The 72,089-nt window shown below is 33.9% G+C and overlaps 1 long non-coding RNA gene across 1 annotated transcript; it reads left to right on the forward strand.

Annotated features, from left to right (window-relative positions):
* The first annotated feature begins 7,643 nt into the window (after positions 1 to 7,643).
* LOC125754001 (uncharacterized) lies at positions 7,644 to 35,991 on the forward strand. Its single transcript, XR_007407148.1, has 3 exons — positions 7,644 to 9,144; positions 33,623 to 33,726; positions 34,854 to 35,991. It is a non-coding gene; the product is annotated as an uncharacterized LOC125754001 (long non-coding RNA).
* Positions 35,992 to 72,089: the final 36,098 nt, after the last annotated feature.

Consider the following 72,089-nt stretch of genomic DNA (forward strand, 5'->3'; position numbering starts at 1 on the left):
TGTGTAACATATATTTCCCAGGATTGTTTGAAGAAAATCCTAAAGAATTGAAGCATTGAAGAAAAATTCAGCTAAGAAAGTATTTTATAAACTGCCAAATGCTATAGAAATGTAGTACTTAATAGAAGAAATTAGTAGAAGTAATAGCAGTGAGTTATCACTGTTATTATTTTAGGTTATTCTACTGAGATGTACAACACTCGCTCATATCAGCCAGGCTTATCACCATTCACAATATCATATTTATTATTAGTTTCATATCTGGAATACCTACTCATTCTCTTGCTTATAATGAAGTTTGCATAAAATCCTTTTGTGGAATTTGTTAGCACTGACTTCGCAGGGTATTGGTCATCTTTGTCACTATTGTGTTTGACACATAGAACCCATGTTTGTCCTTTTTCTGATAGTAACAACCTAAAACCTTGTTTCAGTGTTATTGGAATTATAAAGTTGCACTGCATGTACCTACCTTGGGCGTGTGAACCAAAGTAGGCCATTTCTTCTTCTTTTTTAATTATTTATTTATTATTTAAATTCAATTTGCCAACATATAGTATAACATCCAGTGTTCATCCCACCAAGTGCCCTCCTCAGTGCTCATCACCCAGCTACCCCATCCCTCCACCGACCTCCCCTTCTGCAACCCTTTGTTTGTTTCCCAGATTTGAGCTGATTCATCTTAGTGTCTTAGACTGGCCCCCTAGTTCTCTACATTGTGTGCTTTCTAATTTAGTTCTTTAGCTTTTTAAAAATCTTTTTGATGTACCGGGAACCTTTTCTGATAAATCTCTTGGTATAAGTTAATTTGGTTATAGGATGATAGAAAACCTTAACTGTATCTGTTAGTATTATGATTATTTTTACCTAATTAAAGGGAATGTAATTTTTAACTCCTTTTGAATACTCAACAGGCTTTCCCATTGTGTTCTCTTTTGTATGTATGTGTACTTATGTAATGCTGAGTGAATAATTTATCAATAAATGATGACTGATTCAAGTAGAAATAGCAGGAACATGAACTTTACATTTTATGGCATATTTCCTGTGGCATTTAAATTATAATATCCACCTGCATTCACACTGTTAAAGAGAATGACTCAAAGTAGCATAATTGAGAGGAAATTACTTTCACACTTCCACACTTTCCATGTTTAATAACAATCAGACATAGAATTGTTGTTTCCTAAAGTCAAAATAACTATTAGAGGTTTATGATCCAGTTCTCTTGAGTTTAGAAATGACTTAAATTTCCAACTAATAACATCACTATTTCTTTTTTGGGGGTCACAAAATCAACACAATATTTAGGTCTGATTTCTGAAGCTATCTTCTGATCAAAATGGTATCCAGGTGTGATTTCATTGTCTAGTTAGATTGTATTTTAGTTTTTGATATTTTCACGGAGAGTGTTCTATTATCTTTTTTTTTTTTTTTTTTGGCTATTACCTATGTGTATATGAGGATAAAAGTAAACATAAATTATCACCTCATAAATTATGTTAATAAATTATGAACAGAAAAGATACCAGGAAAAACAGAGATTTCATTTCTATGTATGAATTCCAAAAACAATGTGAAATTTTGCCTGAAAAATTAGGCCATATTTGGTGGCCTTTCAAATTACCTGACTTGGGAATGTTAAAAGATTTTCTTTTCTCTTTGAAAACGTGTTAAAATATGCTGCTCAACTTAAGGAGAACTTAGTGAAAAGTTCAGTGACTTTGTTTGTTGCCTGTGCCATTTTCATACTTATATTGAATTATAGCCATATTGTGTTTATTTATGTTATGATTATTAGTATCATTATTTTAAATTTGTGTCTCACTGCTTGCAGACTTCCTCTTGATTGGTACAGTGTGACAACAGGTAATAGACACAATAGCAGTAAAACAGTCATCATCACTGCTGGGATGAGAAACCCCTCCTCTTTGCTTTTTTTAACCTTCCTCAGCTGGAAAGTTTTGACATCTGCTGGTTTGGGACATGGCTGAGCAGCTGTCAGCAGTGGGGTAGCTGCTTTCAGCAGCAGTTGGCGGGATGGCAGGGTGCCAGCTTGTACCATCTGTGCGCCTGACATTTCATTCTAATTAACAGTAGGGTTAATTGTTCTGGCAGGCTCAAATGTAGTGTCTAACATTACCCCAGGGAAACATGTACAAGTGCAGGAGTGGCAGGGAGCTGGGGACAGCATCGCTAACAAACCCATCGAGGGAGAGCGGTTAACAACTACCTATGATTTTACTAGCTGGCCACATGCAATAAGGTTGAGGTATTTTTTATTCTGATGAATTATGCCAAGCCTGTAATGATGGAGAAGGAATCAAGCTTAGAAAGGCTGAGACTGCTGCCTTAGGGCAATTGTGAGGGAACAATTTGCATGTTATTACTGCATATTCATACCTAATTGTGTTAGGCTTTGCTAATAGAGCAGAATGACAGTATGAAAAATCGAGCAACTGCTTTAGAGGCAACAAAGCCAATGTTTTTTTTCTTCCTACACTATGAGTGCTGAATGATCATTTAGACATTTAGTTGCTCAATATGACAAGTCTACCATTTGTTAGCTTGACATATTATAATTTATAAAGCAGTATTCTAATTTTACTTTTAGTTTATTCTTCTCATTTTATACAATATTCATGATAGCAATTTGAATGGGGATATTCATAGCTATTGTGAGTAGTTGTGATTCAAATAAAACTATATTTTGTATGAAGCATTACCATTGTTTTATGATGTATTAATTTTAATGTTTAAATAGCTTTTTCATATGTTAATACAACATAAACCAAAAGTTGATGAGAAATCCTTATTATCGTGGTGCTCATTCACATTGCTATAGTTAATGTCTCAACATTTCCATTTTATAAAGACCTATTTTTAGTGTGGCTTGGACAAAGAAATTGTCAGGTGGTACAGAGCCAAAAGTCTGCTGTTTTAGAAAAGTGACTATGTACAGATTCACTGAACTTAGTATCTGATTCTATCTTCTAAGCAGATAATATTCTTAGGAAATCTCAAGCACAGTAGTACATTTTTCATGTTAGCCCACAATGCCTTTTGAAATCTTTTTATGGAAACTCAGAGAAGACAAAGAATTGGAAAATGTGGCTTTAGAAATCTACATTTAAAAACTGGTAAGATCTATCTTCATTCTAACTTTATTTCTTTTAGATTTGTAAGGCCACACTTGCATTCCCAAGTTGTCCCAATCTGATGTTTAAATATCCATTCACTTCAAATTATAAGCCGGCTTTCATATTGTATTTGCCTGCTCTAAGAGTCCAAAAGAGTTCTAGGTCAAGTTAATGAATTGAGAAAAAAGTTTCAGTAGCTTTTCTGACTAAATAATAGTACAAAAAAGTTTTAAATTTATTTCTTGTAATTTCTATTTTTTCAATTTCTAACATAATTAGTTCATAATTTAATCTTGCATTATATGGAGTGTTCAAAGTAAGTCAAAATTTTGCCACGTGTTTTCTTTGTGTGTGTGTTTGCTGAAAACACAACTATTTTCCAAAGTATATGTGGTTAGTTAAATAATATATAGTGTAAAATCTGTCCTAACTTGTATTTAAATTTCAAACCATAGAATTATATAAATACTACATATTTGCAGCTTAATTATGTAGTAAAGTATTAGAGGACTATAATTCAAACACTGTATGATATGGCACAGTTAATTTATGAGACCCTAAATTTTGGCTATTGGTTGGTGATTTTATGGCTTCAGACATAGAAATTTAGCCCCCCACATATGATGTGTTCTATATTTGTATATTTCTGAATTGGAGGGTAAATAGAGACTTTTGTTAAATGTTTGAGTCATCTCTCAGCCAAGAATATACTCTTTACCCTCAGTGTGTTTTTGTCAGTTTTATGCATGTTTGTAAAAGAGTGAAGGCTAATGCATCATTTTGGAATCTTATTCTAATATATCATCTAAATTTGAGCAATTATAGAATATTTCAGTTGAAATATAAGCCTATTAAGATTTCATAGAATGTAAATCTAACTGTTGCCCCAAAGACATCATGTTGCATCAGACTGTTTTTCTTTCTACCTAACTTTTGAGGGCTGAAAAGTAGAACATTATCAAACAAAAACTAAAACTAAAACAACACACCCCCCCCCCCCAAACCCTCCAGGGTATGACTTGTATGCAACAAGGGTTCTATGCTACAGAAAAGTATGTTTCATGATTAGCATATTTCTTCTGCACCATTTTCCCCTAAGCTCATACCTTTCACATTAGATTATTTCAGGTTTGGACATCCTTTAACTTTAAGAAAGTGAGATATTTAACATCTTTTTCTCTAAAAGCAAAAGAAGGTACTTGAATTAGAATTTTTTTTCCATAAATTAATAAACTTCAGATATAACCTATATAGTTAAATTTTCAAAAGAAATCAACAATGTAACATAGCCAACAATTTTTGAGGAGTATTATTTGTGAAGCATAGTCTCTACTTTGTGTATCTTTATCTCTGTTTTACAATTAAATTTTCTGAGTGAAAATGCATGGACCTATTCAACTGAGGAAAGAAAACTGCCACCCTAAAACCAATACATGCACCTTATTTTGCTTTTTGAACACAATCATGACCTGGTCCCTAAAGTTTACCTCATTGTCTCACTTATTGTTATTATCAATGTCTGGAAGCTTTTCTTACTTGTTTTTGTTGCCATTTTCTTCTGGTGGCTACTCTATCACTAAAGGCTCAATACTGTTGCCTCCTTCTTTCTAGGAAATAACAGTAGAATAAAAACAATGTTTCACTGAATGATTACCATGTGCCAGAAGTGATTCTAAAATTTTGTGTTTCTTTTAAGCTTCACAACAACACAATAAAGTAGGTACCTTTGCTTTTGCCATTTTTCAGAGGAGGAAGAAAGCTTAGAGGGTAGTAATGACTTGCCCATAATCAAACAGGTAGTTAGTGAGGAGTCAGAATTAATTCTGGAACAAATTTTCTTAATCATTGGAATAGACACACTATCTAAACAGGTAAGTAAGACATAGAAAGAGGAAAGTATAAATACATGAGAAACACTTTAAGAAATATATATAATTTACCTAAAATGTTAAAATCATGTTTCGTTTATTATAGAGAGAATGGAAATTCAGAAATTGTTCAGAAACTGAGAGAAGATATAAACCAAAGCTTTATACTTTATAGTATGTCCAGATTTGGGAATTTCACAAACAAGAAAACTGGATGTATTTTTAGTGGAGGACTAGGCATTGTCTAATGGTACCTACAGGGATTATTTTGTTGTAAAAGAGTGTGCACATTTGATGACTAAGCTATTTTACAACTGTAGAAACTAATATTGATGCACATGGTTTTTGCCCATGGATATACAAACGTATTTTCTCCAGTAGAGAGACAAGTGTTTTTTGCCTCACAAAATATAACTCCAAATGTTACATTTTATTATCAAACGTTAGAAACATCACATTTTTTCATTTTATATTAACACGTTTTGTATTCTTTAGTAAGTTCATTTCAATATTCTTGCCTGTACACACATATATAGACAGCATTGTATATATAGCCTATATATATGTTCATATTATATATAACACGCATATTATATATACACATATGCATATACATATACTTTGGTAAGCATTATGAGGTTAACAAACAGAAAGAAATTGAAGTGACTAAATTTAACTGAATGCCCATTACGAGTCAGGATTGGCTCAGCCCTTTTCATATTTAGCCATTTTAATCCTTATCATAACTCTGTGGTAACTACCAATTTTCCCATTTTAAATGATGAAATGAAGAAGGGAATGAATCAATAATAGCTCTGATGTCCTGTGCTCCAGCTATTAAGGAAGAAAGAAGGTCTGAATGTGTCTGACTCCACATCCCTTGTTTCTAAGATCAGGACACTATATATAAGATAATTAAAACAGCTTAAATCAATGAATAGTGTATGATTATTATCTAACCCAGGGTAAAAATGCTTTTTTACAATGACAGGTAAATAACTGACCAAATGACTGATATGTTCATTAATAAGGGCCATTGATAATGATAGTGCTCTTGTAAAGAAATCACTAGAAAACAACTTGGATCTTCTGGAAACCAAAGACCATTCTATCATCATTGTTTTGACTGCTTCTTCATTTCCATAACAATTATCTTCTCTGTATACAACAATTTTCCAGCTACATTTATCTGGGATTAACTATTGTATATTCTATCTAAAAAACTGATAAGGGCAACCTTATAATAGGCATAAGTAACCTGAAATTTTATTGATTGATTTTTCTTTATTTTTAATTTTAAAAATTGAATTTTATTAGGAAGTACATCATGATAGATGTGTAACATAGAAGGAAGAATGGGTTATTTTTTTTTTTTTAAGATTTTATTTAAGAAAGAGAGAAAGAGAGCACACAAGAGGAGATGGGTGGGCAGAGGGAGAGGGAGAAATAGGCTCCCCTTGATCAGGAAGCCTGATTCAGGGCTCAATCCCAGGACCCTGGGATCATGACCTGAGCCAAAAGAAGATGCTTAACTGACTAAGCACCCCAAGAGTGGGTTTTTCTTTGATAGATCTGCATTGGAATTCTGATTCGAACACCTGTGAACATGGACATGCTGTTTATAGATATGACCTTAATTGCTCTATCCAAAAAATTGGAATGAGAAGTACTATTTGGATTTGAGATAAAGTGAGTAAAAAAGCACCCACAAATATAAATAGGACATTCAATAGGCGGCACCTACATGTGTCAGTTTGGGGTGATATATGGCCTTCAGAATGGGCATCATTGTATGATTATTTCCTTTTATTCTAAAATCTCAAGAGTTTAGCAAAATATCTTTGAGCAAAGTATGTATATATACATACATATATACATATATATATGATCATTCTTATTGGTATATTAGTCAAACATTTCTGTTTTCTTTGAATCTATGCTTATGAAACTATGCTTAAATTTATAGTTTCTATATATGGAAATTTAAGTCTATATAATCCTACAAGGAGACATTTATATGTATTTAAAATTAAAAATTATAGCATATACCTCTCAGTTGTCAAATATTTCCTGAATTTTGGCAATTTTTTTTTCTGCCAAGTTAATTTAACAGATAATATCTAATACTCACTGAATATGTTTCTTATTGTGTAAGTTTTTTAGTTCTAGGGAAAAGGAAATGTCAAGAATTTGTGATTACTTTATGCCTTCGTTAGTTATGTTTATAATGACACTTTCAGTTGGTAATAAACATTCATACAGGTGAGTCTTATTGTGAGTGCATATTTTATTTTCATTTTTAGGCTAATTGCATGCTTTTTTTTTGTGACTTCACTTGAGCTTGCAAAAGATTCTATCTTTTGACATTCTAAAAAAAAAAAACAAAATTCTTGCTATCAAGCAGTGTATTAATTCATATTTGGTACATGGAAAGGCAAATTTAAGCAGATGTGAATTATGCCCGTGGTGTGGAATGTATGGAAGGAAATGCATTTCACAAGACTCATAACATTACTAAAACTTGCAATTTGTTAATATTAAGTATCCCTGTGCTCTACAAAGAGATTATCAGAGTAAATTCCGCCCTTACCAATTAAATGTTAATTCACAAAGATATTTCTTACAATGCCAAAAATAGGATTAAATTCAGTGACTCTACGCATGAAGCTATTTGACACATTAATATCTTTGGTTAACTTTTTCATGGTATCATATAAACAACATTTTTGTTGCTGTGGTTTTCAATCTAAGGTAACCCCTCCCTGGTTCTCTAGGCCTAATCAACTTGAAGGAACAGTAAAGAGACAGGCATAACCACAAAATTAATCATTTTTGAGGCCCAACAGGCTGAAACATTGAGATTCCAGGCCTTCCAAGTCTCTCTTGTTCCCTTGATAGAATCTCAGGAGACTCACAAAGCCTCCTGGTGGATGTGAAAATTACCTTGATGTTGCTCTTTGCTTTGTAACCTGGTCACTCTAATCTGCAATCTTGTTGTCCCTGTCACTTACACTGCTGTGTCTGACTGCAATGTTGCCCTCAGGGTTGACCTTGCTGTCACTGTCCAAGTTATTCACTTTGAATTCATAGTTCCTCCTGCAATTAGCTCTTCTTCCCCTCCTCCTCCTCCTCCTTTTCCTCCTCTACTTCCTCTTACTTCTCCTTCCTTTCCCTCACACCCGCCCCTCTTCCCCTGCTGTCCTTCCTCCTACCCATATTCTCTTTCTCCTCCTCCTCTCACTCTTAATCTCTCTCCTTACTGTTTCCTCCACCTCCCTCCCACCCCCCAATTTCTTTATTTGTCTCTTCCTTCTCTTCACTTTCCTTTCCTCTTTTTGGAAACTGGTCTTTAATGAGTGAAAGAGAAAGGCTACAATCAGGGAGTCATGTCAACTATAAAAATAAAGGTATTGAAAAAGAAAGTAATTTTATATTTTTTGAGGCATAAGTACAGTGGCGTAAATGCTTATAGCACAAATACTTTCTGCCAAAGGCCCAGGGAACAAAATTAAGTTGAGATCAATCACACAACTTCCAGAACTTTCTCATGAAAGCCACTGAATATGAAGGATAGTATGTACTGAGTGAGTAACTTTGAACAGGAACTCCACAAGGATTGGTTTCCAGCTGCTCAAGTGTTTAGAGCTCAAAACAAGTGACTGCTCAGTTTGGTCTGGTTTGAGGTCATAAGTTTAATGATGAAGTTTGAACCTCTCCCAGGTGCTGACCATGTTAATAGTAGGATGAGGCCCCAAGGTTCCAGCAGTCATCATGATGATCTCTAGACTTTCTGGTTGTCTGAAACTCATTCTTTTTGTAATCCCTGGAAGGACTCATGGAAACGATGTCTCACAAATCCTTGCATTTCATAACAGGTCATCTGAGGTTTTCATGTTTAAAGATGAGTTTGGCTTGAATATAAAATTTGTGGATCCTGTTTTATTTTCTTCCATATTTAAATTGTGTTACTCCATTGACATCTAGCATAATGTATCACTTTTGAAAAATCTAATAACAGTCTGATTTTCTTTCCTTTTAAGAGATGATCTTTTTGCTGGGAAACAAAAAAGATCTTTGAAGTGTAATACTTTTATAAGAATACAAGTGGATGTTGGGCTTTTTAGGTCCATTTCCAGGTGAGTAGTTTCAGGTCTTTAATTTCTGGGAATGTTTTTTGAGTTATGATTTTCAGCATTTAAAAAAAAAAGATTTTACTTATTTATTTGACAGAGAGAAAGATAGAGAAATACAAGCAGGGGGAACAGCAGACAGAGGGAAAGGGAAAAGCAAGCTCCCCAAGGAGCAGGGAGCCCGATGTGGGGGGGAGGGGGTCATGGGATCATGACCTGAGCTGAAGGCAGATGTTAACTCAGGCACCCCGATTTTCAGCATTTTAAATATTGTGTTGCTGTAGGTTTTCTTTTTGGAGATCATTATATGTCCACTGAATTTTCATAATTTATCTTCCATATTTATCATTATATCTCAAATCCTTTTTTTTTTTTAGATTTATTTCAGAGAGCGAGAGCGAGAGAGAGAGTACACTTAAGCTTGAGTAGGGGCAGGGCAGAGGGAGAGAATCTTCAAGTTGATTCCTTACTGAGAGTAGACCCTGGCATAGAGCTTGATCCTATAACCTATGAGATCACGACATGAGCTGAAACCAAGAGCTGTACACTAAATCAACTGAGCCACCCAGGTGCCCCTCTCAAATCCTTATTGTTACATCTTCATTTCCTTTGCTTTTTAACATTTTTCTCCTTCCCATCTTTTACTTTTCTGAAGGCATCATTTATTGTGCTTATTTGCTATTTTATTTCATTTTATTTATTTCATTTCATTCATTTATTTTTTAATCTCTGAGGTAATATATTCTTTTACTTTCAGTTCTGTCCTAAATGCTGTCATACATATTTTTCTATTTTCTTATTTTACAAACATCTTATTTCTGAGGTTTTCTAGCTAGTTATGTGTATTTATTGTTTATATATTTCTTATTTTTTAAAGCTCACTTTGGAATGTTAAATTATAGTTTTTAGTTTTATTGTAGGCATGACTTATTGGCTGACTTTCAGTTTTTATAGTAGGGGCATTTTAATTATTTTATTATTTACAAATGAAAATTGGGAATCTACACAATGATTTTGTCTTGTCCATTTTTTAAATAGAATGCGTACATGGATGGACTTTCAGAAAGGGGAGTTGAGTTATGATCCCCTTTCTAGTTCATCGCTCCAGAGCTTCCTTTTCACAAAATGATAATAATATATGGCCTTTTATTTTCTGGGAATTTCTCATTGTTCTATTTTGCTTAAAGCAAGGCTGTGTATCTCTTCTGTATTTCTTTCCCATATATTGAAATTTTTAGTATTTACTATTTCTAGTTATGTTCTAAACATGAGCAAAATGTGGTTTTATTTGTTCCTTATATGGATTTGTTTTTGAACTAAGCATAAAATCCATACATTTCTGCATAAATGTGCTTTAGCAAAATTTATAGTATTACCAAAAAAAGATCATCTTACCTTTGCACTTTTAAACTAAATTTACATTAGCATTCATAATAGTTTTACATGTTTAAGCTGCAACATAATGAACTTCTAACACCTGTGGTATTATTCCATAAACTGGTTGACAAAAATCCAATCAATTTTGGAAATAACTTATAATTTTATTTGAAACAATTAATAACACATATACAAACAGGAACATAAACTGTGAAGTTATTTTAATACTGGATCCAACATGTTAACAGCTATTGCTTACTTTTTCAATTCAGCATAAGAAAGCTTGTATTTGAAAATGAGTAAACTTAATTTAAAAGAACAATTATTATTATTATTTTTTTTAACTTTATTTTTTTTATGATAGTCACAGAGAGAGAGAGAGAGAGGCAGAGACATAGGCAGAGGGAGAAGCAGGCTCTATGCACCAGGAGCCCAACATGGGATTCGATCCCGGGTCTCCAGGATCACGCCCTGGGCCATAGGCAGGCGCCAAACCGCTGCACCACCCAGGGATCCCAAGAACAATTATTTTATCTAAAAGAAAAGTCATGCATGACAGGGGAGTATGAAAATGCACTTCTTTTCTCCCTCTGCCTGTGTCTCTGCCTCTTTCTCTCTCTCCTCTCTGTGTTGCTCATGAATAAATAAATAAAACTTAAAAAAATTAAAAAAAAAAGGGGGCAGCCCGGGTGGCTCAGGGGTTTAGCGCTGCCTTCAGCCCAGGGCCTCATTCTGGAGACCTGGGATTGAGTCCCACGTCAGGCTCCCTGCATGGAGCCTGCTTCTCCCTCTGCCTATGTCTCTGCCTCTTTCTCTCTCTCCTCTCTGTGTTGCTCATGAATAAATAAATAAAATCTTAAAAAAAATAAAAAAAAAAGAAAATGCACTTCTTGTGACTTCTTTGTTAAACTGTAGTCTTCAACATGGTCTTGAAATAACTTTCAACTTGGAATAAGATGCTAATGGTTCTGTTGTAAATTTGTTTTGGTTTTCATATTGTCATGATAACCTTAAGACTCTATAGTGAATGACATGTATCCATGAATCTTTTGTGAAAGTTATACATCCATCATCAACGTTTTGAGACACATAAATTTAACTTTGCATTAAGCATAAGCATTCGTATTTTTATTTCTTTGTCAAAAGGGTTTATTGCAAAAAATAAAGGTGATGTATTTCTACCATACAATGAATGACAGAATTATTGAAGTAGGTGCATTCCAACTAATTATCTATAGTCTATAGTATGATACTTTACCTCTATATCTTACAAATACATCCCATGATTTCCCTCAGTATCCAAAAACCACATCAACTGGCCACTTTGCACAAATTTCAGGTTGAGGTATTGTCCACCGATTGGTGGTCTGGCAGTATGGTATATTTTATAGGCCAAAACACGAGAAAAGGCAAAACTGGCTGGTATGTAAATGGCTTACAAAAGCACCCAGCATCAAATGTTCCTCTCCTCACCCCTGAGCTCTGGAAAGAGCCTTCATCTACTCCTCACAGAGTATATTTATCAGTAAATACCTTGCATGTTTTCATAGAGTATATTATTAGTTACATTGAATCTGGAAAGGAACAGGCAAAGGTAATATAACTAAATTCATTGCACATGCTCTGACACAATGCTGTACAGACCATGGAGGTTTCTAGAAGTACTAGAGATACTTTACTGAATTTACTGCAACTATTGGGAATCATTGAAAAACATGAAACAAATAAGATACTTTCTAAACCAAACACCAGGACAATAGGTGTAAGCTGGGACATTCATTCCTTACCAAACTGGCATGTCTGGTCAACACATGAGTTCCTCTACATGCATAGCTTTGTTTCTGGGCTTTCCATTCCCTTCTGAACTATTGCTTGAGCTGATAGCCCGAACAAGCTGCCACTGTGTCTGTTCAGTACAGGAGCCCAGCTGCCATGGGCTTCTGTTCTGGTTCCTATTGGGACTCAGGTTTTATAGACATCTCTCTCTTGGTTTTGATTCTGGGTGAATTTTTGGTTTTCTGTTTTTATATTTTATCAATCTTTATTATATACTTGGGGCATAGTGCAAGTGTCAAAGTATATTTATTTGCTATCTTGAGTAGAACTCTCAGAATTTTTTGCAGTGAAAATCCTTAATTTTTTAAATTCTGTAATATAAAAAATGCTAAAGAATAAAACATCTCTTTTATAAATTAATATAAATTCATCACCAAATTACTTACCTTTAATTAACAAAAATCCTAGAGGTTCGGGATCCCTGGGTGGCTCTGCGGTTGAGCGCCTGCCTTCAGCCCTGGGCGTGATCCTGGAGTCCTGGGATCGAGTCCCAAGTCAGGCTCCCAGCATGGAGCCTGCTTCTCCCTCTGCCTGTGTCTCTGCCTCTCTCTCTCTCTTGCTCTGTGTCTTTCATGAATAAATAATTAAAATCTTAAAAAAAAATAAAAAAATGTTTAAAAAATTCTGGAGGTTCTACGGTCTTTAAAAAATGAAATAAATTTTTTAGAAAACATTAATATGAAAGAATCATAGTAAAATGGAAGTAAATTTCACTTTGACCATTTTCATTTATATATTTAGTTTTCATTGTAAAATTTTTTTTTTTTTGGAATAACAATAATTCTGGTGGTTGCAATGCTAAATTATAAAATTTCTTACTGGCATATAATTGGAAATTTAACTTCTCTTACTTCACATTAAGCATGCATTTCTTCTATTATTTTATTCAATATGAAAATATATGGACTAATGAACGTGGAATCACCTGAACAAAATAATAATGAGAAATCTAATTATTAACAAATTGTGCTTTACCTTTTGCTATACTTTCTTGAAGAATTTTGTATGGAGTACTTAAAAGTAAAATGAATATGAATTTGAATAATTTATGTTATACAAAGAGGAGCATATTAGTCTTAAAATAATAAGACCTACATCCATGCTTTTCTCCTATTAATAATGAAAACATAAAACTTTCAAATAATCATTCAATTTGTGGATTTTCAAAAATATTATTTTTCTGATATATATTGGAGCTTTAGGTTTGGAAGATTTGGAAGTATATCATTTGCTTACAATAAGCTGGCTCAGTCCTTCATTTCATTAGTTAAATAAAAATAGTAATTATTATGATCGAATAACAGAATTTGGGTATAGTGTGAAGACATTCTTACTGGAAATAGTGTGATTAATGTCCTGAATTTGAAATGTTCAAGTTAATAGCAGTTATTTTAGTTTGAAAATACTGTTCTTGATATGATGAGCAATAAGAAGATAGGAAACAGAGATAGGAGACTGATTATGGAAGACTTTGAATGCTAGACAAAGGGCTTTGGCCTTTACTCCATTGGCAAATGGGAGGATAAAAAGGTTTGTGTGTAGAAGAATGTCATGATCAGATTTGTTATTCAATGAGATAAATATGTTGGAAAAGGAAGTGAGAGACCATTTAGAAAGCTAGGATTCTATGAGAGGTAAAGAGTGGGTATTTGTGGAAATAAAGAAGAGAGAATAGATAGAAAAATATTGTGAAGTTAAAATGAGAAAATGAGAGACCTCATAAAGGGATTATTTAAAAGGCAAAGAAAAGATTGATTTTGAGCCTGGGTGATGAGAAGGTGATGGTATCAATAGGAGAAATTTGTCACATACAAATAAATATGGTTAGAAAATGAAGATGCTGAGTTCAGTGTTGAACACGTTTAACTTGTGTTATTGAAAGGATGTATAAGTAATTGCCATTAGGCTGTTGAAAATGTGACTGATTATTTGTATCTTCATATGGACACTTGCAAAAGCAATCCAAAGCTTCCCTTGAAATCCAAGAGTAAATTATATTAGTATAACTGTTGGGAAGCACAATCAAAATGTAATTTACAAAATATGTATTTTGTAGTACACTTTGCATTCTTTAAATTCTAATATAAGGGACTCACTATATATTCAGTAAACATTTGGGCAAGCTCAAGTAGTTGGGATTCAGCAGATGTACCACCACCATTGCCAACTACTTAAATTGAGGACCAATTATAGTGCCTGGTATATGGTAGATCCTCATGGATGAGGATGAAAGGATTGATCAATGGATCAATGAGCACACTTTTTATCTTTTTAAAACTTCAGAAGTCATTTGTGTTTCCTCTTTTGGTGTAGTGTTAGAAGAGAATCTGATGGGAATACATGATGAAAATTTGAAAAAAAAAATTACATTGCTTAAATATAACTAGAATATCCTTGATTGGGCAGGTTGAAGCACAGGAGGCATTGAAGGTTGATCCAAAGATTTATGAAGCTGCAGTGTTTTTTCATTTTTTAATTTATATAACTATATGAAATATAAAGGAAATGAATAAGTTATATATTCTTTAGTAAAATATGAAGCCATAATTATTATTAGAATTAAACATTTTCCCAGAAAATTGTCAATGTTATTTATGTCTATGCATATATAGGTAATTATTTAGGTGCCAAATGGAAAAAAAATAAAAAATTTTTAAAGATGATATGATTCGTATACATTTCTGCCTGATTACAGGAAGAAGTAAAAAAAAGACTGTAGTCAGTCCTCTATATTCTATGGTTCTCTAGTCCTTGGTGCTTTGCAGTTATTGGAGTTCATTTTAAATGCTTGAGTATGGATGGCATCATAAAGCTGATAGTAAATCTCATGATCTCCTAAAAAGCACTTGCAAATCAAGAGATAGGAATGGTAGTAATTTATAAGGTCTGATGTACCAAATACTATCTAGAACTGTGCGAGTGTTAAAGGTTGAATTGTGTCCTCCCTCCCCACACATAAAAGGTTATGCTGAAGTCCTAACCCCTGGTGTGTCAGAATGTGGCCTTATTTGGAAGTAGGGCCATTGCAGATGTAATTCGTTAGAATGAAGACACAGTGGAGTATGGAGGGCTCCTAATCCCATATCACAGGTGTCCTTATAAGAAGAAGGCAATGTGAAGACAGACACACAGGAAGAATGTCACATGCTGATAAAAGCAGAGATTGAGGATATGCAGTTGAAAGCCTAGGAATGCCAAAGATTGCTGGCTGGCTACCAGAAACTAATATGTGGCAAGAAAAGTTTCCCTTGCAGGTCTCAGAGAGAGTGTGGTTTTGCTCACACCTTGATCTTGGACTTCTACCCTCCAGAACTGGAAGACGATACATGTCTGTTGTTTTAAAGCACCTAATATGGAAGCCCCAGGAAACTAATATAGAGAGTAAAATACATCGTGGGTATATCACATCATTGTTTTTAGTGCCTTGCATGTCTATATTACCTTTTTATGGAAGTGACAGCTGAGTATGGGTGACCACAAACCTGTACTTTCAGAATTTCTTGTATTTTGGGAAACTATGACCCAAATACCAGGTTAGTATTCTAACAATGTCCCTTGACATTTATTTCCAGATATTTCTTGTCAACTCTATCTCCTATTTGTTTTTAAAAGGTGCAGCTACTGTTAAGAACTGCCTATGTTTCTATGAATCATTTAATGCCATTGAAGACTAAGCCTAAGGAGATGGCATATCAAATTCACTTTAGGTTTAAGCAGCTTGGCAATAGCTTTTGAAAGGAATGACTGGGTGGAGTTTTCTGTGATAATGAGAATCCATCATATATTATGAAATATGACATATTTATTACTTTTCATACTCATTAGTTATTATGTAAAATCATTTGACATGAAAAATATGGTCATTAATACTTCCCTTGCTTGAATTTTGAGATATATTAATTAATTTTGATTTCCTAGGGCTATGCTAGTTCAAATAATTATTTGGGGACATTTTTTTTGTATGATATTCTTACAGACAATCCCAATATCTATTGAACATTCCCCTTACATTTTATTTTTCTAGAAATATATGAACATGAACCTTAATTTCACAGATTTGCTATTGGAGAGTAATATTAAAGACTCGTCAATAATCAACAGCTAGTTAGTAAATAATAAATGTCATTTATCCTTTTAACATCTTTTAACTATTTAGTAAATAATAAATGTCATTTATCCTTTTAACATGTTTTATGTAAAAGATTTCTGTTTCTTCCATGACTCTCTTTTCCTGTCCATTGCTAGCTTTAGAAGAAAAATAACTGTATTTCAAGATTTTCTCAGACAAAACTGGAAACTTCATATATCCTTGTTCCTCTGAAAACATATTCTTGCTTACAATTATCTCTAGCTTGATATTTGATGCTGTTACAGAGATGATAAATATTGAGCTAGTTTCTCCAATTCCTCTATCTTTGTAGATAGAGAATTTTAAAGAATTTGGAAACATAGAAGTTGTAGAAACTATGACATCATGTACTGTTAAGACTATTGATTGCTCTTCTGTGCATAAATAAGAAAAATGCACTGAATAATGGTTCCTTTCCATATATGTGTGTGTGTATGTGTGTGTGTGTGTGTGTGTGAATAACTGATGTGTATAGCTTCTCACTCACACAAAAGTACTGAATGAAATATCTCTTTTTTTAAGAAAGGAAAGTACCAATGATTTTGATACATTTTGAAGGTCAGTAATGTTCAGCATAGAGCAATATGCGGAGAACAATAGCTCCTTAGAGAGTGGAAAACATGGTACTCTCATTATCCATAATCTCAGCTGGTCACCATAGTAACAGCATTTTATTTTCCAAGATGTAAGCCTTTATAGTTCTGTAGAATTCACTTCCTAGGCCTGCAGACACATCAGCGGCATCTAGTGGCTGAGACCTCAGCTGAAGTGTTTGCGCTTTACCGCTTGCTATGTTACATTGAAAAACTGATGGCTTGCACATGTGGCTGACGATGCTTTATATCTTTCAGTCATCATAATGGGTGACCAGAATTTTTCAGAGAAACATTTGTGGGTTACCTACAAAAAAGGTTGGAAATGTAAGCAAAAGGAAATTATTTTACTAATACTCTTATTGTAAAGGGGGGAATTGGGGAGTATAGAGGCATTGTGTGTTCTAAGAAGGAAGTTGGAAAAGGGCAATTTCCTGAGATAATGAAATGACTACTCAGAGAATGTGTGGGACTACTTTCTGGAACCCCTAGACTTGTTAAAGATTAAAAAGTTTATTAATGAATTCTGATAGTAATTAAATCATGTTTACCCACTTTTATTTTCTGATCATGTATCTGTCCTTTGTGATTTTTAGAAGTTTATATGATAGTGGTTATTATATATTTCATAGATATAATTATATTTCTGAAATATATAAAGTATGTTTCAAAGTCGAACCTAATTTGAATAGTGAATGGGGCAATTAAGAAATTTCATTTAGTGTCCAGGGAGATAGTATGGGGTTCATAAAAGGCATGCACAGTGGGTTGAGACCCAGGAGTGTCCTGCTCCTACCACATCCTAGATTATAAGTGTTCTTTCTTTCTTTCTTTCTTTCTTTCTTTCTTTCTTTCTTTCTTTCTTTCTTTCTTTCTTTCTTTCTCTCTCTCTCTCTCTCTCTCTCTCTCTCTTTCTTTCTTCTTTCTTTCTTTCTTTCTTTCTTTCTTTCTTTCTTTCTTTCTTTCTTTCTTTCTTTTCTTTCTTCTTTCTTTCTTTCTTCTTCTCTTTCTTCCTTTCTTTTTTTTATAAGTATTCTTGGGCAAAAGCTACGGCTGTGGTTCTCAACTTTGGCTGCATATTAGGAGAAAATATCAGTACCCAGATTCCATCTTGGACCAATTAAAATAGAATTTCCAGGAGTAGAGCTTGAGCATGACTTGAAAATAAAATCTGAGTAACCACATCTCAGAATCTCCTGAGGAGCTTTGTAACAATATACCATCACACCATCACTGTGGTCTAACTTGAACCTTATTCCTAGTTGTGTAAGACACTGATCATCAGCATCACTTGGGAACTTGTTAGGAATTAGTACACATTTAAATTGAGAAGTAATGAAAACCCATAGAGATTCTAATTCAGAAAATCTGAGGCAAGTCTGGGAATTTTTTTTTTTTTTTTTAGGTTGGCCATTTCTGTGTCTGTTTAGTTTCCTGTTTTAACTGAGGCTATGACCTGAAAGTTACCAGGAGGGTTAATTAAAGACACTTAGGTAGACTGCAATACACTGTATAAATGACACTCATTTATTCATTAAGTTAACCAATATTTACTGTGTACCTATTATGTTCCAGTAGAGTAACAGGGATACACAAAAGAGCTGACATGGGTGATGTATAGGACTGAAATCAGTATTGGGAGTAGGTACTTCTCAGTTCATAAATGCTTTTCTAAAATTATTCACTTGCTTATCTTAGGCATATCACAGAAATGTTAACATTTTAAAAGAACCTGAAAAAATGTTCTTTTTAAATTCATAAAATGAGAGCTAAACGTTTATTGTGTATCCAAATCTGTATTTATCTTAGTGAAGTTATTTTTAAAGGAATATACAACATATCTTGCCTTTAAGAAATGTACATTTTAGACAGATTGTTAAAGTACATTAATAAAGTAACCAAAGGATAATACTGGAATAAAATTATATGGAACTAATTATACATTTTTTACTGATGATATACATTTTTGAGGAAAGTGATCAGGTGTTTTTTTTTTTTATGGAGAATTGTGTGCAAAAGATTTATTGAGAAGCTCTCTTGGGAGCAACATCTGTGAGGGAATGAGAAAAGCAGGACTGAGCAGAGGGAGTTATCATAATGAGATGCATTCGTACCAGATAACTCATCTCACTCCACAGGGAACTCTGATGTTAAGAGAGTCCTTCAATGATGTCCCCAGTTGGGGCCACGACAAGCCTTTGTTCCCCGCATCAGACAGTACTGGATGTGAGCTGCCTCCAGGAAGAGGGTATAAACTTGGGAAAAGCAACCCCCTTTGGCTAAAGGCAACTTTGGTCTCAAATTTGAGACACCAGCAGCCAATACTCAAGGCAGCTCTCAGAGTGAATTCTTCATTTCTGAAGGGTGGATTCTGAACCATGAATCCTATTTATTCCAAAAGCACTGGTCTGTTTAAAAATACTAAGTGTTTCCCTTAATCCAACTTTCAGATCATCTCACACAGACCTATTCTATATGTTAAGACTTATCTTTTGGGGCTTTCTGAATAAAATCTTTTGCCCAAGCAAAATTGGCAAGCTAGAATCTTTCTGGAACGTGTCTCACACCCTCTCAGGCTGTGCTTTTGGTCTCTTCTGACCACTTCCCTGAAATTTCCTGGACTGTTTTTCTTCACCTTTCTTGGCCAATTCATTAGTTTAACAATTGATTTAAGTACCATTTGCTTATGAAAACAGCTAAGATAAGCTTCTCAAACTTGAATGTGCATATAAATCACAAGATCTGGGCATCTGCTAAAACTCAGATTCTGATTCAGTAGGTCTGGAGTAGAGTCTGAGGGTCTGCATTTCTAAGAAATTAACCATGCTGGTAGTCATTGAAGAAATCTACCTTGTTTGTACTTTAGTAGTATTTTTATCTATAGCATCTTTTATTGCATATAGCTTATCCTTTTGTAGAATGTTTTTATTTTGTATTAGTATAAATTAGCATATAGCAATCGCTATGATGTAAATATAAATATATAATATATAATTTATATTACTATAAATAATTTATTTATATAATATATATTTTATATTTATTTTATTTTTTTATATTTTATATTTATATAAAATAATTTATATATTATATATATATTTCTCCCAGCACTTAGCATAATGCTAGTATTTATTAAGGACTCTATATATATGTTGATTGATTTTGAAAGAAAGGACTAACAGGTAGTTAATGATTTTTCAAGTTGAGCATGTGAGCTTTCAGGGTTTTGTAATGTCATGCCTGCTGAATGATAACTACTGGCAATGGCTTTTTATGAGGCCCCGTAAAGCTGTCCCGGTTCTACTCCTCCCCACCCTGAACTGACCATCACATCAGATCAGAAAAAAAGTTGCCATGTCCTTAAAAATGCTCAAGGGCACAGAAAATTTTAAAAAATGCAGCCAAAGACTCAGATGTTCTTAATTCCCATATTGTAAACCTAGTTTCTCTATTTCCTCTAGCTTCCAAAGAACAGTGAAATAATACATCCAGGGATACCTATTTCTGGTGAGAAGTAAACATATTATACCTACAGAACATCAACCAAACAATAGTTTTAAGCCTATTTCTAGGTAATATTTGGCATTAACATTTGATCGATTGTTATAACTAAATGACTGTTCCAATTTTTTAATCCTAATTCCATTTCTCTATTCAAATCCCTATTCACTATCCATATACTCTCATTATTTTATTGTTTTACTCTTGGTAAAAATGGACACTAGAAACTATAGCTCTTTCCTTGACTGATTTAAAAAAATTCATCAGAATGGGTATTTGCATAATCTAGAAATCATATGTGTTGACGGTAAGCATGTTGAAACTTCTCATTAGATGATTGCAAGTCATAAGTTTGCTGCTGAACCTGTGTCTGTTAATGGTGTAATGCTTCACAACTGACTGACTTGGGCCATTGTCCAGGTGGATGTTTTGCCTTTGTGATCATTATAATTTTATATATATTGGTATAAAGTTGTTGGTATTCAAACTACGAAAGAATTCTAAAGATGTTTCTCAGTGTGCTTCAAATTCGTTGGGAAGCCAAGAGAGTTAATACTAAATATTTGATGAGGTACAATAATTTGAAAGAACTCTAATAAGCCCTTTTAGTCAAAGACTACAGAATTGTGATGAGTATTTCTTGTTACTGGTTGACAGCATATGTATACTCATAAATTGGTTATTTTGTTGGAAACTTGAGCAGCAAGCATAGCTGTGCATATTGATGCTATTATACAAATCAAATATGTTTAAAGAGACTAGGTTAACAGAGTCTCAATATTAAAAGGCTATGGTTGACTCTTTCTCTTGGTCTTAATTTCTGTGTCTCTTTATAATTGATTAATGTTCATTGGTAGACTAAGTATGAATAATTTATGATTCACATAGCTGCTGGCTTATTAATTGTTTAATTTCAGAGAAAGTAACTATATATTAAGGAAATTCAAGTTGTCACTCTGAGTAGCCAAGTGAATTTATACACTTTGTTACTGTATAGTCCAGAAATAGTATATCAGACATACACTCTGTATTTTCTACAGTGCTTAAAAAGAAGAATGCTAATGAAATATTGAAGAGATTTTTAAAAGTAAAAAGAAGCAAATGACTTGGCATGTCTGAGGACTGCATGCTCTGAGTATTTTTTTTCCTCTATAAAATTTCTTCTGCCTCAGTGATTCTATATAACATGCCAACCATAAAATGAAGTTAATTGATGAATGATGCTTATTCTTTAGAAGAAAATATAATTAAATATAGAAAAGAAAGTTGTAATTAACTTTAGATATATTACAATTTCTTTGGAGTTTGAGCAAATGATTAAAAGATACATATGATAAATTTGTTTTCTTTAGCTATATGCATCAAAAAACATTGCTGTCTTTAAAAAACATATTATTCTAAAAAAAACATATTATTCTCATAATGGTTATGTCTCTACATTTATTGTTGAAAACCAAAGGCTGGTATAAATTGCACTAAAACGAATGTTGATGGGCTTTTCCTGTTTGGTAGAATATATATATTTTAAATATTTATTTATTTTTGAGAGACAGAGAGAGAGAGGGGCAGAGATATAGGCAGAGGGAGAAGCAGGCTTCATGCAAGGAGCCCGATGTGGGACTCAATCCCAGAACTCCAGGATCATGTCCTGAGCCAAAGGCAGACACACTCAACTGCTGAGCCACCCAGGTGTCCCAGTAAAATATTTTCAAATAAACCTAAAAGATGAAAATTTTAATCAGTATCAAAGTGATCTCAGTGAAGCTGAGGAATGTAAATTTGAAACTTTTACTTTCCTGAAACATAGCTTTTAATATTTGGGGACAAGATTTTGAGAAATGAGCAATAAAATTGACTTTGTCTATCTTTAAAATATTTTGACTCTGTGACCAAAGTCAGTTTCATATTAGGAAGTGCAGGTAATGCTTTTCCTAAGGTGACGTCTATTTGCGTATGGGACAAGAAGAAATAGAATAATTTTAATGACTTCTGCTAGCCCTCATCTCTTTCATGCATTTAGCACAAATCATTCCAGAGCTTTGGATGAGTTTCTATAGAGACCACAGAGCTAAGCTGTGGAAGGGAGCCTGCATTTAATGTTGGCACTATAGTAAACATTCCCCCTTTCATGTATCCCTTTAGAGAATTGGGAAGAAAGAGGAACACAGGATGCTATGTGATCTTATAAAATGAAAGAGAAAAGAACAAAATAATATGTATATATCGAGAAAGGAGGAATGAATGGCAATTTAGTTATCTTGGTTATGTTTGAACAGGTCTCACTTTTCCTGGTAGACTGAGCTCCTTAAGGGCATGATGGCCCATGTTTAATTTAGCTTTGTATAATATATTTTTTTCATGAATAAAATATGGTTGTAGTCTGACATCCGCTTAGATCTCTACAATGTCATATCTAAATCATTTCTACTTCTCCTAATGTTAGACTCACTTCCTCTTACTTTGCTCTCTTATATTACCAAATGTCCTCAACTTCATGCAGACCCATCTCCTATACACATCAATTTAAAAATTAAGGCATTATTTTTACTCTTTTGCCCAAGGCTAAACTTTGCATTGGTGCAATTGATTGCTTTCTCCCAAGCATTGCTCTATCATTTATTTTCTCTCTTACTTTAAGAACTTTTCCCTGTCTTGTGGCTACTTCTGAGCTTAATAATAAGCTCCGTAATAAAACAATCAAGTGAAAAATTAATAAATAAGCCTACTTTGAGCGGGTATCTTAGCTCCAGCTATTACTACATCTTCTTCCTGCATCATCTTTTTGTTTGTTTCTTAGTTTAAGATTTCACTTATTAATTTGAAAGAGAGGGGGATCAGGGGGAGGGGCAGAGAGAGAGAGAGAGAGAGAGAGAGAGAGGGAGAGGCAGACTCCCTGCTGAGCACAGAGCAGGGCTCCACCCAAGGACCCCAGGACCCAGGATGTCAGGACCCCAAGATCACAACCTGAGGCAAAGGCAGACTGTTAAGGGACTAAGCCACTCAGGTGCCTCTGGATCATCTAATTTTGTAAAGAAAGTCAATACTCTGTTTCCATTTCCTTTCTTCACATTTGTTTCTCGATGTATTACAAACTGATTTTACTATTGCTGATGCTTTGATAAAGATTACTCTTGACTTGTAGATTCTGGGATCCAATAGTTACCCTTTTTTAGCCCTGTCTTCCTGGATCTCTTTGCTGAATGTGGCAGTTTGATTCTCTTATTTTTAGAATTTCTTTTTAAATTATAAATGGTGCTCAAAAAAATAAATTATAAATGGTGCTCAAATGTTTTCTTCTTCCTTTTTTTTTTATCCAACTGTGCCTTTTGTTTAGTTGCTCTAGATTTCTCCTTTGTGATTTGTACATATGCCTTGTTGATTTTCTTACTGATTTGCAGTATATTTAGAACATACTTCAGATTCCAATTTGTTGTTATTGATATGAGCTGCAAATACTGTCTTCTAGTTAAATACTTTTTTTTTTCTTAAAGAACTGGCTATAGATTTTAACTTCTCAATTTCTTTTTATTTCATCAGTGTTTGTGTCATATTTTTATTTCTTTGACTTACCTTTTGACTTACCTTTTTTAAATTTGGGATGAAATTGTAAATAACAATATCATAGTTTCAGAGGCAAAACATAACTTTATAGTTGTATACACTGCAAAGCAGTTGCCACAATAAGTCTAGTTACCATCTGTCACCATACAATTGACCCGCTTCACACATTTTGTCCATCCTAACTCTCTTCTCCTCTAATAGACACTAATCTGTTCTCTATATCTGTATGTTTTGCTTTGTTTATCGTCTTTTTTTTTGTTTTTTTAGATTTCAAATATATGTGAAATCATAGAGCATTTGTCTCTCTCTGACTCATTTCACTTACCATAATGCCCTCAAAGTCAATTCATGCCACGAATAGCAAGATTTCTTCTTTTTTATGACTGAGTAGCTTTTGAGGAACCTCCATACTATTTTCCATAGTGAGTGGACCAATTAACATTCCCATTACTAGTGTGTGAAGTTTCCCTTTTCTCCATATCCTCTCCAGTACTTGTTATTTCTTGTCATTTTGATAATGGCTAATCTAACAGGTGTCAGGTGATGTATCATGGTGGTTTTGGTTTGTATTTTCCTAATAATTAGTGATGTTGAACACCCTTTCATGTATTTGTTGGCCATCTGTATGTCTTCTTTGGAAAAGTCTCTGTTTAGATCCTCTGCCCATAATATGCCCATAGATATGTTGGAACTTATAATTCTATTCTCTAGGTCTTTTAAAGTCACTATTCTCTTTTTAAAAATTTCTTTTTGCTATCTTTGTTCATTCCAAATCATATGATGATGATGATGATGATGATTGCTATTGAGTGGAGTTATTTACATATTTTGGATATTAACCCCTTATCAGGTATATGATATGTAAATAATTTCTTCCATTCAGTAAGTTGGCTTTTTAGTTTGTTGATGGTTTCCTCTGCTGTGCAGATGCTTTTTAGTTTGATGTAGTCACATTTGTTTATTTTTGCTATTGCTCTCTCTGCTTTTGGTGTTAGATGCAAAAATTTAGTGCTTTCATTCTTTATTACTTTAATATGGTTCTTTCCATTTTCTTTATTCTTTTATACTAAAAATCATATTAAAGATGTGTTGGAACTTATAATTCTATTCTCTAGGTCTTTTAACGTCACTATTCTCTTTTTAAAAATTTCTTTTTGCTATCTTTGTTCATTCCAACTAATTTTTACAGATTTTTAAAAAATATTTTATTTATTTATTCATGAGAAACACACACAGAGAGAAGCAGAGACATAGGCAGAGAGAGAAGCAGTCTACTTGTGGGGAGCCTTTTGTGGGGCTAGATCCCAGGACCCTGGGATCACGACCTGAGCCAAAGGCAGACACTCAACCACTGAGCCACCCAGGTGCCCCAATTTTTACAGATTTATTTTCCAGGTAACTAACTTTCACTTTAGCTGCTTCTAAATACTTCTAATTGACTATAATTTTTTTTTTAATTCAAATAACTGGGCAGCCCCGGTGGCGCCGCGGTTTAGCACCGCCTGCAGCCCGGGTATGATCCTGGAGACCCAGGATCGAGTCCCACGTCAGGCTCCCTGCACGGAGCCTGCTTCTCCCTCTGCCTGTCTCTCTCTCTCTCTCTGTCTCTGTCTCTATGAATAAATAAATAAAATCTTAAAAAAAATAAATAAATTCAAATAACTGAATGTTTCAGTGTTTCATTTCTTTTAAAATATACTTGTTCTTTTATATGATGTCATATCATCTTTTTATTTTAATCGCTGTAATATTTTTCATTTTATACCATCTCTATCATACTGTTTTATTTTCAACAAGTCTTAGAGTCTAATCCTATTGTTCATTGCATCTAACTATTTTTTGTTATGGTTTCCTATTTTGTTTTGTTATTTTAGCTTGCGTGTCTTCAGTGAGCCTCTGTGTGTGTGTGTGTGTGTATCTGTCTGTCTGTCTGTCTGTGTGGTTTTCCTGAGCATGTATTTCTGTGATATGGGCTGTTTTTCTTTCTGTCATATGCCCCAAAAGTAACAGTAGCCTGAGTGGAAATTCCCATGCCATTCATGTGAATTTAAATCTCAAAGTCATTTAAATTGCAAGCTTGTGATTAGAAAGATTAGGTTTAAGTTTCTTTGCTATATTCCTGTGTTATTAGGTAGTTTTTTTCTGGATTACTTCTTCAATGAAGATATGGTGTACTCAGAATCCAGGCTTAATGTATCCCAACTCCCTATCTGTCAGGATCCTAAGTTTTCTTCCCTTTCACCATGTGGTCACTATATCTAAATGTCAAACTTATTATACTGTCAAGGCCTCTGCCCCTGTAACCTGACACAACTGTAGTAGGAAGTCATGTACTAAATGACCTGGTTTTTTTTTTCCGGCCAAATGTTTTGGCATGTTTATTGTTCATCTTTTGAATGTCCTTTTTTAAAAATTAAAAAAAATTGAAGTATAATTGACATATTAATTTTAGATGTATAACATAATGATTTTATACTTGCATATATTGTGAAATGATCACCATAATAAGTCTAATTAACATCTCTCACCATAGTAAGCAAAACAATTTTTTTATTGTGATGAATGCTTTTGAGATCTATTCTTTTAGCAATTTTCAAATATGTAGTGCAGCATTAGTAACAATGGTCACCATGCTATATATTCATCCCCATGACTTACTTATTTTATAACTGGAAGTATGTACCTTTTGAGTCCTTTCACCTGTTTTGCCCATCCCTCAACTCCCAACCCCTGGCAACCATCAATCTGTTCTCTGTATCTGTTGAACCTGTTTGGTTTATATTGTTTGTATGATGTGAGACCATACACTATTTGTCTTTCTCTGTCTGATTTATTTCATAAAATATAATGGCCTCAAGTCCATCCATATTGTTGAAAAATGCAGTAAGTAACCTGTTTTTATAATGGCAAATTTTACTTAAAATATTACTCTTTACTTGCATAGTACCATGGAAAAAATGATTACTATTTGTTAATCTCTCACTGATGATTTGACAACCCCAATGAGCATGTTATTGTATGTGCTTCAGGTCAAGTTATAGGAGATAAGAATGCAGATGCAGAAGGCATGGGAAAAACTGCTGAAGGGGTTCCTTTTTTTTTTTTCTTTTTTAAAGATTTTATTTGTTTGAGAGACAGAGAGAGAGAGAGAGGCAGAGACATTGGCAGAGGGAGAAGCAGGCTTCACGCAGGGAGCCCGATGTGGGACTCCATCCCGTGTCTCCAGGATCACACCCTGGGTTGAAGGCAGACCCTCAACCACTGAGCTACCCAGGCGTCCCGTGCTGAAGGAGTTCTTACAAAAATACTTCAAATTTCCGTACTTGAAAAAATGTCATGATATTTTTGTCTTTCAGCCACATTTCTCTCATACAGTTGATATGACATTTATAGATGGATAGTATAGTAGGCTGAATAATGGTCCCGAAGATATCAAGTCCTAATCCCTAAAACCTGTAAATGATATCTTATTTGGAAAAGATCTTGAGATGGGAAGGTTATCCTGAATCATTGGCAGGTCCTGAATTCAGTCACAAGTGCTTTGTTAAGAGACAAGCAGAGGGAGATTTGACACAGATGGAGGAGAAGCTGATGTGAAGATGGAGCAGAGAGAGATCCGAAGAAACTGACTTTGACGATTGAAGTGATGCAGCCACAAGCCAAGAAATGCTGGTAGCCACCAGAAGCTGGAGGAGGCAAGGAATGGACTCTTTCTTTAGAACCTCCAGAGGGAACATGGCCTTCGTAACATCTTGATTTCAGGCCAGTGAGACTGATTTTGGATTTCCAGCCTCCAGAACCATGAGATAATAATTGTCTTTTCTTTTAAGACACTGAGTCTGTGGTAATTTGTTCCAGCAGTCACAAGAAAACTCATGAATGGAGTTAACCTACATTGCAGGGAGCAGAAAACTGCTAAATAAATATTCCAAAAAAATAACTATTTCTTGAGTGGTCTCTTTAATATTTAGCAAAAGAATAGCTTTTTCATGTTTTTAGGGAGGCCTATGATTCTAAGATAATCTTTAAGAATGTCATAAGAAATGACGAAATTATTAGCCAAGAAGAAAATTTTTTCTTATTTAACTGGCACATTGTAATAAGAAATTTGGGAGTTAAAAAGATCTTTTCAAAAGGAATTATAATTAATATACAGTGTTATATTAAGTACATATATAGTGATTAAGTAATTCTATACAGTGCTCAGTGCTCATCATGATAAGTGTATTCTTAATCTTCTCTCTATTTCACCTATCCTTCCACCACCTCCGCTCTGGCAATTACCAGTTTGTTCTCTATATTTAAGTGGTTTTTGTTTTGTTTTGTTTTGTGTTTGTCTCTCTTGCCTTTGTTCATTTTGTTTCTTAAATTCACACATGAATGAAAGGTTTTTAAAGCTTTAGTGTGATGGAATTTTCTAGTCACAAATGCTTTCCTTGTATTCCAGCAACATTAATTGAGGGGCACCTAATGTAGTCCTGGGCTGTGAGTTATGCAGCAGGTATACCATTCTTGCTGGATCAGAGGACTTATGTAAAGGCATCTTAGGAGATAAATTTAGAGTAATTTCTGGCATATTGAAAAAGCGTCATAATGATAGTTAAATATATGGACATTGGAGTCTGCTAGTCTAGGCTAGGAATTCTTTCTCTTACTGGCTGTATGACTTTAGTCAAATTACTTATATTCTCTTATAGAGATGATATTAGTATAACCAGCTGGAGTTGTTATAAAGATTAAAGAAACTCATATACCCAAAGTAATAAGCATAATGCCTAGCATTTGGTAAATAGGCAATGGGTAGTCAGTAAATGACATTGAGGCAGGGAAGAAGAGGACCAGATGTACACCTTAGACAGATACATTTGGTCACGTGTTTTTGGCTGGTAGTAGGTGGGAAAGGACTGTAGGAAGGAATTTATGACCTGACACAGTGCTTTCCAGGAAGGGGTCTTTGCACAAAACAAAACATACCTGTGGGGTATCCTGTAATGGGTACTATTAAGGATGTTCTTAATAAATGTTTGGTAAAGATGAGTTCATTTCCCTAGTCATGTACGAGGTCTATTAAAATATAATAAAGCAATAGAAGTTATTTAACTATATGGTAAACAAACAAACAGAATGCAGCTACAAAAAAATTCAAGAGTTTTATCAGGTTAACAAAATCTGAATACAAAATAAATAATTCTGTTCAAAGTAAGGCAAAGATATTTTTACCTTTCTTACCTGTTGGCAAATATCTGAACATTTCATAAGCCTTTTTTCCTTTTGATTTGTTTGCCACTGAATTCTCAAGTTATTCTTTCTGCCCATTGCACAGTATCCGAGTTTTATAGCCAAGATGAATGAATACACATTTTTTAAGATACATTCTGAGAAAAATATGTAAATCAGTTTGGCAAACATAAAAAAATCAATTTCCACAGTTAAATATTAGCTTACCAATGCACTTTACATTTTTTCAAACACTCATTGATTGCAATAAAAATATTGTTTTATAAAAACTCAATTTCCAAAAGTTTTCAATTATCATACTGTAAACAGGGATTTAATGGAGATGAGAAATAAACCTGGGCTTTCATCTTTTTCTTTACAACTTGAGAAGTAGAGATTAATGACAGTATTTGACCCACCCTGGACACTGGCTAGAATCCAGGTGGTATCCAGAAATAAGCAATGCCAGCAATACACAGATTTGTGCTACCAGGACCAGAGAGTTCCCCACAGCATTCTCTATCACCCTGGCTGTGTGGTACAGACTTCCCATTCCCTTTAGGTCAAATTTCTCAGTTGTTTTTGCTGTCCATTGCATGTTATATTTGTGCTTCAAGGCCAAGTTGGAATTATATACTTTTCTTTCAGCTAAATTTAGAGAAAAATATGTAGATTAGTTGGGCTAACATTTAAAGACATTTATTTCCACATTTAGATATTTTTCTTAGGTGATTTCTGCCCTGTATTTTCCCTTCCTACAACAATACAAATTAATTTTGTAATGAGATGGAAAGGTCATATGTCTTTTTTGTAAAGGTTTGCTATGCCTTTTGAAATACTCAAAAAAAAAAATCCGACAATGTGCAAACTATTTTACTATACCACATTATTTTTATATTTTGTTTAAGGAAAAATGAGCTAACAGTACAAAAACTATTTTACTATATATCACAATCTTTTTATTTTTTCCCCTTTTTTTCTTGTAATAGCAATGAGGAAAATGAATATCCAATGAACCATTATTTCACCAAAACCCAAGTCAGTTGGAGTGCTGGATAGCCCAGCAGAGTCATGCTGTAATGCAAAGTTTCTGAAATCGAGTTTTAGAGACCTCTTCAGATTGCCATGGAGAAAGGGGGAATCTAAATCCATTGTAAAAGAATTTTACAATTCTTTAAAAATTTTAAAATATTAAATATACAGTTTAGAGGTTATTGATTTGTAGATTGTATACCTAGGATAATGAAGAGACTACAGTGCAGGCATTCCTTGTTTTATAATGCCAATTACATGTGAATTTCTAAACTTAGTGAAGTAATTTTTTTCAAATTGAATCATATTTTACTACCATGTTTCATTTCAAGGAAATCTTTGATAGTAACTTTTAAAATTAAAGAATAGATTATTTCGTAAAAATTTTCTATGGCTTTTCAAGTAGTTAAGTTTTGTAAATCAGCGAACTTCTACTGACTAATGTTGAACCATTTCCTGAGTTATAAATTGATTTCCTCATTGAGATGCTATTTTTAGATCATCTTCAGTATTTTTAAATCCTTATTTGGATGTACTGCTATCTTGTTAGATGATTATGATTCATCAAACTATTTTTCAAAAAATCTTCCTAAAATTGGCTAATAATATGTTATTAGGAGCAATTTTGGTATGAAGGCAAATCTGTAACTGTCTGTAAAACCAAGTTTTAATCATTTGATGAGACTCTTCTAAGGATTCTGAAAATTGCATCAATGTTTTTAAAGATCATTATAGAATTTTTAGCAGTGCAGCATAAAAATCTGTATGTGAGAAATTAATGGGCTTCCCTTACATTACTTTCTGCTGCCATGGGCATCTTCTGTCACTCTTCTCATCAATATTCTCCTAACATGAGGCAAAAGGAGGTGAGTGACCCGGAGGGAAAGAGGCGACCTGGTGAGCTCTTCAGTCCTTGGAGCACCTGTTATCCATGGATTTCAAAGCACTTAATCCAGTTTGATGGTCCTGTGAGTTAAGAAGTGCTTTACTACTTGGCTGTGAGCTTGTCATAGGTCTCCAGTACATTATTGGAAAATACAACCCCTGGGCTATTTTCCTGACTCCTGGGTCAATGTTCACGTCAAGAGATGACACTTGAGCCTTGGCTGACAGGGGGATTGGGTGCTGATGGTTAACACTATGAGTAATTGATCTTTTTGCTTCCTGTTTATTCATATGTACAAACCTGAAAAATTAAATATCTCCACACTGTATGATTCCAGTATTTGGAGAATTATGATCTTCTCCCATGGAAATATGAATAAATTAAGGAACATATGATTGTGCCATGAACAATTGAAGTCAAAGAAAGGAATAGAATAACTAAAAAAAAAAAAGCTTGGTGATAAAATATAATTCAGAGGAATTATGTTAAGGCATAAACCAGTTATGAGATATTTATAGACTTTGACTTTGTAAAGCAACTTTGCATTTGACTGTGTTTATTAGTGAATGGGAATTTATTTCCCTATATTGAATGAGCATTTCTTGGCAGGCAAACTGTGCACAAGCTACAATGAGCTTCAATGAAGTGCTTTCACATTCCCTTCCCACTGAGTTGAAAGCCTTCTTATATTCTCTCAAGTGTGTTTCTTTTCTCATGGAGGATGGCTTTGTTGAAAATTGCTTCCTCTTCTCTTGATTATTGAATCAGATATTATATTCAGTTCTTCAATACTTTATAGAATGTTGGTGAAAAATGAAATATAATGAGTGTGATTCTTCCCTATATTTTGAAGGCTATGTAGATTCAGTTCTAAAGAATTTAGTGGGGCGAAGCCAGTATTGGAAGAGGGATATTATTTAACTGACTTTTCTCTTTCTCTGTAACTGCTTCCCTCACATCCCTGCTCCATCATTATGATACTCTTCATTTCTAGCATTTTCTTTGTATTTCAACAGCCAGAGTCAGCCTTTAGTATACTTATTTTGAGTCGACCCTTTGCTCAAGCACAGAGGACTCATGTGACCAAAGGTAGTCTGCTGTTATTCCCAAATAGACCAATGTCCTGTACTGTAGATTTTAATTTTTTTCTTCCATTTTTAGTCACTGTTAATATTAACTTGACCTTAGAATATTGCTAATTTACTAAGAAAAAATAGAATGTAATTAAGGCACCAAAGATGAATATGAAAAAAATGTATACCTTTTCCATACACTTCAATTCAAAATGTCAAAGGATTGAAAAAATCCTGAACTTATACTTCAACTTTGCCACCTCATTGTTATGCTTCATTTCATAAAAATATGGACTAAATCTCATCACAATTATATTGTAATATTTTTGCTTTTTTGTGTTGGCATACTCTAATAATTTTATTTCATCCATTCATGAGCAGTTGGGTATAGTTGTTAAATCATAACCTCTGGAGCCAAACTCTTCTGTGTCTGTCAAGTCCTGCCTGTGCCTGAGGTTTCTCATTTATAACATGAAAGTAGGTTTGCTGCATTAAATGAGTTTACAAATATAGTGGTTGGCACATAGTACATGCTATGTCAGTTTCTTCTATTGTTATTCACTAGAATAACAATAAATCATTCATATTCATGAAAGATTTATTGAGCCCTTACTATGTGCCTCAATGGTGATCTTATAATGCTAAAAAATATTGAAGGGCAAATATTAATTTAATGATCACTTAAATTGAATTTTAAATTGTGATAAAAATGTCAGTTAAAATGCAGGAAAGTAGGAAATACTGTTGATGGAAAATAAGATCGAAAAACAAGAGAATCTGATTTATTTTGGAGGGAATGGTTATTCAGCGAAGAAACATTTAATGAAGATCTGAAAGATAATGAAAATGCATTGATTTAGGAGTGATCTAGAATGTTTTAGAAAGAGAACTTGACAAAATTAGTGAAGGGGTCATTGATACTAAAGTATCCCAGAATTGGAGAGAAATGGATCTAATAGCAGCAGAAGAAAAGCACCTATTTAAACAAAAAAATAATAAGAAACTGGGACAAATGCAGGCAAGTTCACAGTTTTGCTGGCAGGGAATTTTCTTCTCATTGCTTATTTACTCTCTGGTTGAAGGTGACACTCTCTGATGAAAATGAGGTTTCTGTGAGAATACTGGTGGTTTGAGGATCATGCAGAGGGTTTGAAATCTTTGTGTGGAGAACAGGAAAGTGGCTTGATCAATGTATGTGGTACAGTTACCAGGTAGTGTTGAGTGTTCAGTTAAGATTGGTGAGTTATTAATTTACACATTCCCTGTTGTTTTTCTCTAGCAAGGCTCAGATGCCTGAGGTTAGACCTGAAGAAAGAACATTATTGGGACCACCAAAATTTGAGGTCTCTCAAGTGGGTAAAATGCAGAGACAGAAGAATAGAGGTAGGTATTATAAAGGTAATAGTTAGAATCATGTTTGATAAGATTTTAGTTCAGTATAGAGGTAGGTGATGTCATAAAGGACTATTTATAGGGAGATACTAGAGGGATCAAAAAATTGAAGTTTTCTGTTGTAATGATTTGTAGGGTTATAGTTAGTATAGTTAAATAACAATTAATATAAAACAAAAACTGGTAATTATGGGGAGAATTCTTAAAATACCAATATTAAAAATGGAAGATTTTTAGGTTCTAGTGTTTGTACAGGGAAGTGGATGACCAAAGAGAGGCACTGGTGGTAAGGAACTAAGAGGTCAGGATTTGAAATGAGTTGTACATGTGACTTTTAAAATCTCCCTGAGTGATAGCAGAAATTGTCATGAGTAGAGAAACTGTGAGTTAACTCCCAAAATTTCAACAAATGGGAGGACTGGGTGGTGGGGGGTTGAGTCTGGGATCTTGACAGATGTGATTATGAGAGTAATATAGTAGATTGGAATGAGCTTCAAAAAAGCAGAGTTTTATTATAAAAGCATAAGGGAATGATTGTCTAGAGATATGAATATGAACAGTTCATAAAGGAAAAAGCAATTTTGTAAATCTTGCTTTTTAAAGAAATCATGGTTTTCATGATTTTCTCATAATTTGTCATTAAAATACTTTAATTTTTTTTTCACATAATTAAAGGTGGAATGTCAGTTTTGGCTGAGGGCTTAAAATGTCCTTTTAAAACTTGTCTGCTAAAAAACAAATAAATAAAATAAAAAAAATTCTCTGCTTTTTGAAACTTCAGTTTATTTAAAGAGCTTTGTTTTATTTATAAACATAAGTGCACACACATGCATTCTTTCTATAGGTAGAAACGCCACCATATAACATATCAGATGATACCGGATATTTGATGGTATACTGACAACTGCATGCATTTAAAGATTAAGAAAATATGTTAGAGTAAAATATGTCTACCAGAATATTTTTTAAAAAACAGAGAAAACATTATGATGAACTAAATGTGTGTTAAAATGTTGCATACAACTTTATCCATGCTCATACATTAGAAAGGTGGTTTAATCACCCATAAGAAATTACTAGCTTCTCTGTTCGTGAAGCATGACATTTCAATTGCACAGCCAATAAAAGAATTACATGAAGAGACCGAAATGATTTACTGTATGGAAAGCATCAAGACCAAGGTTACCATGGTGAACTACCTTTCTGCACACTCAAGGTCAAGTGAGAGTGACCCATCAATGGGCAACCTTCAGTTGAAACCTGGTATGGAATTGCTCTTACAATTGTTAGTTGGTTTCCTTCTTAAGTAATAAAGATGACTGTAACAGACCTGTTACTGTTATTTACCTATGCTCAATTTAAATTTGTAATTTAAAAACTGACGTTATTGGCAAGAAATTGTTAGAAGAACGCTAGTGTTTTTCAAAATCTCATAAATTGCAGCAGTGCCCTGTAATCATTTCCTGAAAATGTGGATACGTTAGGAAATGTTTACACATTTTTAATGTAAGTTGAAAGAGATTCCAGTTGTATTGTAGTTTTTAATGTTTAACCAGAATCATCTTTATTGTAAATCCTATCTTTATTCCATTGGGAGAGAGCGAAAGAGTATAAATAGTGTATACATATTATAAGATATTGTTATGTATAATTAATATCTTAAAATATGTCCGAAATTCTGGGAAGTTCATATATTGCTTTTTTTCAGATATGTTTTGTTGATGCATAAAAAGAGGACTGTACTAATAAATGTCTCTTGAATTACACATGGTGTAAGAAAATGAAAGCCTTTGGGTTATGAATCTTGGATTTAAAGAGGCAATCATCAAATATTTAAGATGAAAATGCAGTAACACATGCTTGCTGTCATGTGTAAGTTTGGTGAATGTTATGACAAGGTTTTTAAAACATTCATAGTTGGAGTATTTTTATGAAAATATTCATTAATTCAAACAGACATTCATATCTGGCAACCTGCATTTTAATCGTGATTTCTGGCTGCATGAGAAAATCGGTAAAGCCATGAAAGAATGGGTGAAATATATAGCAATCATGCTTAAATTATACATTATAAGGCATACATATCTGTACGTTGTCATATTATGCATTAAATTTAATGCATAAATCAGATTGTTATAATTCTGATGTCGCCAAAAGGCACAAAATATGACAAACAGGAGTAGGCATGTAGATATTATCATATTCAATAATTCAATGAGCATTTGTTTTATGCAAATTAACTTTCTGTTAATAAAGATTATACTCATTTATTACACCACTTCCATATGATAATTAAAAAAAGTCTTTTTTTTCTCTAGAAAATCATTACAAAATGTGAATAATGCATTTGTTTAATATCTATATAAACAAGATCTTACCATCAGATTAGTTCTGGAAATGAAAGCAATATTGATTTCTGTAATAATTTTTGTAATATGGCTACACTGCAATACTGAAGCTGCTAATCTCATTTTTGTGGAGAACTCTATGCATTTAAAGCAGTGTTTAAACTTTTTGAGAGTAAATAATCTTAGTTTTCATAGAATGTGTTAATATACAGTTTATGGAAAATATACTTTTGGAAGTAAATAGTGCTGTGAAGAACTTAGCAAAAAGGTTGAATTCCTCTTCTCGGTACCATATTCTAATGTCAGTTAAAATAACACTGAAAACAAATCCAATCAACTCTTTGAGTTCAATATGTTACTCTCTTAAAGCCACTGGGTGTCCATTGAGGAGAAAGGATTTAATAAACTCCCACATGGCTGAATTAAAACGATAATAAATTATAAAGTACCACGTTAAATGACAGCAAATAATAATATCCCCCAAAGTCACTGCACATACATCTTTTGCAAAAAAACATGATGCAGCATTTTCTAATGGGACGTATATTTCTTTTCAGTTGTTACATCATCATATTTTAACGGCTTATTTAGGTCACATTATTATATGCATGGAACTTTATCGTCTGAAACATGCTACAGTTTCTGATTGAGCCCTGTAGGTCTTCATTTAAGAAAACGAGCATGGGGGCAACTGGGTGGCTCAATCAGCTAAAGTGTCTCCCTTAGGCTCAGGTCATGATCTCAGGGTCTGGATCCGGCCCTCACTGGGCTCCCTGCTCAGCTGTCCCTCTGCCTCTGCCCCCTGCTCATGCTCTCTCTCTCTCAAATAAATAAATAAAATATTAAAAAAAATTGAGCATGTATTTCAGATGCTTAGAGTTCTACAACATTGCCATTTTTGGGTATGCTTACAAACTTTTCAAACTAGTTTAAACAAACTAGAATTTCTTCTTGGAAGAAGGTCAATAAAAGTAATTTATGGAAAATATGGGAAATTTCACTTTAAACTTTAGGTAGCAAACTTAATCAAAATAAAGAGCATTTAATGTACATTAATTAGGTATGTTTGCTCTATATTAGCAATGGGAATTCAATAAAATTAATGAGGTGAACCACTTGAAATTTCTAATATTTGAACATTTTTTTAAAAGATTTTTTTTAGTTTATTTATTCTTGGGGGACCCACAGAGATAGACAGAGACACAGGTAGAGGGAGAAGCAGGTTCCTTGTGGGAAGCCCAGTGTGGGACTCAATCCCAAGACCCCGAGATTATGCCCTGAGCTGAAGGCAGATGCTCAACCACTGAGCCACCCAGGTATTCTTTAAAAATATTTTATTTATTTATTTGAGAGAGAGAGAGACAGATAACAAAAGAGCGTGAGGGGGGTAGCATGAGCGAGAAGGGGGAGGGAGAAGCAGGCTCTTGGCTGAGTAGGGAGCCTGAGGCAAGGCTCATCCCAGGACCCAGAGATCATGATGTGAGTCCAGGTGCTTAAACAACTGAGCCACCCAGGAGCCCCTCCCATATTTGAAGATTTTTAATGCACAAGAAAGGTTATTTCATAAAGTTCGACATAAGATAACATGCATATGTGCTCATTATTGCATAAAATACTTTACTGCATACGTCACACCTTTATACAATACATTGCTAATGGTTTGTGCAAGCAACCAGTTCTTAAGAAGAGTTCACAATGAACTCAAAAGAGGACTGATCTAGGAATTTCTATTCTAGCCAGACCTCTCCATTCATTCACTGAACCATTTTAGGCCATCTGTGTAACTTCTCTGAATCTCAGTTTCCTTATTTGTATTATGGAGATGTTACAGACTGCTTCAGATCACATGTAACAGAATCATAGCCAAGATGGCTCAAACACAAGGGGCTGCTTGTCTAAGATAAGAAGTCCAGAAAAGCCCCTGGGTGCTTTAGAAGTCCAACAATGTCATTAAAATTAAAAGCCCAGATTTCTTTGTCTTTCCTCTCTGATTCTTTGAGAGTTTCAAACTCAGGATCTCCTGTTCCTGGTTGCCAGGTGGTTATAGTATCATGATTTCTTCACACAGCAATGGGCAAAGGACACATCTGTATTGTGACCTTTTATAAAGAGCAAAGAAAACCTTTCCTAGAAGACTCTACTAACCTTACCTCAAATCTTATTGTCCAGAATTATACCAATCAGAGTTAAAGAGGAAAAAAATACCATCTCTGTCTTGCGTTAATTAAAGGGGCTCTTCCCTGAGTTCATGAATGCAAAGATGGTGTGCAACCCGACAAAATGAGGCCCTGATAATCAGGAGAAAGGAGAAGGCTTATGTGGACATCATCAATAATCTATGCTACACTAATTCATGTGGTAACGCAATGATAAAGCATGGAAATTTGGAAAATAAATAAGTTGAATTAAATATTTTTCAACAACCTGTGACAAAGTCCTGACCAAATTTGGTACATAAAGATGATATGAGATGGATATAGGGATGCCTGGGTGGCTCAGCAGTTTGGCACCTAACTTCGGCCCAGGGCATGATCATGGAGACCTGGGATCAAGTCTCTCATGGGGCTCCCTACATGGAACCTGCTTCTCTCTCTGCCTGTGTCTCTGCCTCTCTCTCTCTGTGTCTCTCATGAATAATTAAATAAAATCTTAAAAAAAAAAAAACAAAGAAATGATGTGGAAATAATTCATGTGTAAGTATGTGAAATAAAAGTAGTTATTTTAAAATATGGTTCTTTGTCATGATAAATAGTTGTACGACTTGTACATAATAACATGGGAATGTGGGAAGATTTTAAATTCATGGGTAAGATATTTATTTATTTATTTATTTATTTATTTATTTATTTATTTATTATTTATTTATTTCCACCGGTAAGATATTTAGAAGAATAATGAGATTTCAAGGACATTTGGCTAGTTTGTTCGATTTTCTGTATCTTTAAGAATGTTTAAAAAACATTCTTGGGGGATCCCTGGTGGCACAACGGTTTGGCGCCTGCCTTTGGCCCAGGGCGCGATCCTGGAGACCCGGGATCGAATCCCACGTCGGGCTCCCAGTGCATGGAGCCTGCTTCTCCCTCTGCATGTGTCTCTGCCTCTCTCTCTCTCTCTCTGTGACTGTCCCAAATAAATAAAAATTTAAAAAAAAATTCTTGGATAAAACTTGAGTTAACCTGAATGCCTACTAGTAAACTTAAAACTCACTTTTGCTTTAAAAGACTAACCTCAAAAAAAAAAAAAAAAAAAAAAAAGAAGACTAACCTCTATAGAAGTCTAAACATGCAGTTAGGAAAATTGCAACTATCCTGAAGATGATATGGTAAGAATACAATGACTGGACCTTCAATATTGATTTCCAATTCAGGTCAGAGATAAGAAACTGCCATCAACTCTGGGCAAATGTTTTCTGGATTATATAAAATATTTGACATATAAATAGAAATATATAAAAATTTTAGTAGTGACATTTTAAATATTTTAGGTCATGTCAGTGCAAATGAAAAGTTTGAGGAACAAAAATAATAGAAGTAATCAGCATTGGGATTAAAGCTATAGTGTAATATAAATTTACTTTAAAAATGGAATGACTTTATTTTTAAGAGGCTATTTTATACAAAACTGGCACCTTTTCCCCAGGTGTTGATATCTGAAATACAGATGGTAAAGGAATGGAATAAATTAAACAGCAGGGTTACCATGGAATTCCTTTTTTAATTGCATTAATCATTAATTCCTTTTTTAAATGCAGTAACCAAAAGAAGGCTTACAGAATATAATTGAAATTACATTAAGGAGGCAAATTCCTGTTAGACATTGTTGTTGAACTTCAGTAGTGACTAGTGACTGAGTTGGTGAGAATGTTTTTTTGTTTTTTTTTTGTTTTTGTATGAATGCCCTGATTTTAGTGGCATATGACATAATTTCTTTATATCAAAATCCCTTTTTTGGTAAATAAGGTACTAAAATCTTTGACTTTATTTAGAACATTCTCCTTGAAAAAAAAACTTTATTCATCTTAAAAGAGAGCAGAATGGACAAAAGTCTAATTGACACAATCCACTATTTGATTTTTGTTTCGTATTTATAAATAAAAATTAAAAATATAAATGTGTGTGCTATTGTTTTATTCATTCATTCCACAGACTCATATTGGGTGGACACTATGAGTGAATCATTTGACAAGATGTTGTAGGTAATACAGAGCAGAGCAAAGATGATAAATAAAACAGATTTTTAACAAGTCCACTTATAAGGCAGTATGGGGTAAATGCTACAAGAAACAATGATACCCTGCCATGGGTATGGCAATGATATCCTGCCATACCCTGCCATGGGTAGACTTCACCTGTGACTAGCTTTCCAGAGTCCGTAGTGGAGTGAGTAAAATTAATATCATATTGGTGTAAAATAAACTCTTCCTAATTTTGATCTGAAATTGTGTATATCCTACATTTTTGGAGTATAAAGTCCTGTCTTTAATGAAATGATGATTTAAAAAATATTCCTATCTGACGGAATTAAATATTGGGTACAGGCTCTGAATTTATTTTAATGACTTATAGATTCACATGTGTTGTATCTTAGACCAAGAACTAGGGAACTGAACTTAGGAAATTCAGTTTGAATGAAATAATGAATCTTCCTTGTGTAAGAGGAATTAGGACATTTTCTATTTCTATATTCTGCCCTTTTTTCACATACTCAGTCCTGGGAATAGATTAATAGATTATTCTCCCATGAAATGTGGGCATAGGGATGTCCATGCAGCTTATATGTATATTTTGGGGGGAGAACAGGGCAGGTGTGAAAAGAGAGTTGGCAACAAAGTGTTTGGATTGAAAAATGCTACTCTTGGGACGCCTGGGTAGCTCAGTGGCTGAGCATGTGCCTTCAGCTCAAGGCCTGATCCTGGAGACCCGGAATCGAGTCCCACGTCGGGCTCCCTTCATGGAGTCTGTTTTTCCCTCTGCCTGTGTCTCTGCATCTCTCTCTCTCTCTCTCTCTCTTTTTCTGTGTGTGTGTGTGTGTGTTTGTGTGTCTCTCATGAATAAATGAATAAAATCTTAAAAAAAAAACGCTACTCCATGCAAATTAAATAGAGCTGATATGGCAATAATTGAGTCTGAGGTCTCAACATATTGGGAATTAAAATTTCCTAGAAAAGTCTTTCTCTTAATATATAATCTGCTGTCATTTTACTGAGTTAAACATATTTTGAAAAATCAAGATAATATTTTTGAAGGTAACATGCTTAGCCAAAATATAGTTATGCCATTAAACATAGGTACAGCAAGCCCATTCTTCTTAAAAACTTCACTTATTAGATGACACAGCAAACATAAAACAATACATGAAATTGCCACATACTGCCTGAGAATATTTGGCTTTCTTAATTGGTTAATTTATTGTAGATATATTTTTAATCTTAAGGAGAAAATACATTTTGGTGTTATTCAGACAATTCCATTCTAAAAATGTCTTCTTGGAGGTACAAATGAAAACTATCAGACTGGAGAGAAGAACCCAGCATAAAAAAATTGTAAATAAATAATATAGTTAACATCATTAATTGCTATAAATCTGATGACAACTTAACTGTGTATTGCAAACAAGGAAGTAGATAGCCAGCTTGATTTATATCACACAGATAGATCATGAGTACTGAGCAACTGAGTGACTTTCGAAAAAATAAATCATAGTCTAAATCTCCTATATAAAAAAATTAGGGTCTGTATTAGAAAATCTCTAAGATTCATATTGAGGTTACAAAATTCTAATTTTTCCTTCAATGAGGTTTCTTTCTAATTTTCTTCAAGATATGACCTTTTGCTCATAATGCAACAAAGTTAATTAAACTCCCACATTTTACATGCTAATTTGAAGCCCTGGTTGTAATTTATTGCATCTGAAGTGCAAGGAGCACAACTGGTTAATAAGTTTGATCAAATTTCTGGATTGTTTACAGAACAGAGTCTAGGGAAATAAACTTCCATAGCCTGTAGGGCAGTACATGTAGAAAATTAATACTTTAAAATAAGTTATAACAAAATATTAAATACCATTGTATATGTAGTTGGAAGAACAGAACTCTGATTTTGTTATAGAAAGAAGAAAAATAAATGTCCCTCTTCAGATTATAAAAATCAGTGAGTGGAGGGTGACAACACAAAGGAGAGAAAGAATTTTTAACTGGCAAGGTGTGCCCAGGTTCTCTTCTGTGTTACTAAATGGAGCCACTGAGGCAAATGGTTCTATTATTTGACAAAATTGTTATGGGTTTCATTATTCACACATCAGTGGGTTCTGACAGCAGGAGAAATGGAAACCACTCTTCAAAATAATGCAAAGCATTACCTATGATTTGGGCAAAGGAATCTGAGTGGACGATAATGTGTAGACGACTATATCCTTCTTCCTTCATGTGAATATGGTCTATATTGTCTCTAAAATCCATGGTCTATTTCTGGAAGTGTGTGTGTGTGTGTGTGTGTGCACGTGCCCAAAAAATGTGAGGTAAGATCATCTAAAGGTAGAATAAGACAAAGAGAGGGGAAAGAAAGTACACCTGTGCTAATTTTCTCATTTTTAAAAAGTCAGTAGATGCAAAAATCATTCAAAGATTATTCTTTGAAAACAGTTTAAGTAATTTTTATTAGGTTAAGATTTTTGATATTCTTTTGTTGTATGACCACAATCCCCCCAATTATTTAGGCTTAGATCTGTACTACATGTTCCCCACATAGGCTCTGGTTAATATATTTATTAATACAGAGTTTTGATTTATCAACTATGATTTATCAACACAGAGTTTTGAAATTTTTGATTTATCCTTTTGTTGAAAAAAATGTTTACGATTCATATGATCCACTGGCTTTTTTTTTTTTTAAATTCATGTGTGCTCTGTTCACTGGGCTCTAGGTTATTTTCTATTTGAGAATATCTATCCATTGCCTTCAGACTTAAAGGACAACCAAGTAAGGCATAAATTCTTTGTTCATGCTTTCTCTCAGAAGTGTGGATGTCCTCAGATGTTGTAGACATTGCTCTTCTACCTTGTGGCACTCCCTGAATGCTGCAGTGGAGACATCTGGCACCCAATTCATCTTCCTTCTTGTGGATGACTTCCTCTTACTCTGTATGCCTAGATGAGTCTTTATTCTTGAAGTTCAATGACTTCAGGAAGATACACCTTGGTGAGATTATTCTGTATTGATTTTTCCTGAACTTGGTTCACTCCTCAGTACAGATGCAATTTTTCTTTATTTCGGGAAAAATGTATTCTGGTATTTTATTCAATGTGTATTTTATTTTAAGTTATATAAGTTTTCTTATTCAGAGATACTAAGTGAACATTTGGGTTTAATTTTTCTAATTTCTGTATATGCAATCTTTTTTATAATTATATTTTTCAACGAAGGCTGTACGAAAAAACTTAACTAGAAAATATGTCTCTGCCTATATTAGGCCCATCTCTCCAGCTACATACTGGATCATGTAACTTGCTTACACATCAGCTTCAAATGGCTTCCAATAATCCTTGGGATACATCTGTAATTCTTAACACAAACTCACCATCTCCTTTTCTAGCTTCATTTCACAGTCTTCTCCCCAAGATATCTATGCAAGCCCCATAACTTGTGGATGCTCAAATATACTATGATCCTTTTTGTTTGGTCTTAATATTTACATCTGTATATCAGATACCTTGCCCTCCCCTGTTTCATTTTTAATCATAATTTTTTGAGAGATTTTTAAAAGCACAGTAAATTCAGAAAACAATATGACAAACATCTTTGCACGCCACGCAAAATTAGCTTTTGTCAATATTTCATCATATCTGCTCAAATGTTACTTTAGTCAATGGAATAAAACATTACAGATAAAGGTGATGTTCCATTTTTCCAGTCACATGCCAAACTAATCTATTTCTCTGCTCCTTCCTTCTCCATTTACGTGCATTCTTGATAGTAATTTGATGTGTATACTTCCAACTCTCTAAATGTGTGTGTGTGTGACCAAGGACACATGCAGTATGGCTTTGTTTTAAAACATATATATATATATATATATATATATATATATATATATATATGATATCTAATATATAAAACTGTCACTTGCTTCATTAAATCAAGCTATGTGTTTGAGAATGATTGATAATATCTTATTTTTTTTAATTTTTATTTCATCTATTTATTTTTTAAACCTTTTTAAAATCTGGGGAAGTATATCTAGGTCTGAAAATGCTTAATATCAGGTATCCTGATATTAAGGGTGGCTGAGTTAGTTAAGCATCTGCCTTCACCTCAGATCATGATCCTAGCATCCTGGGATGGAGCCCCACACTGGACTCCCTGCTCAGCGGGGAGTCTGCTTCACCCCTCCCACCCCCCTAACCCTCCCACCCCCGACTGCTGCTTGTTCCTGTGCATGTGTGCTCCCTCTCTCTCAAATAAATAAATAAAATCTTAAAAACAATAAATAAAATAAAAATGTTTAATATCCTTTTTAAGATAACTTTAGCTATCCACTATAGTATTTTGTTAAAATCAACAAATGATTCCTTTGAAGATTCTTCTTCATCCTAAAAAAGTATTTTAAGAATAATAGAATATATCTAGAATTATCACCTGTACAGTGTATCTTAAAAATCTACCTTGAGGGGCACTTGGGTAGCTGAGTCAATTAAGCATCTGCCTTCAGTTTGGGTCATGATCCTAGGGTCCTGGGATCAGCCCCCTCATCAGGCTCCATGTTCAGTGGGGAGCCTGTTTGTCCCTCTTCCTCTGCTGCTCCCTCTGCTTGTGCTTGCTCTTCCTTTTCAAATAAATAAATAAATAAATAAATAAATAAATAAATAAATAAAATCTTTAAAAAACAAAACAAAAACAAACCTACCTTGGGTTGAAGTTTATTTTTAATGCAAAAGAGTATTCAATCTCATATAAACAAGATTGAAATCAAACTCCAGAAGTTAGGGGAGAAATTTGATATATAAATTCACTTGCAATACTTTCTTAGAGCCTTTTGCTTTGTCTTATTTGTGTTCCACTGAAGACCCGTCTGGGTGTATGTGTGAAGAAATAGAAATTATTTATACAATTGCAAGCACCTACTTGTATGTTATGCACACACACACTGATTTTGTACATTATTTCAGCAGTGGGAAAAGAGTGAGCTCAAGTCGTATCTAATTAAAAATGAAACTCCCCAAAGAAATATGCTTAGTATTAAATTCTAGTTTTTCATAAGTGTAATGAAAATTAAATAACTAAATTAGTATATACACTCTGGAGTTCATCTATCCATCAAAATAATTGTTTTCCTTCCTCTTTATTACTTTAGTAATCAGTCTCTTAGTAAGTAACTGACCTACTGTATCAGTGAAGCATATACTTGAGGCGTTTCCTTTTCCTGCAGTAAACTGATACCATTTTATGCTGTTTCAGTGTCCCTCACCTAGTCAATCCAATTGATATTTTGATGTTGAGAGAAACTTTGGCAGATTCCAGGACCAGTATAAGCTGTCGTGACCACAAGGCTTTTAGCTAGCCAGGAATATGATTTCCTTCAAATACTGGAGCAGGGTTTTTACTTCTCTCTATCTCCAGCTAAGAACTCTGTTGACAGAATCACATTTTCTCTTGGTGTGTTCTACTAAATCTAAAGATGTCAGTCACTATTGGTCAATATGGAAGTTGGGGTACCATGCCTATGATTTTGTAGCTCTTATCCATAGGTTTAGCCTCTTTTATCCCATGGCCGTGACCAGAGTTTCTCAGCTTCAGCAGTATTGACATTTTGGACTGGATAATACTTTGTTGTGAATATGGCAAGCAGAAGATCTGCATTGTAGGGTGCTTAGCAGTCTCTTACACTCAGTAGAATCTCACTAGATGCCAGTAGCACTTCTTCACTACCAATCACGATCAATAAAAATGTCTGTGGACATTACCAAATGACCCTGTGTAGGTGGTTGGGCAACAGCATCCCCAGTTGAGAATCATTGTTGTAGTATTATCCTCTTCTACTATCTGTAATTTGGTCTCAGCGTGTTGGGGAGAAAATGTCTATTTGGAATATATTTTAAATTTCCTCTTTGGAGCAAGGTTGGCTCCTATATTCTTGGGCTAAATTTATATACATTAGCATAATATTTTATTTAAAATAAAAAAGTTTATTTTTCTATTCTTGAATCTCATTTGAAATGAAACTATTGTAGCTGTTTCTTTTGGTATTTCTCTTCATAGTTCCCAAATAAAAGTGGGGTGCTGCATGGAATAGAACTGAAAAATATATGGCTTTGGCTTATTGAAAACAGTGGAGTAGTGAGAACACAAATATTAGATCTAGAAAGCTGGCATCTCTGTTATGCCAGGGAATAATATTTAATAAAACAGTCGCCTGTGATATATTGGAAGGCAGATAAATAATCAGCTACATAAGATCTAGGAAATACTGATAATGCTGTGAGTGTTTCCTATTATTTTCATGTACAGAAGGTGAATACAGGTAAGTGTGTTTGCCAAGTTCACCGCATGTAGCTTGCAATATGAATTGATTGAGAATTGGATAGTTCAGCATCTCAAATGTTAAAAACAAACATACAAACAAACACCCCAGCCAACTGATTCTATTTTACTAGAAACAAGTATTTTGCCTAGCCAGAAATCTTGCCAACACACACAGCTCAGAGATCATATGAGTGGGGCTGACTCTCACGCAAGCCATTGTTTCATGAGAGAGGGCAATGGGTAGTACTCAGGGGCTAGTACAGCAAAGATATATTATCAGATTTATAAACTATGTCTTGAGAGAATACAGCTGTGTTTACTCCAATATAGAATCGATCAGAAACGAAGTGTTTGAATTCCCATTGTTTTTTAGACAAATAGATTACCAGTAAAACCAGAAGTGTGGTTTACAGAAGCATGGTTTATAGAAGCATGATCAGATGACTTCTAAAACAAACTCCAGACCCCCCAAATTCCACAAGCAGAAAGACAGAAAGAGGGCCATCAGAGCAGTGCAGCCTCCAAGAGAGACACACTGCAGTGCCAGGATGGTTGGCGAGTTGCTGCTCCATGGACCAATCACAGAACTTTCTCCACTGACAGGGACTGATGCTTTTGTGATTCCTGTTTGCAGGATTTGAATATGCCACAAGTACCCTATTCTTCCATTTTCCAAATAGAAGATTTAATTTCTGTAATCTTCCTTACCCTTGTAATGAGCATGTAACGTGGTGACTTTTGTATTTATGGACTACTGGATCATGAGAAGCTGTATCTAGACTTAGAGGAGAGAATTTTATATTGCACTGGGATTTGTTCTGAGTGCATCTTTAGAATTGAATTTAGAAGTGGCTTCTCTTGAGAAGCCGGTTTGCACAAATAATGAATATCCAAAAGAGAAAACTGGCAGTTTTCAAATTCTCTCTCCAATATGCCTTTCCCATCCTCCCCAAATGCTGCCTGCCCTGTGTTTTAACTGACACCATCTTATGTGAAAAAATTCAGCAACTTATGTGAAATAATTCATAAAGAAGAGTACAAATCCAAGAAAGCTGAAGTCTTACTTCTCATGTGTTGGTTATTCTCCATTTCTAGATTAAATTTTCACTATTCTCTGCCTTTTTCTACACACAGGATGTTGATGTCTATTAACTGCATTACATAGGCTCCCTTTCATTCTGGCTTCTAATTGGGGTTTGGCCAATGGGAAGTGCTGGCATGAGGAATGAGCAGGCAATGAGAAAGGTGGGTAGGCATTTCACACTCCTCAATGTCTGACGGTGATTCCTGCAGTGACTCAATTCTGCAGTGGCCACAGCTGCTCTCCAGAGGCTGTGCTGAGTTCTTTCCAAGCTTCTGAAGTGCCATTTGTTCCTCTTGCCCTACTGGTCTACGGCTAGTAATGATGTTCCACTGTTACTAGTTGCTGGGTGCCTAGCATCCTAATTGTCTCCTTAACACTTCTCTCACAGGTGTAAATAGTCCTTTTTTTTTTTTTATAAATTATCTTTAATTAAATCCTTTATTGTGTGTCTAGAGCTTATCTCCATTTCTTTTCTGTAATCCGTTTACATTTATTTCTTTTTCTATTCTTATTATTGGGGTTTTGAGGGATGTGTAAATAAATACACTTATCTATTCTGGAGGTCTATTTCATAACAAAATCTTCCCTAAGAGTAAAATAAAAAATTTGTGAAAAATACAGGTTTGAAATTTACAATAGAACTATTTTTCCCTTTTCCCCAAAATAGATCCATGTATATATATATTTTTTATACTGACTCCAGTTTTAAGACAGCTGATAATTGTTACAAATTGTTGCTGTTTAATAAGCACTCTTGTTCCTTCATAACTATCTCACTAAATTGGCACCTCCGTTGATCATACTCCTCTAACCAGACAGAATTTTTGGCTCTGTCCACTCTCACCCACTAGCATACTTCTTATGTCTAAAATTTTCTTTTGTATATATTTTTACTTGTGGATAGTTCCCAGTAATAGAAGTTTCCTATGGTAGGCAACTGACCGTAGATCTTTCTTCATTTCTGATTATTGAGCAACTCAATATTTCAATAATGAATAAATGAATATATAGGATGGAAGCCCCACCCCCTTTTTGGTCAATTTTGGACTCTTTTAAGATATCTGCATCTTTTGTCCTTCATTCTTCCAGCATTTGGCAGATTGCTTCATTTATTAGATCCTCCAGAAAGGTATGTTGGGTAGAACAGGGATTAGAGATCACACACACACACACACACACACACACACAGAAAGACAAAATGCAAGGAAATCGTAATAACTTTTTAAATTTTTCTGAACTTGTTCTCCTTCCATTACGTGTGTCTTGTATTATAGCTATTCTATTTCAGCTTTCTGCCTGATTCCCTTTTACTGTGCTCAAAGACAGCTTCCAAACTTCTTTAGATTGTTACATGGTCTGGGCAAATTGACCTCTACTTGATCATTTCCAAGATGGATAGAATGATTTTGAGTAATTTGGACTTTCAAAATGTTTCTTGAGAAGTGTGAGAGACATGAAGACAACTATTTGTAGTTTGAATGGTAGTTGACAATTTTTCTCCACTTCACCAAATCTTCCATTTTCTTTCATTCCAAATGTTACTGAAAACATTTAACCTCTCTTGAGTTTAATGAGAATTAATGAATTAAATTTGTTTTCACTCACCTAAAGGGCAACATTTGATCACCTTTTCTGTTGTCTTTATCCCTAATGACTATATCTGGTCTCTTCTCTGTATTACCAGGTCAGTGTGTTCATTATTAATTTAGATTATTAGAATCTTTTTGATTGTTAAAAACTCTGGTGTAATTGTTCCCCTTTATTTTCAAATGCAGGTAGATGAACAATAGCAGTAGTTCATAATGGTAGTACTAGAAATATATACAAGTAAAATCATGTGAATATAGAAATAACATAGATTAATAACTAAAATTTAAGGAGAGTTTGAGGAAATAAAGTCATCAAAAATAGATTACCTAGAATAGGAGAGGGGTAAGTCTTAAAGACATTTGGGCTATTGTTACTAGAAGAGGGAAAGTTAGATATTGGACTGGACAATAAAACAATGTCTTATTTTATTTTTGGATAGTGCTGGCATGTGATTGCCACTGTACACATGCGTGATGAATGAAACTAATAAAGATAAATATAAAGGTCCTGATTTCAAAGAGTTTTGTTCATTCAAAAACATTCAATAGAATGTTTTCTGGTCAAATGAAGGAAGGATATTTTAATACAGGATTTGTTACATAAACATTTGTCCTTTCTTTTTTTCTCTTTTTTACATTTGTCCTTTCTTATATGAAATATGTTGTTATTAGAATGATTTAATTATGTAGTTATACTTACCATCTACTGTAATTTGTGTGCGCAGATTAATACTGCCTACATTAAAAACGTCCAATTAAAAATGATCAATATAGTAATTATATATAAAGTCATGTTTATATCCTAATGAGAGACATATTACTGAGTTATTTACAATATCTGCATAAGATACCTCCATAAGATACACAAAGTGTAAATAAATGTGGACTTATCTGAAGATCAAATACAAGATGTGTTGTGACTCTGAGAAGTAGAGAATGCTCTTTGATCTTTATCTCTGTTAGATAACTGAAATCAAATTGGAAGCGTAGACAGAGAAACTCTAAAACTAACTTCGAAATATTCCAGTAGTACTCCTATAATTCTGATTGTTTTTCATTTATCCTATCTTTTCTAAGGCTCTTATTAATTTGTTGTCATGAGATTATGATGATGTGTAAGACTAGGTCAAACTATTTATAATATTTCAATTGCCTTTCTGTTCACTACACAAATAAAGCTGTTTAATGCATGTGCTACTTGAGTCATCCTCATGCTCAACTGTTCCCGCACAGCTCAGTCCTGACGTATGATTAGATTGTATTTCTAGAGTCTCACCACTTTGCTCCTTCCAAACTTGTTGTTTTTTTTTTTAATTTTTTATTTATTTGAGAGAAAGAGAGAGAGTGAGCATGTGCATGCTAGCACAAGCAGTGGGGGGAGAGGGGCAGAAGGAGAGGGAGAAGCAGACTCCCCATTGGGCAGGGAGCCTGATTTGGACCCTGAGATCATGACCTCAGCCAAAGACATATGATTAACTGACTGAGACACTCAGGTACTCCCATCCCCCTCAACTTCTATTTTGACTCTAGTAGCAAAATAGTGATTAGGGAAAATTGATCTGGTAAGCATTATTGAAGTGTAGGAACATGTATATACTCTTTGAATGCACGAGAATTCCCTCAATTATTCCAAAATTTCACTGTGTTTCAGAATTGGCACATATTCAAATAAAAATATTCTCTAGACTCATTTTACATGCACAACATTTAATCCTTATTCTGTTTTAGGTTCACAGTCTAAAATGAATATTGGCAAGAATGGGTTGCACAAAACATAAATTAATTGCATATTGTGTCACAAGAAGCGTAGGTTTGAAGATGTTGAAACATCACACAGCTCATCCACCTCTATTAAATAAATTTTTCAGATGGGTAACTCTACTGTTTCGAAGGATTTCATTTGTAATATTGCACCTTTAATAAGATTCTTCCAATGTGCTTTTAGGTCCTCTTGATTTCTCTTTGAAAGTCTTCTCTAAGTGAACTTTCTCTTTCCAGTTTTATCATTTGTATCCTTATATAATTCTTATCATTCCCATCATTCTTACCAATCTTAGATTCACCGTTCCAGTTTTTATTGCTTACTACATTGTGTCATGACTAGTCCACTCTGATTAATCTGTTCTAAAGATCACTACCACATTACACCTTTACTCTTGCTATCTTTTCCAACTACCATAGTCCAGTTCCATTTTTCTCTAATGTTCTATAACCTAGGCACCCTTCAAGGACCAAGTTAAGGCTTCATTTCTTCCTGAAATTCTTCTGCACCATTTTGCCTGAGGTGACTCTCTCTTAACTTTGAGGATAGTCTTCCATAAAGGCTAGGACTTGATTCTCTTTTATCTTATATTACGTCTTCATTGTTGCATATATATTAGAAAATAATGCAAAATTCTTGAGAATAGTCAATTTAAGATGCTTCTATGTTGCTTTTTCCATAAACTAGTTATCATTTAAAATAAAGAAATTTGGGATGCCTGGGTGGCTCAGTGGTTGAGCATCTGCTTTTGGCTCAGAGTGTGATCCTGGAGTCTTGGGATCGAGTCCCACATTGGGCTCCCCACAGGGAGCGTGCTTCTCCCTCTGCTTATGTCTATGCCTTCTCTCTGTGTCTCTCATGAATAAATAAATAAAATCTTTTAAAAAATAAAGAAATTTGAGGTCTAATTAAAATATAGGAATGTAACATTAACAGAATTACTATATTATAGAGCATAAGATTTAGAAGAAAATTTAGAGATTTGGGGGCTTTCTCCCATTCCCTAAAACTATACCAAATGTTATATTGAGAAGAACTACACAGTAGTCCTAAAAGACAAATTTGGCAATTTTTACTTTTAGACAAAATATTTTCCTTGAATTCCACCTACTTTGTACCCAGGCAAGTTAAGCTATATAATACAGAAAATAGAAATTTTCTTTTTTTTTTTCTTATTTCTTAAATCTAGAGTTTGAAGTGTAGATTAAGCCCTATACCGCCAAAGATCTTTTCTTTAAGGACTCATTGTGAATCCTCTTAGCTCTCCAGAGGGTTATAAGAGATTCAAAAATAGGCCAATCTGGAAAACTGAGAGGCCTAACTACTTTCAAGAATGAAGGCAATGAGGAGTCATTAAAGGCTTTTGAACATAGCAGTAACAGGATGCAACTGATGTTTAGAAAAATTATCACAGCTAGAGTATTGGAGATAAATTTTGTGATATTGAGTCTTCCAAGAAAGAAGAGATTGGTACCTAAACTAAAAAAATAGAAAGAAGGGGTGGATCTAAGAGATATTATTGAGAAGAAAACAAGAGGATTTTGTGACTAATTTCCCTTGGGGGGAAGAGATAGTAGTAGAAGATAAATTGTATGAATCCATAATTCTACAACTCTGAGGTTTTAAATCTAATTTTAGGAATTATTTTGTGATGTCATTGGGAGAAACAGAGGCCTGTTTAATGTTGAGTCACCAAAGCAAAGAGTACTATTTACTTTTCATTTTAACTATACAGTTTACTGACAGAGTATTTATTACACCGAATATACTTTTTTTTTGCAAGGAATGCAAATGCATACCTATCAATTGGGAAAATAACATATGGATGAGTCAGAAGAACATTAAAAGTATTCACATTTTCTCTGAAATCCAACTGTTTAAACATGATATTGAGCAAAAGTTATTGTGACCTGCTGACTAAATAGGTTACAAACCTGTCTGGCCTATGTTTCATGTGGTATGATCTACCTTTTCATAGGCAGAAAATAAACTTTCTGATAAATAGTAAAGTTCTCTGCAAGAAAAGAATCAATTTAAAAGATACATATTTTCCCCAGCAATTTCTTACTTGATATAACTCCTGAGGCAAAGGAAACAAAAGCAAAAATAAACTATTGGTATTTCATCAAAATAAAAACTTCTGCACCGGCAAGGAAACAATCAACAAAGCTAAAAGGCAACCTATGGAATCGGAGAAGGTATTTGCAAATGACATATGTGCTAGAGGATTAGTATCCAAAATGTATAAAGAACATATAAAACTCCACATCCAAAACCCAAATAATCCAATAAAAAATAGAAGACGTGAATAGACAGGTTTTATAAGAAGACATACAGATGACCAACAGTAATATGAAAAGATGCTCCACATCATTGACTATTAAGGAAATACACATCAAAAGTACAATGAGATTATCACCTTATTACACCTGTCAGAATGGCTAAAATTAACAATACAAGAAATAACAGGTGTTGGCCAAGATGTGGAGAAAGGGGAACCTTCTTACACTGTTGGTGGGAATATAAACTCATGCAGCCACTCTGGAAAACAACATGGAAGTTGCTCAAAAAGTTCCTATGATCCAGCAATTGTACTACTAGGAATTTACTAAAGAATACAAAAATACTAAATCAAAGGAATACAGGCACCCTAATTTTTGAAAAGATTTTATTTATTTATTCATGAGAGACACACAGAGAGAGACAGAGATAGAGAAAAAGGCAGGCTTCTCACAGGAAGCCCAATGTGGGACTCCATCCCAGACCCAGGATCACACCCTGAGCTGAAAGCAGATGCTTAACCTCTGAGCCATCCAGGTGTCCCCATCCTGATATTTATAGCAGCATTATCTACAGTAACCAAACTTTGGAAACAACCCAAGTGTCCACTGATTGATGAATAAAGAAGATATGTGGTATATACACACAATGGAATATTACTCAGCCATAAAAAGGAATGAAGTCTTGCTATTTGCAATGACATGGATGGAGCTAAAGGGTGTTGCGCTAAGCAAAAATAAGTCAGCCAGAGAAAGACAAATGCCATATGATTTCACTCATATGTGGAACTTAAGAACAAAACAAATGAACATAGAGGAAAAAAGACAGAGAGAGAGAGAAAAAAACCAAGAAGCAGACCCATATTGTTCACCTAAAACTAATAAAACACTGTATGTTAGTTAACTAAATGGAATTTAAATAAAAACTTAAAAAAATAAAAGATACATATTTTATGGTACCGCGATAATGAAAAAAGGGAAGTGCTAAAACACATTTTCCCTTTCTCACCATTACAAGAATTCCCTTTCTCACCATTACAAGAAAAACTACTTTATTCACAATATTAATAATTAATAATAATAATAATATAGCTTTACATTGATGATAATATGTATATAAAGTGCTAACCTAAGGTATTTGTGAATGATTAAGTTTTAAAGCCCATCTAATATCAATGTTTAGAAACGGAAGCCTGCCCTCAGCCCTTCAGTTTAATTCAACTCTCATTGTTGATTAAACAAATTGACGAGCAAGAAAGAACTGGAAATGTTTCTACAAAAATTTTTACTCCTGGGAAGTCAAACAAAAGTTACCTCATTTTTTGAAAAAGTAGAGAGTAGAAAATCAGTGCCCCTTCTTCAATATTTATATTAGAAACTTTAATTGGTATTAGGCAATCAAGAAGGCAATTTTTCTTAATACTTGAGAAATCTTCAAACTTATGAGAAATAAAATTAAAAATAAAATAAGATGGTTATGTTTTCCTCTGCATTTTTAACTACATAGAATACTTTCTATGAATCTATTATTTTGATTTGCCGCAGAATCATGTTAGAAGTGAGACTGACAATGAACTCTATGTATTTGGTCTGTGATAGATCCTCATTCACTATACATTGAAAATTTAGTCTCAAATAATAGAATGGAAAATCTAGCTTCGGATTTGCCAGTTGGATCCGATTTGAATAACTTTAGTGGTTTTATATAACAATTTGGCAATAAACTCTTTAGAGGGAATGAAATAAGTATATAATAGCCAAATTTTATACAATACTATTTGTATTTTTGTTATAATAGTTATTCTCCTCATGCAAATCTCTAAGTATTTTAAAAGTATTATTGCCAACAATTGTAGATTTTATGTGTATTTTTAAGAATCTCTTAACTAGAGTTCCTAAAAATGAGAAAAACTCGGATCTATCTATATGCTAGATGTACCATAATGGTCCAGAATAATGTATTATAAGAGTTATAAAGCTACAGCCATATGTTTAATACCAACGCTCATAATGTACTAACAGTTAATATGTTAATCCAGGGGGAAAATGCAAATAAGATTATTGCATTTTTGGTCATGCTCAGTGTCTCTAACCACTTGTCAGAAACATGAAAATGTAACTTGGCTATCAGGCAAGCAATATAAAGTAGCATACTAAAGTGATTCTGCTAGCAATAATTGTTTAACTTTCTTTTCTCTTGGCAAAGTCTTACTTTCATCCTAAAGTTCCATTTGAAAATCCTACTCCTCACTGATTTGCTTCAGTAATTATGCTCTTTTCAATTCAATGTTAACTTCCTTATGCTTCCTGGTTCAGTTTTCTTTTTTTTTTTTTTTTTTTTTTCTGGTTCAGTTTTCAATTATTTTTTATATATAGATTCTTTCCTGAACATATACATTTGATGTTTACATATTATTTTATTCATGAGCATATTGTAACTAGTGAACTTTCCCGATTCATACTGTAAGGCAAGGACTCTATGACTATTTCTAGCTGGCAAAATGTAAATGACAGTGGTATCTGTCACTTGTGGGTTGAAAAATTTAAGAACTGGCTAGGGAGCTCTGTTACCTCTTTTCTGGGTCTAGAAACTATGAAAGTTTCATATTAAGATGACTGCACTTCAGAATAAAAGGGACTTGAATTCTCGAGCCACTGGGCGTGGGAGAACCTGTACCAACCCACCTTGGTTTGTAAGAAGTAAAATATAAATTTCTAATGTGTTAAGCAATTGACATTTGAGATTTCTCTTCATGACAGCTCACATATGCTTCTATATCCCTAGTTTCTAACTATCTAAATTATCAGTTTTTATCAACTATATAGTAACTGCTTCAGATATGTAATTAATAATTATTTTTTTGGAAAGCTTGTGTAAAATAACTATTAGAATGACATTTCACTCATCTCTTTTATTTTATAGATTTGGAGTAAAGTTCATTTACACATTTATTCATTAATTCAGAAAATGACTTGTTGAGTGTCTACTATGTGCCAGAAACTGTCTATCTTGAGTCCTGGTAATATAGCAATGAATGAAAATGATAAAAAAAACTTTTGGGAGCACCTGTGTGGCTCAGGCAGTTAAGCGTCTGCTTCGGCTCAGGTCATGATTTCAGGGTCCCAGGATCAAACCCTCCCTGCTGAGCAGGGAGCCTACTTCTCCCTCTCCCCTCCCCTCCTTGCGCTCTCTCTCACTCTCTCTCTCTCTCTCTCTCTCTCTCTCATAAACAAACAAACAAACAAACAAACAAATAAATATCTTAAAAATTCTGTTCCCATAAATCTTAAATTCTGTTATAGATAGATAATAAGCAATATAACTACATATACATATACATATATGTATATGTCAAATATATATGATAGAAAAAAATAGAGAATAGTGATGAGATAGTATTGTTGGCTTAAATTTTAGAATGAGTGACCAAAACAGATCCCACCAAGAGAGTGACTTTTGAATAAAGACCTACAGGAACTAGGGGAACTAGCCTTGTGGACAACTGAGGGAACAGCTCCAGGCAGAGGAAGTAGCATGTGTAAATATGGGAGTATTTCTGAGTCACATGAGAAACAACAAGGAAGCCAGTGCTACTAAAGCAGTGGGAATGGAGAGATAGGAGAGACTAGGAGACACGTTCAAAGAGGTAAAAGGGACCCAAATCATTTAGGGCCTTGGAAAATCACTGTAAGAACTTTGGCTTTTATTCTGAGATGGAGGGCCATTGGAGGGTTTTGTTCAGGGGAATGACATGATATGAATTAGGTTTTAATAAGATCAACTCAGGGGCTATGTTGAGAATGACAAATGATAGCATTGGAATAGGAAGAGCTAGAGAAGCCTGATTGAAATAATCCAGGTGAGAGATATTTGTGGCTTCCACCAAGGAGGTAACAGTGATTGAACGGAGAAGTGATATGATTCTCAATATATCTTGGAATTAGGGATCGTAGGATTTGTTATCAGACTAGCTATGAGGTTGACAGAAGTTGAGTTGGGAATGAAAACATGATGATTAACTTGTGAGACTGAAAGAATAAGGTTGCCATTAATTAACATGGGGGAAACCTTAGAAGGAGTAGTTTTAGGGGAGTGTCCTAGAGCACTATGGGTGTGTTAAATTTGGGTTTCCAATTAAATATCTAAGTGCAGATGCCAAGGCTTTTGAAAATATGGGTCAATAATTCATGGGGGAGTCCAGGTTGAAAATATAAATTTGGGAGTTATCAGCATAAATACATGCTATTCTAATAATGACTGAATAGAGAATAAGTTCAAGGACCAAGACCACCAATATTCTAACATTTAGAAGGAAGAAAAAAAAAAAAAGCAGGAGTTTGAGAAGGAATGGCCAAAAAGGTAGGAAAAAATCTATGTTAAAACAAGAGAAAGAAAATTTTGAGGATACAATGATTAACTGTGTTAAATACTGCTGATTGCTGAAATAAGATGAAGTCTGAGGAATAACAATCAGATTTAGCAAAGTGAAGATCACTGTTGACATTAGTAGTGGTTTCTGTACAGTGGCAATGGTGGAAGTTAACTGAGTGGATCAAAAGAAAATGGTAAGGAAGAAGTAGAAGATGATGAAGCATAGATTCTTTCAGAGTTTTGTTATAAAACTGGAGATAAGATATGGGTGAGCTAGATGAAGAAACTGGGTCTGGGCAGTTTTATTTTTATTATTTTTAAATATGGTTGAAATGGAAGCTTGTTGTATCCTGATGAATGATCCACTGGAAAGAGAAAAGAAAGATGCAAAGGAAAAAATAGAAAAATTGATAGAGGGGATCCCTGGGTGACGCAGCGGTTTGACGCCTGCCTTTGGCCCAGGGCGCGATCTTGGAGACCCGGGATCGAATCCCACATCGGGCTCCCGGTGCATGTCTCTCTCTGCCTATGCCTATGTCTCCCTCTGCCTATGTCTCTGCCCTCTCTCTCTCTCTCTTCTCTGTGACTATCATGAATAAATAAAAATTTAAAAAAATTGATAGAGTCAATTACTGATATGTAAGTGGGAGGCAACCCTCAGAGTTCATCCACAATAACAGTATCGAGAATTCTGAGAGTCAGTTTTTGGAAGTTCTGTTTTGTTGCTTCTTCATTCTCACTGAAGTAGGAAGCAAAGTCTTGAGCTGGGTGTGAAGAAATTAGAATAGGTTTTGGGGGTGTATGGAGAATGATTAAGATAGTAGGTAAAAATATAGAGTAGATAAATATAATATTATTTATAAATACAATTAAGGGTCCATTTAGGTTTTGATATCATAATAAAGCAGTCAGCATTGTGTATTTTTTCCAACCAGTTTCAGGTTCAGACCTGGTGGGAAGTTGGATTTAACCAGGGTTTTTTTTTTTTTTTTTTTGTCAAGCAAGTGGTTACAATTAAGAGAAATGTTTATTATAATTATAATTTACTATAAATTTAAGGTGGATAATGAAGAAAAAACATGAGGGTAATAAAGATTGAAAGTTTGGATGAAGCCCAAAGTTTATTAGAGACGGGCATCAGAAGGAGTGAGCTGGAAAGATAAAAATGATAGTAGAAAGAAAGTGTGTTAAATCGAGATGGAGAATTTGTTGTTATGGAAAACGTCAGAGTCAAGGGTGTGACCTTGGTATGGAATAGCTGCTATAGGGTAGAGAACAAGATCATTGGATAAATTAGGTCAAGGATTTAAGAGATCAAAGTATTGATTTCCATGTGGAACTTGAAATTGCCCAAAAAGTAGACAGGTGTGGAATTGGAATCAGTGAGTCAGGAGCTAACTTTTTGAAAAAAGAGGTGGAGGTCATTGGGGAGCCCGAGATAACTACAGAATGTAGGGATAGTGGTGTGGAAGCAGTGATGAGGAGAAAAAAAAAAAGGCATCTACTTCATTTCCAGGCCCTGCGGCAGAAGGGGTATGGCAAAGAATGTAATATTGGAACAGTTTTAGAATCGGTGCCATGGGAAAGTCAAGTTTCAATTGAGGCAAATAGGAAATGAGATTTTTCTTGAAAGTAGTTTGGTATAAATATTAAAAGCTATTTGCTGATGATTGACCCTGAGATCCAGAAGATTAAAAATTGGGAGATGGATAGGGTTAGGAGAACCAGTCAGAAGAGACACAGGCCACAGCTGACTAGGGATTTGTCCTGGGCCAATAGGGATATAAAGTGGCGAAATGCCTTTTGTGCTGGCATTCCAAAAGTCAGTGACAGCGAGGCTGTGATGGTAACCCAACAAATTTGCCTGAATTGTCTGCCTTAGGCTATGTTTCTTGTTCACCTGTTTCTATATTCAACAGTAAGAATTCTGCTAATCAGATAAGTAGAGCAAAAAGAACTGAACTAACCACTCTTTGGAAAGTGACTTTTTGATAGTGTTGTGATTAGAAATTCAGAAGTAATTTTCAAACACAAGACACCTGGGGAAGTGCTAGGTGGTGTCATCTCTACTTTTTGCCAGTCATTTTTTAAAAAAGATTATTATTTTCAGTAATAATAATTATTATTAGAGAGAAGAGAGCATGAGTGGAGGGGAAGCAAAGCGAGAGAAGTAGACTCCCTGTTGAGTGAGGAGCCTGCTGTGGGGCTCCATCTCAAGACCCTGAGATCATGACCTGAGCCAAAAACCAAGAGTCAGACACTTATCCCACTGAGCCACCCAGGCACCCCTGTCACTCACTTTTAATTAAATAGTTCCTTGTTCTCATTCTTAGTCTGCAACAATCTTATTTTCTAGCTCAATGCTAATATCAAATTTAGTGTTCCATTAATTTTGACGTTTTCCCCTGTAATCATATCTAATTCTTAAGATATCTTCATTTAAAATAATTCATTAGTAAGCACCGATTATTTTCATTTGCTTTTTATTTTACCTATAGTAAAATCTGCTGCATTCATGTACAGTTCTTTGAGTTTTGACCATTTCAGGGAAACATGTAAACACTACCATAGTCAATATATAGAATAGCTTAACCACTCCCAAAATTTCCTCATGCTGCCCTTTGTATTAAACCTCTTCCCCATCCCTAATCCTTAGCAACCACTGATCTATTCTGTGTCCCTTAGCTTTGACTTTTCCGGAATGGAAATCTAATCAGCATGTCATTGGTCTTTATTCATGACAGAAATTACATTCATCCAATTATTTAAGGCAGACATTTGAGAATCATCCTTAAGCAATTCCCTCTTTGAACTCCACATCTAATCAATTATATCTTCCTTAATATTTCTGGAATTCCTTCCTCCACTTCAGTGAGCTGGGAGTAAGAAAAGGAAGTTCTTGGAGTTTCACCTTTAATAAATATAGTTTTGAATTGATGGTCATTATTCCTTAATTTTACTTGAACTTTTTGTTAGAAAGCCTATTTTATTAATCACTTTTGTAGGCTTATGTTGGTGCTACAGGAAAGAGTTGAGAAGATTCAGGGCAAAAAAAATATTAATATAAATGTAGGCTCTGGGTTTCATTTCGAAAGGAGTACACAAAAGAAATAATTTGATAAAGTGAAAATATTTTCCTGGGTTGGATGATGTTAACACAGAATTGGTTAAATTGGAAATTGAGAGAGATTCTGATAAATCCATTATGATTTAAAACAACCAGTGGATTTTTTTTTCTACTTCCTCACCATTTGTCTTTTGCTACCTGATTACTAGAATATTCAACATTTCTTTTACAAACGTGGTATTTCATATCTTTTTCTTGATTTTCCTTCTGAGCATCAAAATGAGGCTTAGCCAGATAGCTATCATTAACAATATCTAAAGTATGTGTTTTTATTTTTAAACTTTATACATGTGACACATTTATTATGAAAATAATTAAATTTTAATTTTGTTTTGAGAATTCTTGGGAGTTTGCTACAACAGTCATGCATGATATATTGTACTGAATAAATTCCTCATTGGGAGATGGATGATAATCCTTTCCAATGTAACTAAACTGCCTGCTCCAGCCCACACTGCTTACCTCCACATCTTTTGTGGAGCATAAGTGTAATCCTTGCTGTAAGATGAGTGCTTCTTACACTGAATTTTGAACTTTCCTTATATATAATTCACGTATGAGGGTCTTGATCTTGCAGAAAATGGAAATTCTTCTGGGGAGAAGAATAGAATAACAAGAACAAAACAAAACATATAAGCAAAAATAAGAACAACATATGTCTATATAACTATATCTATATATCTATATCTATCTATATCTATATCTGTATATATATATATATAGAGAGAGAGAGAGAAAATATTTCTTATAACTGATTGGTTAAATTCTCATACAACATCAGCTTTAATAGCTAAGCGTCTATGTTGGCAAGTAAAGGAATTCTAAATTTGGGTATAAAACTTTTTTTTTTTTTTATCATTCTTCCAAAAAGCATGGAGATGATTGGTGTTATAGTGGTAATAAAAAAAAGGCTTCTTAAGCAATCAGGTGAAATGACTTAGGGTTAAGAACAATTAGATCTTGAAGATGTATAAGACTGCTAGAAAGTCCACAAATCCGGTAATGCTCAAGGACCGATCCACACTACAGATCTTTGACTGAGAGTGCTTTTTATTGGTCGACAACTATGAAGACTCTTTGCTTTAAGTATTTCCCACTTGAATGCTCCAATCTATTTCAAACTTGAGTCAACTCTAAGGGTTAAGCTGCTTGCCTCAACCGATGCTTCTTATTCCTGACTCTTACCAGACTTTTTACCATTCACTCACATCAATCTTAGTTTGGTACCTTTTTGAAGTATTGTCTGCTCCTGCAATGGACCTCTGTTGTTTCACATACCGGTTCCCATTCTCTAGTATGAAATTAGGTCATTTGTTAACTAAGCAAAACATATTATTGTCTTACATGGTCTTGTTTTTTCACTGTGTATCAATTCCAGAATTTGTTAAATTAAGTTTCAGAATGAGATTCACTCTGAATACAGCAAAAATTAATAGTAGAGCAATTGTTCACTATGTAGCTCAATGTAATCCTATCAATCATTCTATATTCTCAAATAGAGTAGACCAGGGGAAAAAAATAGTCCTGACCAAAGAAAGACCCAATTTTAGTGGTTCAAATCCTGGCTTTGCTGCCAGCTTATTCTTGAACATGTCTCTTATTAACTTTTCAGGTCCTGATTTTATGCATTTTTGGATGATAGAATTGGGTTACCTCTGCTGATGCCAGAATATAGATAGCAACAGACTCCTTTCTCCAAACAAAGATGTTCCCTGGAGTGAAATGTACAAACTAAACCAGATCCTCTCTGGTTAAAGTCTGGGAAGTGGACTGGAAAACCTGCACACTCTGAAAGGAGCCTGTGGAAGGGTTCATTTTGAAAGCTGTTGTTCTCCATGCCTTGTAGTCTTGCTTGCTCTTGTGACAATCTAGAGAGCATAAGAAAATTTAATTCAGATAATATGTCTTAAAATTTGAGTACTGTAGGGAGATAGGAAGGTAGGGAAAGCAAGATCATTAATGGAAGGTTTCATTTAGGTTTTTCTTTTAACTTAGTGTTAGATTTGATTCACCAATCATTTAGGGATCAAAAATAAGCAAGTCATTATGACATCAGCTGTTTGAGTCTTTGAACCTTTAGGTATAACCCTAACTCTAATCCCCAAAGATCTGTTTGAACCTTTGAATAAATGGCCAAGGAGAGAAGGGAAAAGACAATCTGGGTAAATAGTGAGAGGCTCAATAGTGTGATGAGGTGATGAGGTTGTGAGTACCGACTGCCCACCTCCTTCACCCAGAGTCTTCACCACGGCTTTTGGCAAGTGGGTTTCTCTTTTAATTTTCCTATTTATTTCCCTATCAAGTATAAAGCTTACTTATTTCAGTTCTGTTCATCAAACACTCATGGAGAGCCTATTCTGTGGCAGGCCCTTTGCAGGCCTTTGTATCGGAGATACAAAGATAAATACCAGATATTCTTAATCCTTGGAACAGGTTATTTCAAGTGCTGTTTAGAGAAATTGCAGTTGACGGAGCAGAGAGGGATTAAAAATTGGTATGCCTTTTTTTTTCTCCTTGAAAATATTGCTTTAGAAAAGCAAGATGAAAAAAACCTTTGGGAAAAATATATGTAAATATGTTTGTATTCAAGTAGTGTGGTTGAGTTATCCTGTTTTCTAATCTCTGAGACCTTAATTTCTGTATTTGTGTTATAGAGTATTGCGTTTCCTTTCTCACATCTATTATATTAGGAAAGAAATGAGAGATGAATGGGCCAGATAGGAAGTAAAGAGGAGATAGCAAGTGTGTATATTAAAGGTTAATGGGAAAGAAGATAGGAGATTAAGTTAGAATTGAGAGGAAGTGGTAGTAGAGTACCAAGAAGGAAATTGAATGGGACTAACATATGTTAAGGGAAAAAAAAAAAAAAAAAAAAAGAAGGGACACAGGAAGCAACCAGAAGAGAAAAGAAATATAAGCACATATTTAAGGAGTTTTTCAAAGGAGAAATCTTCAATCAGTTCTTGTTTGCAGCCAATCTTGAATGCTACTGGAAATTTTGATTTCAATGTGCAATTCTGGTGCAATGCCACTGCCAGTATGTAGGAAATATGCTTTTGGGGAGGACTGAAAAACAAGACGGTGTTATTTCAGAATGTAGAATGCACGTACCTAGTGAAAAGCTATTTAAATATATTATAGATAATAATATATAAATAGCTATGGAGTATTTGTATAACATATATTTAAAATATTAATTATCAAAAGTTTCTAAAGAGAACGTTTTTACGTCCTTGCTGATACTATGTATTAACAATGTGCTGGTAATCTCCTGATACAGGAATGATTTAATAATAGGAAAGCTCCTTTCTGGCTCCAGTTTTTGCAATAGCTGTAGTCGAAGACTAGGAGCCTCTACACCAGTAAAGTATAAAATTGAGAACAATCTAAATTTAAAAACAAAGCATAAAATAGGTCTTCCACTCTGGGAAATGTGCACAAGCGAACAGTCTCTTAATTCCAACCAGCAATTCATATGAAGGGAATGTAACTGACTTAATTGTATTACACCTAGGAGACATGAGGTAATGGTGATTTTGATGGATGAACATAAAGGAGGACTGGAAAATGGGTCTGTATCATTGCATCTGCAGCATTACTCAGGGAACCTGAGGAGAGGAGCCCGTGCTTGGAGCTCATGGCAGCCCATCAAGCTGAGTGACATGATCCACTAACATGCAGGTCCCTTGTTGGACAGCAAGTTCATTGAACAGAAAACCTGGTCCAGACTATGAGTGAAGCTCTCAAAAACTAACTGTGAGCTTTCACCTCTTTCACTTCATGTCCATGTCTGCAAACTTGGGATAATATTAACAATTTCATAGAGTTGTTATAATGATTATGCTAATTAATAAACTAAAGTGCTTCGTGTCTGGTACGAAGTATCAAATAACAATCAGCTAGAGTATAAACCCTATAAAAGCATGGCTTTTTTCTCCCATCAAGATTATTGCTTTTTCTTCAACACCTACTATATAATAAGTGGTGATAAGATTTGTGGAAAGGATGAACACATTTGATAGCTTATGTAGTCCTTTAAAGGTGAGATCATGAAACACAGAAAATGATATTTTGGCCTACTTAGCATTTTTACACTATATTAGAAATTAATAAATAAGTATTCTATCATGTGCTGTGATCTCTCAAAACATTAGTTACATTGCATCAGTAAACCAGGACATGCTGTCTCTTGGAAAATTGATATTATAGAGTTTCTGAACCTGTAAAAATGAGAAGTCAGCTAGACCAAGGCAATTAATGCAATGATTAAGAGAAATTGGAACCTCAGTTCCAGCATTTACCATCTGTGTGATTTTGGCTATTACCTAACTCTCATATGTTTACACTTCTATAATACTGGAATAGCAATCATATTTAGAGTGTTCTTTTTGAGAATAAAATGAGATAATTTATATAAAGTGCTTTGCAGAGTATGTAGCATATAATAAGCCCTCAAAAAGTTACTCTCAAACATAATATTAATTCATTTACTAATCCAACCCATTTACTGAAGTCCTTGTCATGTCAGATATACAAAAAACAAGCAGGAGGGGCACCTGAGTGTCTCAGTTGATTAAGCATCTGACTTTTGATCACAGCTCAGGTCTTGATTTCATGGTTGTGAGTTTAAGTCCCATGTTGGGCTCCATGTTAGGCATGAAGCATACTTCAAACAAACAAAGCCAAGTAAGACATCCCCAAGAATTTCCAGTTTATTAACGTCAGGGGACAAATAAAAAGGCAATTATCAAATAGAGGAAACGCTCTCAGAGACAACAGAGAATTTTAGGAGTTTACAAAAATGGAAGCTGAATTACATTTATATAACAGACTAGCAATATACTTTGAAACTTCAATATTTTCAAATTCTACTTTATAATAAGACTAATGTTTATTAATTAATAAACTAATTCATTTGGTCATGAAGCACTTAACACAGGCCTAATATGTGTGAGGCCAAGGATAAGATATAGCATCTGATCTAATCTTTACATGAGGATGCTCTGTTATTCTCTCCATTTTTTAGATAAGGAAACTCTCAGAGAAAAAAAAATATGCCTTAAGTCACCACACCTAGTAAGTAGCAGAGCTGCAGTGTTGAATCAAGATCTATCTGCCTCCAGAGCTCCCTGCAATTCAGTTTTAGTATAAGTATTTGTTAAATTTGCATCTATTGTTTTTGTAGGATTTTATCTAATATACATTGTCTACGAGAAGCATGCTCCCTCATTACTGGGTATCATTTTCCATAGAATGTAGGATTAAGAATGAACATTTTCTTTTGTTTTAGTATACAGTTTTCTATTTAGTTTACTGATATTTTATAAATTGTTAATGTAGTTTCTTAGATGTTTATGTAGAACGTTCTTCTGTAATATTATTCATTAGAATCCCTTTCAAAACCTTAAGATTTTAGCTTTTGGTTTCTTGTATATTATTTCTTAAACATTTACTAATAACTTGCATTTCCTTAGCCAGAGATTGAAGTAATTAACAAAATCTGCTCTTTTTTTAATGAGGTCACATTTTCTTTTCTGGTTGAATACAGAGATTTTTTTATCTAAACTGATGATTTACTCTAAGGTCATGTTGTTACTGGGGAGCACCAGTATAGTTTTGGTTTTAATCTCAATGGAGAAAGATCAAATAGTATGTGATCACTGAGTTTAGGATTTGAAGGTGGTGGCAATGCAGCTTTGAAATAATTTTAAAATGTCATTGGTGTTTTTTTGTTTTGTAAGACTTGAGATATGAACGTCCTTTAGATCAAAGCCAAAGCTTTGGAATAGGGTAAAATTTCAAGCATCATTTTCTGTTTCATAATATTACTTTATATTTCTCTTCGGTTTCTAGAATTTCACTTCTTTTAAAAAAATGAATCAGGCAAAAGCATTAATGATTACAACTTCTGTTCTGTTTTTGTAACCCATGAGGTTATGTTTACTTATTTTCAGTTACTTCTCAGAATATGATCTTCAGAGAAGTACATGCTGGCTTTAGGTGTTCCTTCGTAGTTATTGAAAAGATATCTGTGCCTGACTTTGCTGTATACACGTTCCTGTTTATGATTGGAGGGTGGGTAGAACTGCACATTTTCTATCCAGGGAAGAGGCTGAACAATTATGAAGCTTTGATTAATACTATTGATGCTTTAATGGCCCATTTTATATCCTGAACACTGGGGGGAAATACATTCCCTCCTATAAAGACTGTGGTTCTTAGGATTCACTTAGCATAGATAGCAAAAAGCATGAAAGATCTCTTGTCTCACAAGAAGAAATGGGTGGCTGTATAATGCCAGTTGCATATATTACTGAACGGTTACAGAGGAGAGGAAATTACCCAGTCAGAATAGATATGTCTCTGTAGCCTTGTATCCGCATTCTAATAGCCACAGAGTTTATCTTAGTCTGAATGGAGCTCTAAGTTATTAATTGTTTTAAAGATTTCATTGATTTCTGTTAATCTAGGTAATGTGCCTTACTAAATTCGGTAGTTTATTTTGCTTTTCAATTAACCTTTTACTTTTGTTATATCATTTTTTATTAAAAACAAAGGTTTTATCTGCATTTTAATGGTATGCCTACCTTAGCATATTATGAATTATATTTGGCTATCTGTACTGCAATTTTCCTGAATACTTTAGGATAATGGCAAATCATAATGGCTCAGTATTTTATTGCAGGTTATCACTAATACAAAACATTTTAAAAGTTACTTGGATAAATTATAGAATCTTTCTGTATAACCAAAATATATATTTTAAAGAATTTTTTTTTTTTTTGTATTTTTGGAATACAACCTGAAAGAAATGTAATGCTTACTTGGCTTTCACTTTTCCAATATGGGAAATAATAATTACTTCAACTTAAATACAAGTTATTTTAATTTTGTAAAATTAATGGTTACAAAAATATGCTATAAGCTCTTTGACTATTTAAAGCAAGTGTTTAAAAAATAGTACATTCCAAAAGAAAGGCTACTGTGCTTATACTTCCTGTGTTTATAAAATATTACACTGGCTTATATAGATTCATTAATATTCAAGTACAATCTGCCTAATGAAGGTTTTAATTTACTTTGTCAGTTGTAAAGTTATCTCTATGTTCATAAAAACATTCGTGAAATGGTCCCACATGATGCTGAAGTAGGTTCTCTATTCTTCATTCCTGGGGAGTCACATTCACACATAACTTTTGTACCAATTAAAAACTGTTAATGACAAAACATTGTAATTGATTAGTCTTTGTATGTTTACAGCTCACTTTAATTGCTGAAAAACGCCATTTGTCAGTTTCATGTTCTATTGACAATGCTATTGATTTATCTGAATTTGGCTTTGTCTTGTCTCTCGTACATAAAACTCACATATGCAGTTCAAATGGGAAATGACTGTATTGATTTCCTTAACTTGAGCCCAAATGCTAAAGATTTTTGGATAAGCTTTCTCATTACTTAAGCCAAAATCAATAAGAAAGAGCATCTTTTAATGAAAGAGCAGTTTGAGCAACGTACTTCAGAAATAGGGTCCTGTTCATTCTTTGCTTTACAAATCGATCTCCTAGGTTCCTTAAGTGAGGTCCAATTGGTTGACATTGTGGTTTGTCTTTGTGTGTAAACTTGCAGCTTCAGAAAAGAGAAGATGAGCTACAGAGACAGTGGAAAGAAACTCTCTCCCTGAGAAAGAGTTCACTAGCAAGTGTATAATCTAGTGTTGAAATGCAACACAATTTACAAATATACCAGATAATTATTACATCTATTAAGTTTATACTTTATGTTTGCACAATATTTTAAAAGTTTTTTCACTGGTTTATCTTTTTAATATCCATGTATGCATATTATATGCATTTACATTAATCTTATTTTAACATTTACTTTTATTTCAGAAAGCTTCTCAATGCTGCAGTTTTTATTTATAGAATGCAAAAAAATAATTCATTGAAACATCAGGTCATTTTTAAAATAACTACTTTTTGTTAGGTGATCTTTTTAATCTTCATTGTTTTTCATTGTTACATTTCCTATTTTCTACAGGAAAACAAACAACTGGAGGTGAACTATAGAAATAAAGCGCCCATACTGAGGAACAGCAAAATGATCTGAACATATAAAACAAGTTATATGGACAGGCCAAACGTCAGGTACTGTAGTATGATATCATTAACTTCCGTGAACTACATAAATTAAGCTGATTATGCCTTCACTTAATTAACTGAGAATGACCTATTGATGTATAGGCCGAGTTAGCTAGAGACCGCTTGCTGCACTGTACTTAATTTATTGGTTTTCAATTAGTTCTTCTCTTGCCTGTGATTGTTGAGAAAAAAAAAATGTCCATCTATGTTCTGAAGCTTGGTTTTATGCACAGTGAGTTTCTATCTAAAATTTTATCCCAACTAGTATTTTTTCTTTGCCAATAATGTTTAGGTAGTTTTGAATTTTTTTCATTGTTACATATAATTTGGTTTCTGGAATAAAAGAAATATACAGATGAATTCATCTTGTTAGTGTTGTGATATTATGAGTTTATCTTTATAAAAGATTCCTACGTTCAAGAACTATTTTGCTCTAATTACATTTTGGAAATTAACTTTTGCCAAATTTATTGTTAAACTATACTTTGGTTGAACAATCTCAGTGAACAAAGTTCCTTGGTAAGCCTTCAAATTTTTTGAGACTTTTTTTTTTTTCTCTAAAAACATGAGAGTGTTTTTGAGTGGGAAGGTTATAGTATGAATGGTCATTCTCAATTTCTTGTGTTAAGTAGGACTAATATATATGAGAATACCTTCAGACATAATTTTTTTCTTCAAATTTTGACCTTGCATATACTGATTTGGTGAGGACTGTTATGTTAAACATCATTATATTGCCTTCTACTATGTGGATTTTATAATCTACTAATCAATAGATATTTATTAGATCATTCTTATGTTCTCAGTATCTAAACCTTAGAACATTTCACTAGGGATTGGTAGTCTGAGTTTAGGCATTATAATTATTTCAATAATTTTTTATTGACAGTTATTGTAATTAGTCAAATTATGAGAGTAAACTAAATGTGAAGAAAGTATGTGATTCTGCTTTGGCAATTTGCTTTATCTCTCCTAAGTTCAGATCTGTATCTGAGAAAAGCTAATAACGGAAATTAGACTCAGAACCCTTTGAGGTACTTGCTGACTCTTTCACATATGTCGAATAAGTATTACTTGTTTAGAAATTCAGAAAGATGAATATTTCCATGGGTTGGAGTAATCGGGGCTGGGCTAAAGATTTAATTGCTCCTAGAAGACCTACACAGGTAGCATTATAGTTGATCATCTGTGTTAAAATTTCAGAACTCAGAATTTAATTAATACTGTAGAAGCTTGTAGGCATATGAAGATTTAACATTCTCATTATTTGTGAATAACCCTGAAAGCTCATAAAGAGTGGTAGCAATGTATGCATCACAATTTTGAATCTCATACCCTGTGCACATACCATAGCAGTAATTTAGCAGCTATATTCAAAGAAGTATTGTTGTTTTCTATACATTTTCATATATACAATGATGTAGGCAATGACTGGGTTCCTTAAACTCCTAGCCATATTTCTGTGAAATTTAAGAGAAAAAGTGTTTGCCATGACAGAATTTGTGAATTAGGGGGTCTACAAAGATCTTGTTTGGAAATATTGAAAGCCTATTATTTCTGGAAAATCTAATGTAGTTTTCTGTGTTAGAGGGGAATAAAACTTACACTTTGGGAAACGTATTTGAAACTCACTTTTAGTTTTGTAATTCATAGAATTTCAGTTAGACACCAGAGCAGAGAAGTTATGTATATGGTCTGTGTGTGTGTGTGTGTGTGTCTCTGTGTGTGTGTGTCTGAGAGAGAGAAAGAGAGAGACTGATAGACAAATTAAAGTATTCAGGGTCAGGGGAAATTTTGAATTGGAGATGTAAATTAGGAAAATGTTAACATATCAGTTGTATTAAAGCCAAGAGAAGGGATGGGACGACCAAGAAGTAAATGCTATGGAAAAAGAAAATCAAGGAGAAAGAAGCTTTGTTTGTATTCCAACATTAAGAGGTCAAGGATATGAAGAACCTGGAAAGGAATTCAACAGCCAGTGATAATAAGAAATCCAGAAGAGTCAGGAGCTTTAGAATCCAAGTAAAAAAGTGTTTCAAGGAGAGAGAAGTGATCACCTGTGTTAAATCCTGCTTATAGTCAGTAAGATAGGAACTAAAAATTAACTGTCTTAGGTCATTGGCAATATTGAAAAAAAAACCAATCTTAGTGTCTCGGTGGGGGCATATTTATTCTGATTGTAATGGTCAGCATTACAGAAAAAATGATAATGCAGAAAATAAAGAGGATCATTACTGGAACAATGTCTTGAGAATGAAAGAGCTGATAGGATCTTCTAGAAAAATTGAAATTTTGGCCATAGTTAAGAACATGGGGAAATCTTCCCCAGTCGTATGAAAGAAGGTAACTGGACACAGACACAAGTGGATAAGTAGATGTGATAGTCTTGAGCTATTGAACTTTACAGTGAAAGACAAAGTAGGGTTACCAATTTATTTTTATTTTTTTAGGGTTATCAATTTGAAATAAGGTTGGGGAAAGAAGTGTTGGAAGGTTGAGAAGTGAGAAGAAGGGATGAAATAATTTTCTTGCACAGTAAGGGAAGAAATTGGTCATAAAAGTTAATCAGCATGTTTAAAATACTCAGCTCTATTCTAATTGAAAGTTTATCTGATCCAAATTTGCTCATACCAACAAGTCTATTATTCTAACATTTAACATTTTATATGAAACTGTGTATTCAGTTTCTGTCCATTCACTAGATTATGAACAGCTTGAAGGCAAGATGTATATTTGATTCATTTTTATATTCACAATATCCAAATGCAGTCTCTAGAATAAAATGTGAAATTAAAAAATGTTTGATAAAAAATGTTTGATAGATGAATGAATAATCTATGTGATATATCGTATGTTGTTCTAAAGGCATACAAACAGGCAAATATATTTACATTGGGAAATTTGATGCTTAGATGCCATTTCATATTGAAATTGAACTATCACTTTTTATAGTCCAGCAATTTTTTTTTAACTTTAGGTGCATTGCTGAGTTAATCATTCTCCTTAGTTCATGCACATGATTACTATTGGTTCACAAAGACCTCATAAAGGCCTCTCTCTCATAATTTTTATTTAATTTTTTAATAGAAAATTATTTCATTTCCACAAAGATTATAGGAGAATATGGTTTGCCAGCAA

This window comes from Canis lupus, chromosome 29 (assembly GCF_003254725.2).
Source record: "Canis lupus dingo isolate Sandy chromosome 29, ASM325472v2, whole genome shotgun sequence".
Classification (NCBI taxonomy): domain Eukaryota; kingdom Metazoa; phylum Chordata; class Mammalia; order Carnivora; family Canidae; genus Canis; species Canis lupus.